The following is a 68384-nucleotide window of genomic DNA, read 5'->3' as shown; positions in this document are numbered from 1 at the left end:
TCAATTGCCGTAGGCAGTCGTCCAGAAGAGCGAGTCCTTCCTCTAGCCGAAGACCGTGACACCACCAGGAACCTCGTTCGTGTAGTACGTCGCTCGTACCCTGCAAGAATTCAAAATACACGGGCAAGCTGATTCGCGAGATGGAGAAGTGCATGTTACTGTACAAGGTTTATATAGAAAAAAAACACATCAAGAGTTTTGTCTCGTTGTAATTGTTGCATTCTTTGACAGCGATTCGTTATCGAAGGCGGTCATTGACGAACGTGTGGTCCCTTTGTACTTTTTACGCTGAATGCAGCTTCCTTATTTTTTGTGATAATGTGTGTGACTATTCATGTTGCGCTAGAGGAATTAGCGTTTCTATTCATGAAATGAAGCGTTAGATTTATAATAGATTCTACAATTTGTAAGATTACCCTAACCCTGATCAGGCTTCAGTGTGAGCTGCAAATGTGACGGAAGGAAAGCTGCTTCCGACTTACTTGTTGTTGTATTAGATCTTGGCCTAAAGTAACCTCCGTGTCTTAAAACAACAAAGCATGCAACTCTCGATTGCATGACCAATCGTAGCACATTTTCTACCCAAAAGAATGTAAAACCTCAAAAAAATTGAAGGTTGTTTTTTTTTCCGGAAAAAACCCATTATTGAGTGCAAAAAGAAAGTGAAACCAGACCCAAAATAATAGGATTTATTACAAGACTAGAAGTACTATGACAAGATTAAAATTACTATGACAAGATCAAAGGTACGAAACAAGACCTGTGGCAAGACTATTAATACTTGCACTACAGATAAGCATGTTAAGACATTACGACCCATTTTTTTGTCAAGGCAAATGTATCTGGCTAGCGTATCAATTGTGAGAACGTTCACGCTCGAACCTGCTGTGTTATTCAGCCAGTGTTTTGTGTAGTAGGCTGCGTACGACGGTAAGGTTGAATCGGCGGCATTGAGTGTGTAGCGGGGCTACATGGTGTGGAACACATAGGGTACGGGGTACCAGGAAAGTTAACAAACGCTCAGTACATAAATTGGAGAGCAAGCATACTCTCAGTACATAGGCTGGAGAGTTAGCGAGGTCTCTCAGTACGCTGGCTGAAAGCCACACGTGATCCATTTGATTAGGTTTAACTATGCTAGATAGTTAAAGAGATACATTTACCGCTATGCGGCTTGGCCGCAATAATAGTAAATAAAACACCTCTGGTTTTGAAATATAAAAGTTAAGGTATTAACTTTGAGCCCTGGTCTTGGGCTGTAAATGTCCTTTGGATAAGGAACTTAGTAAAAGTGACTCTTTCAGTCGAACGTCTTTCTCTGACGCTAAAGCTACGGCAGCCCCGCTGCACTTGGTAGTGGACTTGGAGATCTCTTTTGAATTGAGAAGCCTCGTACGTCTTCAGCAATAAGTTTAGCAACACTTATGCGACTAGGTAAAGCACTACTCTTCTTTCTGTAAACCGTTGTCCAGACCTGGATAGGTGGCGAGCTGCGTCAGCATTCCAATACATTTTGTAAATGTCTTTCCAGTCTTTCGCTGGTGGAAGAAATGATACTTGCGTTACCCTCGCCTCCTTGGCCGCAACCTCCTGTGTCGTGCTCTGAGCTTATGGTGTGCTGGTTGCATAATGGAGACAAGCATATTGATTTTGCCTTCAAGAACTTTGACGGAGTTTTCAACAGCTCTTAACCTCTTTTCCATTGTAAAGGATGGATGTGGCGCTGATGCCGTCGTGTTACGCATTCGTCGGGAAAATGTGGTAGGTCAGCCTACATGCGCATCACGATCAGGGGCTAATCAGTCCACCAGCTGGGTGTCTTCGTCCGTAGCGGCTTGGTCAAGTAAATAACCCACTAGAGTCTCCGCCGACTCATTTTGTGTCCATCCGGCCCACCACTTCACCATGCGCAGTGACCACCGTCGTTCAGGTGGCGCAGACGTAAATCTGTACTGCGCACCAGCGCGACGGAAAGTGTGAGAGGTAAACCATATATCGCGTTATTGCTGTCAAATGTACCCACGCGTTGACCTTCCATTACGATTTAGATATCGTACATCACAATTGAGCAAGGTAATGAAGGTATGTTCAGACATCTTCTTACCCCACTCAACTCGTGCATTCTGACAGCCTGTAGATGGGTCGTCTGTCTTGATAACACTTTTCGATATCTTGGACAGTGCCGGGAAAATGTAATCGTTGTCACTCCACTCGTAATCCGTTTTCGCTCATACAAAGGTCGACCACGTTGTCAATTTTGAGAGTACGTCCATTGACTTCTCGAAGTCATCGAGGTTGTGGATGTTGTAGCAGCGACCTTCTGCAACGTCTGTCTTCCGTCCTTCCAGCTTGTAGACGCCATAGGTAATGGACACACTAGGGTCGGCAGCACTCGGTCGCGTGAGGCTTAGGGTGAGATCCTTCCACCGGAAACTGAGTACTTCATTTATTCTGCACATGCCGTAAAAAGCGAACGCCGCCACAGTTAAAAACCACAAACGACTCGCTTCCGGGAGTCCGGACGGGACGCCTACGTGGGAGTGGAGTACTCGAAGCATATCCAGCTTAATAGGGGTGGCTTGCACTGTGTCAATTCAGTACTCTTTCGCTTCTTCAGTCCACGCATAAACTGCCGGACAAATGCATCCTTGGATAAATTTCCGAGTTCGTACTTGATACCTTGATCATCTGCAATAACTATCCACTTGTCCGGACCTGCTTCGTTTCGGCGCTCATAGCTGCCGTAGAAGTTCGCTTCTGCGGCCCGAATCTTCTTAACGATTTTGTTAGATACAGAGACGGATGCAGATACGCTTTCCATGAATGTGACAAGAAGCAAAGGCAACTCATAATGCCGAGCCGTTGCGGGGTCTGGGTACTCATTTGAGATACAAAAGTCACAGAACTTCTTGAAGTACGACGCGTAGACATCCCTTGTCTCCTTCTTAATCACATATGTGACAGTAGTAATCCCCCCTTGTACCAAGTCTTGGAATGATGTTGCTTGCGACGTCATTAGATTAAGGTTTTTTTACTTACCCCACTAAATGAATTGTGAGTCGGAGTGATCCTCGTCAACCCAAAGGATTGTGAGGCCTAGATCAATTCGTTTTAATAAAATACTTTTAGTTTTTTTGTCGTAGTTTTTTTAGTCCTGTCATAGTATTTACAGTCTTGTCATAGTACTTACAGTCTTGTCATATTAAATTTGAGAGGTCTTACATTAGAGTTGAGGTAAACATAAATTGGGCTGCCTGGGTTTTTACTCATTCTCACTATCAGAATCTAGACCATAAGTATTCCTAAAGCGGCGCTCGCTTGTCATCTGCTCTTCCTGCGCTTTCAATTTGGCCTCGTAAGCTTGATCCTTCTCGATAAATCCAGCCTTGTAGACTGCCTCGAACTCCGCCAGTGCTGAGCAGTCCTTGGCTTCACCAAAGCCATTTTTTGCGCTTGGATCGCTTGGATCGGCTCTTGTAGCACGGGATTCTCGTCGGGTACCTTCTGATACACATCCTGCCATGTGCTTACCTTTTCACGGTATCTTGTCTTGAGGTAGTTTTAATATTTTTGAAGACGTATCCGCTCTTCAAAAAGTGTGAGCTCATCTGCTGTAATCATTTCCTCCTTGTACGTACACATTGCCTTGCGTATCTCCTTAATATGCCGCGTTTGACCCTGCACACAGCTCTAACGGTACCCAATGGCTCTTGTCAGGGTGCAATAGCAGGTAGACGTTTTTGAACCATAGCTTTGACAATAAGTCTACGTTCTCCATCTTTAGCACGGTGCCTCCGTCAATATAGAGTATAAAAACTGCAGCTCAATAGACATCCCTTCGAAAAATGAAGTCGAAAAAGGCCGTGTTACGACTTATCACCTCTAATGGGTGCTTCGTAGTCCTTTTGGCTCGGGTTTAGGGGGAAAAGGTTCTTCCTGCAGCTCACATAGCTTCTGTCGGAGTTTCGATTAATTAAATTGTAAATAACATTTAACATTCACATTTCGCAAATATATGGCACCTTCAAGTTTCTTGAACAAATTACTATCGAGGCGGCTGCGCTACTCTCCGACGCTTGTCGCGGTGCTTATTCCACGACCTCTTCCAGATATCACTCTGAGAGTCACGCACTTTAATACCCTTGCATCTCTTCTTGTGCTTGGAGAAGTTCGTGTGAGATATTGCCTTCTCGTACAGCTCGCACTGCTTGGTCCCGGCGCTGCCGTAAGACGCCTTCGGCATGTTTGGGATTGTAATTGTAACTTAAGCCCTGAGTGGCTGAAATTATGTAAATGAGATATTTGATTCTGATTGGCTAAAATACTTTTGCCTGAGGTTGTTTTGGGGCTGCGTCAGTAAAAGAAGTCGGCTTCCGAGAGTTTCCAGGACCTGTGAACTGCCGTTGAACTGCAGTTCACAGGTCCCTTTGGCCTAAGTGAGCGAAATGACCAATTTAAGGTAGGTTCTAAGCTGTATTACTCTACCTCTTCCTCCTAGCGCTACCAGCCCAATCCTCTAGTAATACTTACTCTTATATCACCAATTATCATATACATACTATTGTGCATTTCAATCCTTTTGTCCTTTTCACTTAGTCTAAGGTGCGAAGCAGAGCGAAGCAAGGGAATTGTGTTTTCCACACCAGATGTTAGTACCGGTATACCACAGCTGTTCCGATATACACTGCTCCCGCTTGTTGCTGACCAGCTCTCTCACTTCGTATTTGGAAGAACAAGCAGCAAGCAGTCAATAAATACCCGCCTCTCCTCGTCCCTTTTCGGATCGAGCTGATGGTCATTGCATAAGCTCTCATTAATGTATTTGTTCGTTTGACCCCCAAGGTTTGTGGAAATGCTCTATTTATCCAAATCCACATCGATATCCGGTAAATCGACCCTTTTTGCCGTTCCGAAATGGTGATTCGATCACAGATAAAACAAATCAACATAGATGCAGCACACTATGATGTACACCGGCGAAAGATATAACTACACTTTTCTTTTGACATGTAAAATAAAATATTGGCTTTTGAATGATCTGGTAGCTCTACCTTAGTTTGAAAGCATTGAACATATATGATTTGTAATTTCTTACGTCTAAAAACATGGTTCGGGTGACCAGTTTTCCTTTTTGGGTACCGGTAACTTTAGCCAACAAACTCCAAATTGTCTAGGGAGTTGAAGCAGTCAAATGTCTTGAGATCGTCGATAATGGCGCTGGCGCATACTTTTGGGTTTTCCATCACGAGGTTGTGCGACAAGTTCTCCAGCGGGGAATGACTCGTGTAGATATTTGGCCACCGTTGTTCCATTTCGCGAAATATTCGTGTGCAAACAATTTCGAGCGACGTCCTCCGTGGAAGGAAACTGGGCACGAAATAGCTCCCAGTTCCTGGGTGGACAGCCACAGCCATTCATTACAGTAGATGGGGGCCTCGATCGTCGGGTGGTACGCCAGTGCTACAGCCTCGGATCCATCTTGTTCCGGAACAATGGCTCCTTCTATCCATCTCTTGAGACTTTCACGATCCCAAGACGCAAACCCCTTGAGGTGTTCACAAAAGTGAACAGCAGCGTCGTAATTAGGCCTTCAAACAGGGAAAGAGATTATTTCCAATACAAAAAAGGATGGAATTCAACACTTGAAAAAAAGGATGCTTTTCAATAGTGAAAAGGTGGTATTAATGTACTTTGTCCCGTTTATTTGTATTACAGCTGTGTGTGTTACAACATACTGATATTTTAAGACATCCTAGTATGACACGAGACGGCACATTCACCAACAGGCGCTGAACCGCAGTCATGAGCGACGATAAACAGGATCCAGAGGTTTCACCGCCTGAGGGTAATACTGCTAGCGTCACACATAGCTCCTTCCGGTTTATCTCAACACATTTTACGGAAGGTGCAGCTGTTACAGCGCTACACAGTGCTGATACATCTGAATACAGCCATCTACGCACGTATGGACCGACAGAACGTCGCAAGAGTGTCTACACTTGCATTTTGAATGAGGCGTGCTCTCGTCGTCTACGAATCCTTAAGATTTCATAGTTCTGCTCTACCGATTCCACAACGACTTCTTCATGCGAAGCTGGAGCTAGTGGTACCCATAGCCAGTCGCTAACGCACCGAAAGAGATCTGGTATTGACATGCAGATAAAACTAGAGGTGGATAGCATTCTTCAAGGTGGCGCAGGTCCAAAACGATGCATACTTTTACAACAAAAGAAGTATAAACTTGACCCAACCATGTTGGCAAACCAAACAACTTCCAGTTCAAGACAGCGACGGAAACATCAGGTTGAGAAATTTGCCTCGCCGAGTTGTGGATTGGCAATCCATTCGGCTGGGCCAAAAGGTGTCTACAACTGGGCGGTTGTGCTCAACAATGGTGCGAGGCAATTGTTGGACGTGGATCAATTTCCTGCGCTGATTAACAAATTCATCACGAAGGGCTTACAGTTACAGAGCATCGTTTATTGACGAGGCGTGACGCACGACATTGTGGTGATAACCATAGTAGTTTCTAATACCACCTGTTCTGCATAATACATACAGAAGTATCGATTTCCATCCAATGGAAATTGTGTTGAAAAGCATCCGATTTTGTATAGCAGATAAGCCGCACCCTTCAAACAGCACATCTAAAAAGTTAGAGATGAGGATTAAGAAGTCAAATAACGAGTTGCTCGCGCACCAGCGATATTCTCGGTTCAACGTCGTGTTGAACATGAATTGTTGGGCCTTTGGGTCACGCGTTCCGGGTTTCTCCACGATCGGCTCGAAAAGAGCGAGGCCGTCAAACGTACCTGGGTGTTGGGCCTCGACACTTCAGAGGGTAGCTGCCCCAATCGAGTGGCCGACTCCAATAAGTGGTCGTCGCCCAAAGCCAGAATCGACTTCCTGTTGCTGATATTGCAATATCTCGTGGTGGATCTCGGCAGTATTTCGGACCACCCAGTTTCCCGCCGGATGCTCGACAGTAAGTGATACTTCGTCAACCAGTGCACGCACACTGTTGTCTCTTTTTGCCCCATGGAATGGCAGTTCCACACTTGCAAATTCCACATGTTGCAATAGCGGGGACTTCTTCAGCTGATTCTCGATTGGCTTCCAGACTCGCTTGCAGAAATTGGTGCCGTGTACAAACAGCAGGAGCGGGGATTTCGTTGGCATCACCATTTTGTTGCGGATAGCTGTTACTAGAAGAGCAAATTCTAAAATGGCACGCAAAACCTCATCCATCAAAACAGATTCGTCACGGCGAAGAGCGTGACGAGTCTTGCAGTACGATAGGTTTAAACTTGAAAACCTGTATTGTGGATTTGTGGTTGGTTGTTTAGCTGAACCGGTCAGCGGGTAATGACAAAGAAACAGCTAAAAAAAAACGGTGTCTGTGCTTCTAGTTGTACTACAGCCTTGCAAAGACTGACCTGAAGCATTCCAGATTTTTAAGATCTGCGTGGATTGCTTTCGCACAAGCCTTCGGCTTCTCCATGATGAGGTTGTGCGTTGTGTTCTTCATCGGTGGGTGGTTCGTGTATATGTGTGGCCACTTTTGCTCGAGACGTGCAAAGTGATCATAGTCAAATAGCCACGTGTCATCGCTGCTGTGAAAAGTAACCGGACACGACAGACTCGATAGCTCCTCGTCACCCAACCATAGTCGTTCTCCGGAATAAGCCGCCGCTTCGATTGTCGGATGACACGCCAGCACTACAGCTTCTGACCCTTCCTTCTCCGGAACAAGGGCTCCCTCGAGCAAGCAGGCCAGCCTTTCTCGATGCCAAGTTTTAAAAGCTTTCACGTTTTTAAAGTACGTTTCGGCAGCTTCACGGGTCTCCCATCGGTGCTTCCGTTTGATGGCAATGTTGAAAATGTAGCGTTCGAGCTTAGGGTCACGAGGTCCGGGTTTGTGGACGTACGGCTCGAACAGTACCAATCCTCCAAACGTTCCAGGGTTTTGCACTTCGGCGTTCCAAAGTGCTGAGGCACCGGCAGAGTGGCCGATCCCACAATTGGCCGCTCACCGAGCATGGACCGAAGCCGTTGCACTTCACGAATAATAATCCCGGTGTTTAAAGTGACAAGGTTGTTGGCCGGATGTTTTGCGATGCCCACCTCTTTCTCGACAACAACAGGGATACTCTCATCGCGGTTGGATCCATGGTATGCGAGGTCAATGCTTACAAAATGGACGTCGGGTAGGACATTCAACAGCGGCAGTTCCTTGAGATGATGCTCGATCGGTCTCCAAATTTCTTTGCAGAAGTTGGTGCCGTGAACGAAAAGCAGGATCGGGGAAGTCGTTGTTGCTGAGTTCATTTCCTGGGTTGCTGTCGAGCTGGAGTAAATTTGTAAATGTCGCCATAGCCTCGAATCCCCATCCTCAAGCACCAGGGCTCGCAATCAGAGCTTGCAAACGCTATAGGTTCCATTGCCACAAGCTACCATTAAAATTCGAAAGTGAAAAGAAAAATAGATTCCTGTGAATTTCCAGCAAGATTTGTTTATGCTGTGAAATTATAAAAAAAAACTTTTAGCTAAATATCACTCTAAATTATTTAAAATCTCCAAATTTATGCTCTCTTTCTCAAGCAAGTTAAAAATTATTTGATTTTCTAAATGAACCTGAAATGATAGCACTCTTGTTGGCTGTATCCTTCATACCATCCGATTGGTAATTGGATGGTAACCAGGAGTTGGCGTGAGTCATTTACGCCATCATGGCAAGTGCTATCTCAAGCCCAGTCTATGGTAAGCTATCATGGAAATCCTTTCTTAAAAAAACCTGTAAAATATGTTGATGCTCTTAAAAGACAAATTAGAAGCTGCAAGATTCAATTAAAGTCACTATTTTCATGTTTTGGGCTGCTACACTTGCTTCAGTGCTCGCACGATATCCACTTTAGCATTAAAAGCACTCATCGTGGACCGCGTCCACGCCCTTTGATGAGGTTGTGCGTGCTATTTTCCATCGGCGGTTGGTTCTTGTAAATTCGAGACACTTTTTTTCCACAGTGGCAAAGGAAACATGATCAAACAGCCACGAACCACTACTGCTCTGGATTGTGGCTGGGCAGGCAACACTTGAGAATTCGTTATCTGATAGCCACTACCGCTGCACGCCAACACTACAGCTTCGGATCCTGGTCTATCAAAAACAACAGCACCGGAGACTCATCAAGCTGCTATGAACTACGTCAAGAGCTACGAAGGACTCACGGCCCGCGCGAGTCGCGGGAAATGCTGCTACAGTACTGTACATGTATCACGAGATGGCGTGAGTCATCCTCTTCAAACCAATTGCTGTCGCAGCAAAGTTACTTTAATATAAGCGTAATCAGAAATATGATTATTGCACAAAAAGTAGTTTCTGATACATACTCTACATGTACGTTTTGGTCTGGTCACAGCAAGAGACTGTCGACAATGGCGGCGTCCCCTGTGCTGCTTTTCGCACATGGTGCCGGCTTCTGCAAGGAGATCTGGGCTCCGATCGTCCACCACCTGCAGCAGCTCGTGCCGCGGCAACATGAAGCTGCGTTGGAATTTGTGAGTGTGGATCTTTCTTTCCACGGATCTTATCGGGACAACAGCGTCGTCGCTCAAGTCGATGATAACGGCCCCCATGTGACGCACCCTGCCAACAATACAATCGTATTGGCCTCCGTCGCTCTTCTGCACAAAGCCCGGCAATTTCGGGGTGCCGGTCGGCCGGTGATTGGGATCGGCCACTCGATGGGCGCAGCGGCCCTCTGGAAGGGGGAGATCAGCAGTCCCGGGACTTTTGATGCACTTGTATTCTTTGAGCCGATATATGGGCCACCAACGCCGATGGGTCCGAATCGCCCATACATTTTCATGGCAGACATCACATTGAAGCGAAAATGGAAATGGTAAGCTTCAATTCGACAGTACTGAATTGTGGTCAATAGCTTAGCTGGTTTATGGTTTAAGCTATTTGTTGACGCTGTAAACTGCGTTGTCTTGTGAAGCCGTCGAGAGAAGCAGCATCTATTTTCTTTGAGAACTGGAAGAGCTTCTCGTCCTGGGACCGCGAGAGTCTGGCATGTTGGATGCAAGGTGCCATCGTTCCCGACGAAACGGATGCCGATGCTGTCGTGTTGGCGTGTCACCCGACCGTTGAAGCATCGATCTATTGCGGCGGTCGGTTGTGGCTTTCAGAGGAAGAACAAGCTAAGACCAAGTGCCCAACCACATTTCACAGCGGCAGCACCACGAAAATGTATCGCCAAGAGATTTTCGAGGACATAGCTTCTTGTCATCCTGAAATATTTAAGACGCACGCCCCCATGGTGGGAAGATCGCACTTAATGGTGTTGGAGGACCCGGAAGGCTGCGCGAAGGCCATTGTTGCTGACCTTGAAACCTTAGGGTGCTTCAACGCTGCTGCCAAGTTGTAGCGTTTTTGGTCCAAAACAAAAGTTCCTACTTGGTATACAGTGAAACGACCAAATCAGTGTAATTCGCATTTTTATATGCTACTTCGGTGCTGAATACGCAGTTTGTGCCTCGATCGGTGTGTTAGCTTTTGACCGTGTGCTAGGATACAGCTCGACAGTGACTTTAACTTTCACTAACCGTACAGTACCTGCATGCGTGCGCGCACTTCGATTTCCCCGATTACATTACGCAGAAATGATTTCAATCAGGACTCATAATCGAGACCATTTTATACAACACTGAATTCGGATTTGCGTTTCACAAAGTCATTTACCATTCAGTAGTGCCAATGGCGACGTTGTTGTTCGCCCATGCCACGGGCTTCTGCAAGCAGGTGTGGGACCCAATTATTCGCCGCCTCAAGTGCTCGCCTCTGCTGCAAAATGCTGTGGACCAGTATGTGACCTACGACCAGCCGTATCATGGCGTGAATCGCGACAATTCCGTGCTAAGTCAAGTGTACTACAAGAACAACGACCCCAACGCTCTGCGTGTAAGGCACCCGATGAATAACTGGCCTGAAATCAGTGCAGATGCAGCGTGGGAGCAAGTGCAGAAGCTGCAGTCATCTGGAACCGAGCGTCGACCGTTGATTGGCATTGGTCACTCGATGGGGGCTGCTGCACTCTGGGCTACTGAGGCGAAACACCCTGGCACCTTCGACGGGCTGATACTTTTTGAACCGATTTATGGAGAGGTCGACGCAGAATATGACAAGAAAGCCGACTTCCTAGTGTCGCTCACATTGGCTCGTGAAAAGAAATGGTACGTGAGTTAAGGAAACCGAGCTGTGGGTTCAAGCAACTGAGCATAACTGTTTAGGTATTTACAACTTTTTTGGCTTCAATAGGTCCTCTATTGAAGCTGCTGTCACTCATTTCGAGAACTGGAAGAATTTTGCGAGTTGGGACCGCGAAATGCTCGCGAGCTGGATCAAGGGAGCAGTGGTGTTCGACCAAGACCAGCAGGCTGCAGTGCTTGCGTGCGACCCTCTCATCGAAGCGTCTGTATACGCCGGATCTCGACTTGTTTTAGCTGAAAACCAACTTGCTGCGCCACGATGCCCTGTCACATTTCATAGCGGAGACCGCACGAAGCTGTTTGATCGCAGTGTGTTCGACAAATTCGAGGCAACACACCCGGCCATCTACACGAACCACACTCCGCTACCTAAAACATCGCACTTAATGGTATTCGAAGATCCAGCAGCAGCAACCAACGCCATTGTTGCCGACCTCAAGAACCTCTCTTCCTTCCAAACTGGAAGCCAGCCTCTTCAAGCTCATCTGTAAATCAATCTGTCACGAAATCTGTGTATACAACCTACACAAAATACTTTTTTTAGGTTTTAGTCCTTCATGATCGTACCCAAATAAAAACGAGCGGCTCACATTTCCAATCATCAGCACAATGGCTCAAGTGGCAGCTAATGGCGCCCGTCAGCCGCTGCTGCAGCTACTGCGAGGTCCGAGCGGCAAACTTTGGGAGGTCTGCATTGGTCTAGAGGTTCATGCGCAGGTGCTGAGCCGCTCCAAGCTTATGAGCGGCTCCGCAGCGTCCACACTGTCGTCTGCACGACCCAATCGCAACGTCAGCTTCTTCGACGCGGCGCTACCAGGCACGCTGCCAGTCATTAACCGTGAATGCGTGCACCAAGCCATCCGCATGGGTCTCGCAGTGGACGCCACGGTGCATCCGCGCAGTTTATTCGAGCGTAAACACTATTTCTACTGCGATCTGCCACTGGGATACCAGTTGACACAACAGCGGGCGCCAGTAGCGTCTGGAGGTGCGCTGCACTTCGAGTTGCCAGAATCCGCCGTGGTAAGTGAACACGGAGGTGCACATAGTGACGAGGCCACATTCGATGCGTCTAAGTACAAGTCTAGAAAAGAGAAAAACGAGGCACTGAAGAAGTGGAAAGCCAAACAAGCCAAGAAGCAGCAGGTGCGAGGCAGATATGCGAGGGTATGACCTCGTGGAAAGAGAGTAACAACTCGCTGGTGGCTTTGTAGGATGTGATCTCGAGGAGTGTACGTATCACACGAATTCAGATTGAGCAGGACTCGGGTACGTAAAAAGGTTTTCTAAAAGGTGAAGATTGTGGGGCTCAAATAATGTCAACTGTAGGTAAAAGCAACCATGACTTGGAGGATGACAGTACAGTAGTGGACCTGAACCGTGCTGGTACGGCGTTGTTGGAGATTGTGATGGAGCCGGACCTTCGCAGTCCCGTTGAAGCGGGCCAAGTCATGCGTCAACTGCAGCATCTACTGCGTCATTTGGACGTGTGCGATGGAAACATGGAGGAAGGCTCTATGCGTTGTGATTTAAACGTAAGTGTGCGGCCGACGAACCTTGGAGCGGAGGCCGATGTGGAGTCACTTCACAACGCCCTGACGGCCAGAACTGCTGCTCCTTTCGGAGAGAGAGTGGAGGTGAAGAACATGAACAGTATCCGCAACATGATGCGAGCAGCAGAATACGAAGCCAGGAGACAAATCGCGTTGATTGAAGAGGAAGGCGGTGAGGTGCATCGGGAGACGCGCTCGTTCGATGCTGTCACTGGAGAAACCGTACGTCCGCTGTCCCTGTCACGCGCTAACAACGAGAACTAATGCCTGTGTGTTTTGCTAGAAACGTATGCGTTCAAAGGAGGGGGCCAAGGACTATCGTTTCTTCCCCGAGCCAGACCTTCCTCCTCTTGTTTTCTCGGAGAAACTTATCCAGGAGATCAGTGAGAGGATGCCCGAACTCCCTGAAGCACTGAAAGAGCGTCTATGTGCACAGTACGATCTCACGTCGTACGAAAGTTTGGTGCTGGTGAACGAGCCTGGAGCTGCGCCCTACTTCGAGACAGTTGCAGCTCAGAACTCTCGACCTTCCAAGGTGGTTGTGAACTGGGTGCTGAACGATTTATTCGGACACTTGAAGGCAGTCAACGGCGACATTGCCAGCTCTCCCGTTACAGCTACGGAGCTTGGCGCATTGATTGATCTCATTCAGGACGGTACGATCTCTGGTAAGATCGCCAAAGACGTATTAGAGCTCATGTTCTACGAGAACGAGCCGAAGAAGACACCATTGCAGATTGTGGAGGAGAAGGGATGGAAGCAGATTCAAGACCCCGAAGAGATCCGTGCACTCTGCCGAGCTGTGCTCGATGACCCAGTACGCTGCCATCCTAGTGTTATGATTTGTATTGTGTCTGTGACTTACATTGTGATGGTTTTGTAGAAAGCGAAGAAGAACCTGGACGCGTATTGGAAAGGAAAGACTCAGCTCTTCGGCTTCTTTATCGGTCAGGTGATGAAGCAATGTGGGGGTCGGGTGCATCCAGAGCTTGCAAACAGCATCATGCAGGAGATCCTGGAGGAGCACAAACAATAGATGGAGCATAGACAAGATGGTGTAAGTGGCTACAGTGTTGTACACAAAGCAAAATTACTACTTACGCATTAAACCGATCTCACTTGGACGATTCCAGGAGGTTATTGCAGTATTCCGTGCATCTGCAGCAGCTTCTTATAGATTAGTGCGAACAGCGCCACCACGATGGCAATAGTCAAATAGTGCAGAAAAGTGTCCACGCTGTCGGACTCGCGCACTGGAGCAAAATTATGAGCTGCAATGGGCGTGTCCACGTTCTCGTGGTGATAATCGACCACTTCCGGTGCAGCTTCTGCTGCTGCTGGTTCCTCGACAAATGCTGCATCAGTAGAAGCTGCAGACTCGGAAGCTTCTGTTGTTGCCACCTCCTCGGCCCTCGCAGGTTTGGTATTGGCAGATTTCTCTTCTTCAGCTCCAGTGGCAGCACTAGCCTCCTGTTTGCTGTCTTCATTGACCTCACTCTCAGTCTTCTTGTTATCCTTGGTCACATTGGCTGGCGCCGTCTCCAAGCTGTGCATATGCAACTGAGCGATCTGTTCCGCGTACTTGGAAGGTTTCTTCTCCTCTTCATTCCCTTCATGCTCCGACTCCAACTCCGGCAACAAATCCGCCACTCGTCCACACGTTTCGCACTTGTAGTCGACACTCTAAAATACAGTCACAAAAGTTTTAGAAACGCCTTCAAACGACCATTTCTAAAGTCCATTGCAACGCACCAGTTTGGCTAGTCTCCTGCGCTCTTCAGCAGGAAAGTCCAGCGCACCAATTGCGCCCTCGCCTTTAGTGGGCATAAAGCTGATTAACGCCTCCAGAATCAGTCGCACGCCCCACGCAGGTTGCCATTCTTCTGGATGGTAGGCCGAGATACTCAAGCAAATTTTCTTCTTCACTTCGAAGCGGCCATTGGGCTATAGAAATCCAGTATCGAAGTATCAGTACGAGTACCATTGACGTACATGTACAAGTATACGAGACTTCGTACCGTGAGCAGCATGATGTTGGGCGGCTTGAACGGGTAGTCCGACGGCAGGATGATGCGGCCGTGGTAGATGCCGCCCTCGAACTCTGTGTCACGTGGGCCACGCAATGTGAAGTGCCAGTCGAACATGTTGGTCTGAGCGTGAACAAGACAGAAGAGTGTAAGAGTGATGGTTGCTTGTGTTACCTTCTTGAAAGTTGCTGCCTACGCACCTCGAGTGGCGCCGCTGCGTACTGGTCGCTTGGGTTGGTCATCATCTCACGCACATCCTACATAAACGAGGGTGAGTGTTGCTGTTTAAGGGACGTTTAAACGAGTGCAGATGCACGTACGCCCTGGATGCGCTTGATGGCGGTGTTGCGCACACTTGCCGCCATATTCGGTGTCTTTTTGAACTGACGCGTCATAATCAGACGACGTGTTGCGTGAATGTTTCTCGAATTTATCGGATGACATTAAAAATAAAAAAGCTGTACTCTATTGGCTGAAATCTCTTTGAATTTCAATTTTGGCAAACTCCACGAAGAAGATGAAAATCTTGTGGGATCGCGACGGGGTTGCCGGCGGGCCCAGCTCAATAAAGGTCCTACTGGACTGGCTGACAAGTGAACGCAACTATGCTAAGTGGAAGGGAGAGGATGGTTCGTACGGCTCGACAAAGGAAGCACTTTGTGAAGTAATTATCGACAAGTTGAAAGAAGTTGGCATCACGCACAGGAAACCCGCAGACGTGCGCGACAAGATTCGGTATCTTGAAAAACAATTCCGCAGAGCTGTGGAGTGGACAACTAACGCAGGACAAGGAGTTAGTGATGATACTACGATTCGGCCCGCCATTCTTCAGCTGTGCCCCTGTTACTACCAACTCGCCCGAGTGATGGGCGACAACCCTCCTTCGGAACCCTGTCAAACAACAGGCAACTCGAATGACGATGGTGATAATCGAAATCGAAAACGACCATTAAGTGTTGCTGAGATCACTGGCAACAAGAAACAGCACGGGTCCATGTTGCGAATTCTTCCAAAACCCCATGAAATCGGTCAAAAAACATGTGACAAAGGAAACAGAACGCTGCTAGAACTCCACGGGCCTAGCCAGCAACCACGTGAGAACGGGAACTCAACGTGCCTAGAACGCCGCGAACCCAGCCGACACGCACGTGGGAGCAGTAATACAACGCTGGCAGAAGTCTGCGAACCTAGTCAACAAGCGCTTGCCGGTGGTAAGACAACCCTACTAGAACTTGAAGAGAAGAGGCTCGAGCTCGAGTTGAGACGAGAGGCTCGTGAGGAAGCTCAAGCTAAGGCAGAGGTGGAACTTATCCACGCTAAACGACGATCCGTGGAAATCGACAACACAACGCGACTGCTGTTAGCAAGAAAGCAACTCAAAGACGCCGGTTACACTGACCAAGAGATCGATGCGCATTTACCACTTAACAACTCAAGAAAATAGATCAGGAAGGCACTTAATTATATTTTTATCCCGAGCTTACAAGCAGTCGTTGGGAATTCCAAATTTTAAATCAGTCGGCTTTCCATTTGATGGCCATCACTTACAGTCCCATGCCAGTGTGTGAAATTTGCACACTGGTCCCAGCTTTTGCCACTCAGGAATCGCAAACAGACGCGGGATCGAGCGCTCATGCGTGCTGGCTGCCTTTGACTGACCCGAGTTCCGTTGATGGAGCAGCAGTTTCGACACCAGGGCGCTGGAAGCACCAGTGATTTGCGCCTTCATCAATCAAAAGCAACCATTTTGCGTAAAAGATCCCGCACTCAGCGGAAACCACCCATCGGGATCGCACTTCAACGTAGTAGGCGATCTTCCAGCTTACAAAAAGCAAGACAGGACGCTATTGCGCCCTTTCGAGCTTCCTGGCCACATTCGCCGACAATTACGTAACGGTCACTAGTCCAAAGATAGAAATCCTAGATCGCGTGCACACAAACTGCCCCTTTAATAGGCGCTGATAGACACTACAGACGAGTTTCGCAACGGCCTTTGGCTCTGGTCTTTCCACCGATTGCAACGGCAGTCCCTTTGATCGAAAGAAAAAAAACGGATAAAAATAACTCCTGTCCCTGACAGAATTCGCAGTTCGGCCAGCAGTGGATCCCACACTATAAAAATAGCTCGGCACCTCCAAGCTCGATAGCTACCTGGTATTTCCGGCACTCCTGCTTTTGCCCAGATATAAATACCGGCTAAATTCTACAGCGCTATTTCCACGAGGTAATCAACGGCGTGATGATGCCTCTAAATCCTCTTCTAACTCTCTCCTTGACAGCAGAAACTAGACCACAATGGGCCGCAAGAAGATCCAGATCAAGCGCATTGAGGACGATCGCAATCGCCAAGTGACTTTTGCCAAGCGCAAGAATGGCATCTTCAAGAAGGCCATGGAGCTGTCCAAGCTCTGCGACTGCGAGATCGCGCTCATCGTGTTCGACTCGAACGAGAAGCTCTATCAGTACTCAAGCACCAGTGTGGACCAGATCTTGCTCAAGTACACCGAGTACGGCGAGCCCTACGAGACCAAGGACAACAACGACGTGAGTATCTATCGGCACACGGTTGAGACCCTGGATCACATGACTGATATTTTGACTTTTGCAGTATGAAATTATGTTCGGAGAGAAGAAGAAACAGTTGCAACAAGCAGCCAAGGAGGCAGCAGCGGCAGCAGCAGCTGGAGCCAATGCTGAAGCAGCCAACTTCAATATGGGCCACGGATCGACTTCAAACGGAGCTGCGGTGCAGTCGTATCAGACCATGCACGGAGGCATGAACGGTGCATCATTAGGACTCACCAATGATCCTGACCAATACATGCTCAACTCGCGCAGTCGACCTCCGACTCAGAAGAAGCGAGTGCATCGCGGTTTCCAGCAACTTCTCAAGAAGGAGCACGGTGGTTACGTTCCTCCGTCGCTTCCTTTGTATCAACACGGGGTAAGTAGTTTTTTGGTATCGATAATGAATTCCATGAATACTAACTTGGTTGTCCGTAGATGGGAATGATGGGAGGGCTCTCAGGTCACCACATGCTAGGACCACTACCCAGTCCGCCCAACCTCTCGGGTATTCTCCCGTCTCCAACAAGTACGTTTTGTAACCAACATGAGCTCGTTCATGTCGGAAAAAAAGTTTTGGCTAACTTGAAACTTGAACATTGTCGCAGCCGGCATGCTCATTCACGATTTCAGCCCCCAAAATGCCGGTCTCTTTGGTCACCACCCGATGCTCAGTGGAGGCATGACGGGAGACTTCCATGACAACAAGAGCAGTGTGCTAGGTCTCAATTTAGTTCCATCGGATTTCAATCACGGTGGAGCCGGCAGTGTTCACCCGCAGCAACTCCAGCAGTCGAAGGAGCAATACTACGCTCACAGTAAGCAGACTGACTCGCCAGAGAAGTCCTTGGGTGATCGTCCAGGCTCTCCTGAGGCGTCTGGAGACAAACCCTCCGACGAAGTTGTGTGCAAAGTAGAAAAGCCTACGGAGAAGGAGCAGTCACGGCAAGACGACGAGTCCAATAATGAAGATTCACAGTCTGCTAAGGAGAATGAGACGACTGACAAGGCTAAAAGTCTGTCACCGAAGCGTGAACCAAAAGAGGTGAACCGCGATGACTCCCACGCTCGCTCCAATCCGTCCAAGGCTGACGACGTCCTTGATGCGTCTCCAACAAAGGCTCCGACGTCAGAGTCACGAGCGGCAAGTAGCACCTCGGAATCGAAAGCGTCCAGCAGCTCTGACACAGAGAAGCGCCCACGTTCAGAAGTGCGAGGATCAGCGTCGACAAGTCCACACAAGCGTCAACGTGTGGCTGTTTGAATTTTTTTAGTAGTAACGCAGCTTTGCAGCGTATACCTTGAAATACTAGTTCTCGCTCGTTTGGGCAAAATAAACGATTGTCGGCAACTCCCTTTATACTTTGCAAGCACGAACAATAATTATAGCAAGGAAAATCGTTCAAAGGCAATCTGCTGTTTCCGTTATCTCGCCCGCAACTTCTCGCAGCGCGTCCCACTGATCTTTAGAGAGCGAAATACCCTTCTTGCCAGGTTTCGACACGCCGTCCTGATCGTAAAACCCACGGAGATCAATCAACACCGCGTTGTTGAAGTAGCGAACCGTAACACGGCGTTTGCTCGACAGCTACGATACATCCAAACAAAAATCGTATTAGTTGCAAGAACTGTACTCACGTTACAACAAATGAACGCACCGGCAGCGCGATGGCTCGGACGTTTCCGTCTGGCCTCAGAATGCAGCCCGGTACACCAGCGAGTGACTCAATCCCCACTTTGTTTTCCTCCACCAACTCGATCGCTTCTGCAATTGCATCTGAGAAGCCAAAAAGCTTTTCCCACTGATCGGGCGAGAGCGAGATACCTACACATTCAGACACCCCACGATACTCAATCTGGCAGCCCAATAGACCGCACAAACACTAGTTTTCAACCTTTTTTGCCGGGTTTGGCTTGCCCCTTGTCGTCGTAATACTCGCGAATGTCCACGAACTTCATCCCCTTCCACTTGCGCACAGTTACGCGGCGTTTACTCGACAGTTCGAACACCACCTCACCCTGTTCCGTTGTTTTACCGTGAGTTTTAGTCTGTGTCGGCAGCTGCTTCTTCTGCGTCTTGGATTTTAGTTCCGCCACTCGCTTGGCTTTCTGCTGCGCTGCGAATCTCGCTAGCGGCACGTCCGAGTCTTCTGATGCTTGTGAGAGCGACAGTTGCGGCTCTGTCGCTGCCTTTCGGGATAGTAGATCCGTCAGCGACAGCGACGGACGCGTTTGAATTTCGGTCTTGACACGCTTCGGTGCTTCCGCCACCGACTCTGCCGGACGCTTTCGCGTCGGCGCCTGTGTTTGCTGCAAGGTCGACATGTTGGCGGGAACGAATGGATTTGGCGGGTATCAGAAGAAATGATTGACGTTTTATATTTAAGGTACGTTTTTTGTCAAGTGATGTTTCTTGTTAAAAGGTGCTGTTTTGGACAGTTACTTAAGAAAGTCACATGGTACTTAAGAATCGCGCACGGAAATTTTGAGTAGAACGCACAATAATTAAAGTACATGTATTGTGCTTTGCAGATATGTCCATCCGTTTTATAGCCTAGATCGAGCATGGTCGGATCATAAAACCACGCGTAAAATTGGATGGGAAGAGGCAGGCATCGATTTGTTATATCTGTGATCAAAATACCGGGTTCAAAACGGCAAAAAGGGTCGATTTACAGGATATCGATGTGGATTTGGTGGTTGATCGATTCCGAGCGGTCGATTTGACTATCGTTGCTCAGCATAGACCTCGATTTAATAAAACGACCTCTATTTATTAAAAATCGAGCATCAGGCTAAGTGAAAAGGACAGAAGCATTGAAATACACAATAAAATAAAAACACAAGCTCGGTTTTCGGGACAGTACCGGTATTGCGAAGAGAGGGCTAAATCGTAATTCGTACTTTCTTTCATTTCGTTTGACGCGGTCTCAGAACATTTTTTCAGTGCCCTGCAGGACAAGCACCCGGTCACCTTTTTTATAAGTTGGTGATCAATACTGTTGCTTTATTATTCTCTGACTCCATTTAACACCAAATAACACGCACGACTGCTGGACGCTAACTTACTTCATGTCGGTATCGGGTGCAATAGGGTTGAATGGTGCAGGCTTTTAATTCTTCGGGGCAATGGCGACTTGTCCGGATCCTAATGAACTCGATGAGGAATGTGATCCCAACTGGGACGAAATACTGGAAAACGCTGAGCTAATCGGGAAGCAGTTGGTACCCTGGAAAATATAAACAGAGACACAAAAACTTAATTAGAAACCAAAGACCTAAAAGACCTCAGGTTCAGTTCCGCTTGCCCTACAGTACATACCGGATTACATGGGACATTGAGCGGATGTGTGTGTACTGCCTGCATTCCGCTTGAGACTGCTACTTGTGGATCGTGCGGGTTGAGGAGCTGTCCGGACGGGTTCATATGCTGGCTGGGCTGCATAGCAGCAGCCGCGGATCCAAGATGCGAGTATTGAAGACACGTCGCCAACTTGCTAACTTCTTGCTGCAGTCGATCCCGATCCCGACGTAGCTCATCACGTTCTCGCTTCAAGCTCTTAATAGCCGACACAGCTTCCTGCAAGATCGCACTCTTACGAACTCGATTCGAGAGTCCCAGCAAGTCGACTAGCTCTTCAAACTGTAAGAGCACACACGTTTTGTCAGTTTGACGAATCTAAAGAAAGAAATATCACAACACACATACCTTGACATTCACCTCTTGCCGTCGCATCTTTTCACGTGATTTCTTCCGGTATCCTCGGTCGTTTTCCGGTGTCGGTGACGGTGCACTCACTATCGCCGTGCTGCCAATCGTCGAACATCCGCTAGGGTCGCATGCCACGGTCATGAAGTCAAAATCACTGGTAAGCTAGTAAGCAAATCGCATACAAACGCCACCACTCTCCACACAGACATGAAAAAAGAGTGTTTCGTACCGTTTAAACGAAGCGGTCGCTCCGAAAGTGTTCATATCGTCGTCGTCATTGCTCAAAATGTTTTGACATTGCGAGCTTGGCACCTTCGGAGCAGCAGGTTTGATACTGCCACCAAGTGAAGAGGCCGCTTTGGCCCCAGCCGAACCCGCGATCGGCAACGCCGCCACTTTCCTGTGTTGATCCAGACTGAAATTCGCCAATTCTATCGCATCTCTCGCCGTTCGATTTATCATTGCCACATCCGGTTTGGCACTTGCAGGGGTCAATCCAGTCTGGAAAAGATTGGCGAAATCCTTCGTGGGCGAGCCAAAACCCAGTCCTACTCCGAGTCCATTGCCATGCTTCAGCATCTCCGAGATACTGGCCAGTGGCGGAGAAGTCAAATGCTGAGGGTTTGACATAGTTGCAGCTCCAGAAACGCCAGTATTTCCTGTGGCATGAGCGCCTGCTTCCTGCTTGAGGTTTTGCTGCTGCTCCTCATCCGTGTAGCCCAATGAAAACCCCTTCCAGTTTTCATTAATGTCTGTCTGCAAGAAATACTCGCCCAGGTCCTCTATCTGCAGCCCCGACATGTCCTCGTCAAAGTCCATCGTCAGATGCTCCTAAACTTATAAGAACGGGCACATATAGAGAAGTTAGAATGATCGATGCGCAACCACTCATTTACTCCGCACCAGTTGCACAATACTCGGCAAGAGTGAGAATGTCACAGCAATTAGTTGCCTTTACCTTGTCGCAAACGGTGTTGCGCCTCCCAAGCGCTGGCTCACGGCGACACTCACAATTTGCAGTGGCAGAATGGTGCAGCTAGCGAAAAAGATGTGGCCGTCGGAATCCTTGCCCCTCGTGCGTGGACCGAGCAAGCGTCCGTGGCGTCGGCGGGTTCGGACTGTGGCATCATGGCGCACATGAGGACAATGACATCCAGCCAATAGAAGCACCAGAAATAAATTTTCGACCAATTGCCGACCGGCGGACGCGTGCCTCGAAAGGTGGAGAATAGCCGAGACGAAGGTAGATGCGCGGTTTGTTGCACCCTAAAAGTTTACTCAAGTACATGTCTGTATTAGGTTTAGATTCGATGCTGCTTGCTTTCGAAGAACCATGATGTTAAAATGGAATTGGTTGTAGCAGTATATTAACTCTTGGTGATGGTAAATTATAAGAGCAATAATTAGGGTACCGGTATCGCTCAAACATTTTCAGTGCATCAGCAACACAATCAGTCGATTACGGAACGCTTTTGATATTGTAAGCCGGTAACTCAAATGTTGGACAGCAGCAATTGGCGGCTCTCAACATTCCATCGCTCGGTTTGATATTTGCTTGTATTTTTGTATTAAAACAACATTTACGCGTCCTAGCGTTTGTTTATCAGTAGATCTATCGAGATGCTTAGACGACCGAGCTATCTTCCACTTTAACAGAATTCGGACCGTCTGATAATCGGACGACAACAAGCCCTTATTTAATGATTTACAGTAAAAACATTAATCTCTATTGCTGTAGAACGCTGGTTGATAATTGCATGTACCTTGAAAGAAAAATCTTTCAGATATCATCCTTATTGTCGAATTTTAAATCCTTTAAGCTGTTCTGTAGGATAAGAGACACTACCTGGCAGGGTAAAATCGTATTATACTAACATCTATGAAATCGCAAGATCAAGTACCTAAAGCATTTGAGCGAGGCTGGGCTGTTTTAAGATAACAGGAAATTTGGATTCGAAGGACTCACTGAATAGGACCAAAAACGGCAAATTTGGTCGGAATTTATAATAAAAAGGTTAGCCTTCGTTGTATTCGCGCATGAGCCAGGTCGTAACAGCAGCTTCAAAAGTGCCTCAAAAGTGCCACTTATAACATATCAAATCCACCATTTTGTCCTGCCGATAAAAATGCTGAGTTTACTTGAGCTGGGTACGTCTTTTTCCTTAGCCACCGGTGGCAGTGCATGCTCTGTTCTAACGAACACAGCGCCGTACAAATTCAATTTTTGTCATTTTATTATTTTTATTTATTTTTTTAGTAATTATATAAAAATAATAAAATATATCTTCCGAGCGTCTGATAGAACAAAATGAATTGTGTTGGCCATGTTAAAATCTATTTTGTTCTCGAAGTCGCATAGTTCCACTGAAATAATTTTGGACCATCGGATTTGTTTTTAGGCACTCGTTATTTAGCCCAATTGAGAGAAATGAGACGAGGCAGTTGTGCCTTAAGCATGACCGGTTGATTGAAGAGCCAGAACCGGTCATCATTAGACGCGCAGTCATGGTATACGCGCTCGCCACGTATAGTCGGATACATTTTAGTAGCAGGTGATTGGTCGCCATAGCGTATTTGCGGTGACCACTACATGCACTTACGTTTGTCGAAGTGTTGTCGTCTCGCCATGAAAGCAAAATATAATAGAAAACTTTGCACTGTAACCGTTTAAGCTGTAGATTCAAGTGAGCAGCTTGTTTAAAATTTAAAGCCACATGGATAGATACCTGTATCACAGGCACTGAAGCTCCTTTCTGTTCAGTAGGCTGAGCGCATCAGCGCCAGCAAAAATTTCAAATGCTGTGAGGACATACATGCCACAGTTGTAGTTGTCCGCCTACACGCCGAGCTCGCTTGTTTTATGATGATCGCGATACTTTCTAGGAGCATAGTCTGGAAGTAGAGTCGTCAGTTTTTCTGCTACCGCACGAACTTGAACACCGTAGGCTGACGACATCGGGTCGTAGATAGTCAGATCCTACTGGGCACCGTCAATCATTATGCTGCACCAATGCAACGAATTGCAGCATAGCGGAATCAGGATATTCTCTGAGGACACGCCAACGAATATATTGGCTAAGTCTCGTAACGGTACTGACATCGAGCCATCCACTACCGGCCCGATTACACAGGGCCTGATAACCACAACATCCGCTCTCGCTTCGAACAGCTTGGACATGACGCAATCTACTGTACCGTCACTCAGCTGTCCTCTGCCAACAAGCTTAAGCACCTCAGTCTGTATTCACACAAAAACCGTAGAAAAGTAGCTAGATAAATTTGCTTTAAAGGTTCATATACTGATAATACAATGTACCTGGACCGAGAGAAGCCCAAGCGACTTGATCTGACCAAGCAGATCGGGCTCCGGCGAAATGCGGAATGATATAGGCATAGAAATTGTAAGGTCAATGGCTTCGACCCAGGTAATACGCCTTCTCCCTCTGCTTAATTGACTTCATTGCTCGATGCCACTTTTTCATGATTGCCAGTGTTTCAGTCGCATATTCTTCATAGCCAATAACGTCTAAACCCACGTCCGTTTGTGATAGCCCTCTGTGTTTTGACTGCAGAGCAACCACTTTTTGATCGCACGTCCTAATGAATTCTGGCCTAATAATACGCGTGATTGTTTCGGGATGTGTCAGCGGTTTTGTGGGAGGTAATTTTGATCTTTGTCGCGCAGTAGGTACTCTCATTTTCTTGCCATACTCAAACTTCTTGAAACGGGAGGGTAATTCTACTGCAGAATCGTATGCTGGCTCTGTTGATGATGCCGTTTGCACAGATGAAAGACTGAGGTTGGAGCGGTACATCTCGGAATACTCCTTCGCAGTCTCCACTGTCTTCTTGCGCGCGGCCTTTTTAGCCTTCGCAGCTCGCTTTGGTCGACCTCGCGAATTTGGAGGGCTTGCCACTTTAAATGGTCTGTCATCAGCAGGCTCCAGGGTGACGCATGTCTGCGAATCAACTGCAGTTTCTCCAATTGCAAGTTCATCCGATAATTCCCGACTCACGCGACTGGACCGATTGAGAGCCCGACTGGACCGAATGGCCCAATTGAATACCTGATTCTTTTGAGTGATCACCTGTGCCCTCTCCTGTGTCGACCATTGGAGCACTTGAGATCATGGTAAGAAGTCCGCGCTGTTCTTCTACAGAGGGGCCACCTTCCGTGTCTTCAGCGGGTAAGGAATGGCTGGTCACGCAATTTAAATGGTCTCCCCCCTTGCTAAAAATCACCTTTTTTGAACTGTCGAGCCACTTCCTGCAGATATTTCACTGCCTCACGATATTGCGGCATGCCAAGACCCGCCATCACGTCACGAGTCTCGGCTGCAATAGGCAAAGCTTTACGGTACTTGCGATTTGGGTCCCAGGGTCGGTCTTTCGATGTCAAGATGGGCTTCATTGCAAACAACTCGGACGGCGGAACAGTGTCGTTTGACTGCTCAAATTGCAGTACAGACCGTACTGTAGATATCACCCACCGGCGATGCAACATTTGGGTTGGAATCACAGTCTCTAATCGGAGAGCATCTCGGATGAAGAATACATGCCTACATGGCAGAAGGCGAGTACTCACGAACAAACAGGAGCATTTTCCATCTCGCCTCGTCACTGAATGTTCGGAATTTATTTCATCGAGCGCGTTGTCACCTGAGCATATACTTCTGATGAAATAAACATTAGGGCATCCTTCGTAGAAAGTGTACGATGTACGTCCAAGTGCGTAGACGTACTGCTCGTGGATAAGATCACACGCGTGCTCGCTAACAATATTAGCCACCAGCGTCATCTCTCCATTGAAGGCTTTGATAGTTCATGATGGAAACGATGCACTCATCTACAGCTATGAAGCAATCCACTCATTCTTTTAGCTGCTTCCACGAAGATTCCAATCTATTGTTGGTATTATTTCCCAGTGTCACAGTGTTCTGCCGCTTGTGAGCACACCACAGCTCTCGACAATTATCCCAAATTTTGCATAAGTATGCCAGGGATGCTCGTCACGATTCGCTAGCTACACTGCTTTGCGTATTCACAGCCTCTAATGATGTACCCGACTCATAACCCTGTACCCGACTCATGACCAGCTGTGCCCGACTCATTGCCAACTGTGCCCGACTCGTGCTCGATCGAGAGATTTGTCGAAGCGTGCCCAAGGGACGCTAAATTAACCATGTGCTTGAAGTGCTTCTTGTACTTCGATTCCGTGCTTGCGTAGACGAGCAAACTCATAACACCATCGTCTGCCATGAGTTGAAGCCGTAAGGCGACGACGCAATCTCTTTCCGCAGATACTTCAACACGTGAAATTGACAGAGTAAAACTGTCACACCAGGGAAAGCTTTCTCCAGCACCGATAATTCGGTGAAATCCTTGTCGATAAGAACGCACTGGAGCTTGGACCACGTGGGATTGCTACTTTTGAACTCTTCCAGGGCCGTGAGCAACGTCGGATATGGTTCATTCTGAAGTAATGCATGCTGCACAAACTGCCCCTTTCCGACCGTATCATGTGCCATGAAAGAGAAAATCTTCTACTTGGAACGATTCGTACCGTAGTCGCATCAATCAACAGAACTTCTGGAAATTGGTCGAGCAAAATCCGCATGTGCTTCGTTTGAAGTGTGATACACGCTGTTTCTGTCAGTGCAAGCTAGCATTGCATTTAAGCGTAAACGAAGCTAAGTGGCCGCAATATTAATATCTTATCAATCACCTCATCGATGAAAATGCGACCCACATTTCCTTTTTGTGTGCCAAACTCCATCATCGACCTTTTCAACCGTTTCCCACTATTTGTGAGGCCATGCCCGACTTCACGCAGCTTAAGCTTGCGCACTAGGTTGTACATATATCGGGGTGTGGGATTGGAGTCAGATTTATCTGTGATGAACTTTAAGTGCTGGATTTCTTTGCTCCAGCTTTGCGAAGCTGATCGACGGTATGCATCATTGATTCATCGATGAACATACGATTGGAAGGATGCTGGCGGAAGCCATATTCCATCAAGATGTGGTTGTGCTGAAGATTCCGCTTCGTTATAATGACGGCGAAAGTGTTGGTACACGAATCCACAACCTTAACGCGCGCATTAATCTAGGTAATCATCTAAACATTGTCATAAGTCTGTCTCATAAATAAAAAAGGATACGTGGGCCCAACTGAGCCCGACTGAACCCAAGTAGACCCAACTGAGCCCGACGGAGCCCCACTGAACCCAATTCTTACATTGGCAGGGCATCCGCCGGTTCGCGACTCTTGTCGAGGTCTTTTCCCGCTGGGCCGTGATTTGTATTTTCCATGGTGGGTACACACAAACGTCTTGACGTAGTGGATCCAGGCAGCAGGTATCTTAGCGGCGGATGAGTGTGTAGAGTCGATCTTGGAGCTGCGCTCGCCGATTGATGTATTAGTGCGTCGTCGGAAGACCTAAGAAATTATAATGCACGTGTGCATTGGTACATTATAATGAGGTAAGCTGTCACACAAGTGTTTAGTACCTGGAACGTCTGAGCTGTGTACATGGCCAGTAACCTTCCAATGCCTCCCATGACGGGAACACCCTCTCGTTTGGCGGTAGAGCAACAACAACCGACTGCCCATTACCTTCACTCAGGCTTGTCGTAGTCTCAGTAGATTCTCCAGCATCTTGATCTAGCACTGGTGAAGGCATCTGTAGCGGGGTTACATGGTGTAGAACACACAGGGGGATACGAAGTACCCGGAGAGCTAACAAACCCTCAGTACATAAGCTGGATAGTTAACAAGGTCTCTCAGTACGTTGGCCGAAAGCCACACATTATGCATTTGATTAGGTTTAACTATGCTAGATAGTTAAACAGATACATTTACCCCTAGGCGGGTTGGCCGCAATAATAGTAAATAAAACACTTCTGGTTTTGAAGCATAAAAATTAAGGTATTAACTTTGAGCCCTGGTCTTGGGCTATAAGCTCCTTTGGATAAGGAGCTTAGTATTAGTGACTCTTTGAGTCGAACGTCTTCCTCTGACGCTAAAGCTACGGCAGCCCCGCTGCACTTGGTAGCACTTGTAGTCAATCCCGCTCCTGAGTCGGTTGACTATATCCTCTGCGAGGATGGAACACCCCGTGTTCGCGAATTTGCCCCCGGCGCAGCAGGACGCGCTTACTAAGCATATGTCCTTGCTTGGCCCGGAGGGCGTGGCTCATCTTGCATCGCAAGGTCCAGAGGCGGTCACCGCCAGGCTGGAATCGTTCTCCCGCTACGAGAACGCGCTCTTGAAGCACGTCCAAGAGAAGATGAGCGCCGCAACGGCGGCGGCGTCGATGACGCGTGAAGAGTCTATGAGACTGAAACCGCTCATGGTGAGCGTAAAAACCTTCGCGGGGAAGGATAGAGATAATCTCCTTTTCTGGACCCGTGAGGTCGAGATGGTTATAAGATCGGCCCTGCTCCAGTCTGAGCATCAGCGCGTGGCGATGGCTATCTCCAGGCTTGGAGGTCGCGCTCGCGAATGGGCACTAACGTGCGGCACGTCTGTTGACGCTGCATTTTCCACTTGGGATCAGCTGAAGCAACAGCTTTCGCGCGTGCTCGCGCCACCTAATCAGGCGTACCGTATTCGGTCGAGGTTCCTTGCTACCCGCCAGGGTAAGAAGGATTTATTGGACTATGTCCAAGAGTTGAGAACTCTTATCGCCGGAATGGCGGCGGACCCTCTTCCAGAACTGGTCAGCGTGACCGTGTTTATGGAGAGCCTTCGTCTGAGCGCAGCTCGAGCGGAAGTGTTCCGTGTACACCCTAACTCTTTCGAAGAGGCGGTGGATGTGGCATTGAATGCCGAGCACAGCTTCAGGTCGGCGCGACCTGGTTGGAGCGCTGGTAGCGCAAGCTCTTCGAGCGGTCCAGAGCCGATGGACCTCAGCTATGCGGAAGGTAAAGAAGCGGAGCTTCTTGCTGCGGAGCAGCGCGCCGGCATCCGCCGATGCTTTGTGTGCAATAGCACTAAGCACTTGAGGGCCTCTGCGCAAGAAGCGCGGGGCTCCGGCGAGCCAACCCTCCGGGTCATCGCCGGGAAACGGCAACTCCCAGTAGGCGCGGGGCGGCCTACTGGGAAAGAACTGAGTTCTGTTGTGCCTCGATGCGGTAGAGGGCAACGGGGCTCAGCCCCGAAGAGAGCTGAGCTCTCTTACGAGAAGAGTTTGTGCAAGCCGGGCTTGCTGGTCGTTCAAGCTAACGTGAAGGGCTTTGCAAAGCCATGGAGAGTCTTGATTGACTCGGGAGCCTCGGGCAACTACACCCGTCGCTCCACCCTAGAAGGGAGTCAGCTGTATGCTGAAGCACTGGAAGTGCCAACGAGAGATACGATCTCTGTCCGTCTCGCGACGGGGACACTGGTAACTGTGTCGAAGGTCTCTGTCGACCTTGGAGTGAAGTTTGAGAACTTCAATAGCGTGGAACGCTGCTTGGTCTTAGACCTGGATGCGAAGTATGACCTCATCCTTGGCATGGCAGGGCTGGAACGCCATGAGCCATGGATCGACTGGAAGTCGAAAACGCTGGGTGCGTCGCACCCTGCTCCTAGTGGAACTTTGGTGAGTCATGAACCCACCTCTGCTAGGAAGCAGAAGCACTTTTGGCGCGAGCACGAGGCCGAGGCGGCCGTAGTGCTGGACATTGGTATGTCCGAAATTGCTAGCAACGAGGTTGCTGTTTGCCCTGAGGGCGTACGTGGTGCGGCACGTTATCCGCTGAGCGGTGCAGGTCAGGTCAATGACCAACTGCTGGGTCCTGGTGAGGACGAGCGCGGAGTGGCACGTAGTCCACTGAGTGGTACGAATCTGGTCGATGACCTACCACTGCGTGGCCCGAGGGTCGCGGTCGACTGCGAGTCGAGGCATCATGGGCGTGGCTCAGGAGATGCAGGTGAAGTGACACCTAGTTCACTGTGTGAAGGTCAAGGACCGCCTGGCTTTCAGCCGAGTGTCTTGCGAGACACTGTATCCTCTTTGAGGAGTGATGGTGCTGCTGCACCCGGTGGTGGTGACGGAGATGTCGCCACACCGCCCTCATCCGGCCGGGCTCGCGGAGGGAGAGGAGAAGAAGACGCAGGGCGTCGTGACGTCTTCGACGTCGGACGATGCGTCCAACGTGACGAGCGGTGATGCTCCACGTGATTGTTGTGAACAGCTGTATACACTTGTGAACGGAGTGACGGGGGAGGTAGAAGGTGACATCAACCTTGACACTCTGCCCGCTGCGGATGCTCTGCTAGAGCTGGACGAGATGTCCATGGCCGAGTTTGGCGAAGCCTTAAAGGCAGGCGAACTAGCCGAGGTGGTCCTACTGGGACCTGAGGAGGAGTTGAACTCCTCGTCCGTCGTGGACAACGCGGTCCTAGAGGAGACCAAGAAGGCGCTGAGCGCAAGAAGTGGATCGGCGATCCTAAAAGATCCTTCGGATCCCTTCTACTCGGTGGTGAAGGAGTATGGAGACGTTGTCTCGAAAGACCCACCAACGGGCCTGCCTCCGGATCGAGGCGTGTGTCATGAGATTGACCTGGTTCCTAGAACTAAATACTGCGTAACAAGGCAATGGCCTTTGCCGAGAGAGCAGTGTGACGTCATTGACGCATTCTTCCGTGCGAAGCACGAGGCAGGGGTGGTGCGTGAGAGTAAGTCTCCGCACTTGACACCCACGTTCTGTGTCAGAAAGCCGAACGGCAAGTGGCGCATTGCTCATGCTTTTAACAAGCTAAATGCAGCCACTATCCCGGCGCAAACGCCGATTCCTCGCAAGGATGCTCTGCAGAACAACATGGTAGGCTGTACGTTGTACAGCGCGCTCGACTTGGTCGATGGATACTACCAATTGCTCATGAGAGCGAGCGACATTCCGCTGACAGCGGTGAGTACTCCGAGCGGTATGCTCTGGGAGTGGCTGGTGATGCCCCAGGGGCTGTCGAACGCACCAGCAACGTTCAATCGTCTTGTGACGCAGTTGTTTAGGCCCCACCGGGCGTACGCTCAAACGTACTTTGACGATATATTCGTCCATAGTCGTGCTGAGCACGGAAAGTCAGACGTGGAAAACTACATTGACCACTTGCGAGCGGTGCTCGAGTGCATGCGCACTAATAAGGTGTATGCCAACTTGGATAAGTGCGTCTTTGGCGCGGAGGAAATACCTTTCCTCGGGTGCTTCATTGGGAAGCGAGGCTTAAGGGCAGATCCTGCCAAAGTCAAGGCCATCGTGGACTGGCCGGTTCCCAAGAACCAAAAGGACTTACGCAAGTGGCTAGGCTTAGCCAATTACTTGCACAAGTACAGCGCGAACTACGCGGAGATGGCTCGGCCATTATCTGATCTCCTTAAGAAGGACGCACCATGGTGCTGGAACGTCGAGCACGACGCAGCCTTTGAGGCTGTGAAGGAAAGCCTTTTACAGGCTCCGATCCTTGCGCTACCGAACCCGGATAGTCCGTTTAGCGTCGTCTGTCACGCCTCCGATTTTGCAATCGGTTGTGCTTTACTACAAGCAGACGCCGAAGGGCGTGAACGCGTGATCGCGTATGAGTCTCGCCAGCTCAAAGCTGCAGAGAAGAGCTATCCAGTTCATGACAAAGAGCTACTTGCAATGAAGTATGCTCTAGTCAAATTCAGGGTACACCTGCTAGGCTCTAAGCCTTTTGTGATCTTTACTGATCATGCGTCGTTACGCACTGCAACACAGTCGCCTCATCTCTCTCAGAGAATGGCAAGATGGCTTTCCTTCTTTGCCGAATATAACTTCGAGGTGAAGTACAAGCCGGGGCGGCTTAATGTAGTGGCCGATGCGCTCTCGCGCAGGCCGGACTACGAGCTAGCTCATGTCACGACAGTGACGTCGTCAGTGCCTGACTTGATACGCGGAGCGTATGCACAAGACGACATGTGCGTAGCGCTGCTACGGGCTCTTGGGAGCGAAGAGTTTAAAGACTCTGACAAGGAATTGTCTGGGCGCTTACGCGCGAGGCTGCATCGATACTCACTCGATGTCGGCCTGCTGTACTACAGCACCGACTCTGAGGATAACCCTCGCGTAGTCGTTCCTCATGAAGAGGATCTAAAGTATCGTAATCTCTATGAGGTTCACGATACGCCCGTGGGCGGGCACTTAGGTCGGGAGAAGACCTATGGCTCGGTGAGCTCGATGTACTGGTGGCTTAAGATGTATAAGTGGGTCGGCACCTATGTACGCACGTGTGAGACGTGTCAACGGACAAAGTCCGCGCCGAGCACGGCAGCGCCATTGGCGAGTTTGCCTGTCCCCAAGGGATGCTGGCGGTCCATGAGTATGGACTTTGTGTTTGGCCTTCCCAAGGATAAGGCTGGAAACACGGGTATAGTGGTCTTTGTAGACCGATTGAGCAAGATCGCTCATTTAGCGGTAGTGCCGGACACCATTGATGGTGAAGGTACAGCTTTGCTGTTTTTAGACCGAGTCTTTCGCCAACATGGCTTGCCTGAGGCAATTGTCTCGGATCGAGACCCGCGCTTCACCGCGAAGTTCTGAACGTCCCTCTTTCAGAGTGCTCGGCACTTCGTTTGGACATGTCCACAGCGGACCATCCGCAGACCGATGGTCAAACCGAACGCGTGAATCGCGCTGTGGAGGATACCCTCCGAAGCGTATGCGCTGAGGCCCCCAAGACGCTGGAGCCAGATGCTCCCACTCGTTGAGTTCGAATTAAAAATGCAGTGCACGCCTCGACAGGCTACACTCCGTTCTATGTGAACGGATTGGTTAACCCTCGCGTCAGTGACAGTGGCTGCCACTGACGCTGCCACGCAGTGGCTCAGGGTTTGATGGGGGAGGGATAGCCGAGCGGCTAGCTGATGTCAGCCCTGTTGCGGGTCGCAAGCAAGTCGATGACTTTGTCTCTTTGAGACTGAGCGTAATGCGTCAAGTACGCGACGCTATGGATGAAAGCCAAGACACGCAGAAGGAACATGCAGATGTCAAGGGCAGAAGCAATGTTGAGAGGTTTGAGGTCGGAGACCAAGTTTTATGAAACGCTAAAAACCTACCTACTCATGCAGTGTCTGCAGTCTTCAAAACGAAGTTAAGACCTCGGTTCATAGGACCGTTTAAGGTCGTGGCCAGGAAGGGCCTAGCGTATACGCTTAACCTTCCGAAGAAGATGCGCACGCATCCGGTCTTCTATGTTGGCTTGCTTAAGCCATATCAAGACCCTGCTCAGGTGAGCGCGGAGGCGTTGGCACCAACAGTGGCTGGGCCACGGACAGCTGCAAGGCAGTAGGTGGTAGAGCCACGGGAGACTGAACAACAGCAAGTGGTAGATCCACAGATGGCTGATCAACAGCATGTGGCAGAGCCACAGGTCGCGGAGCGAAGTACTCGAGATGCAGGAGCAAGGCAAGCTGAACGTTCAGCCGAGCGACTGGATGCTCAAGGTCCGAGAGCTGGTTGTGAGTCAACAGTGGTGGCTCTAACCTATCCACAAGGTGGATCATCTCTTCGAGATCGACCGATGGGCGATGAACGTGAACGTTCGCGTCGTGGACGCCGGCGTCGTATGGACGCAAACGCCGTTCCGGCAAGTGCTGACTCTCCCCGCGAGAGCCCAGCTGAGGCAAGGCCTCCTCCAGCTCTGCTCGATGAGCATGGTGAGCTCCACTTTCACGTGGAGCGCCTTGTGGCGTGGCGTAGACGGCAGGGTTGTACCCAGTACTTGGTGAAGTGGAAGGGTTCCCTCACTCACAGAACTCATGGGAGTTTGAGGCTATCCTCCGGCAAGATTGCCCTGACGTCGTTGACGCTTACGACCGAGCACATCATGTGCCGAAGCGCCACCATGGCGTGCGACAGCGTCGCCAGGCGCTGGGCGCCTCCCACTAGAGTGGGGAGCGATCAGGTCAGTAGTTGAGCTCAGGCTCTGACCAGTGGCTGCAGCAGCCAGCTCGTACGTATTAGCGGTGCTCGCAGCGGGAGCAGGAGGTGGAGAGACCTCGTAGTGTTAGGGACATGGTCCTGAAGGAAGCAGGTGCTTCGTGTTGTGCTGACCAAGGTTCAGGCACAAGCGTCTCGATAGACGCATAGTTGTTTTGAAACAACTTGCTCGATGAGCATGATCCAAATGTGGATGCGCTGTAACAGCGAAAGTGGTGTCCCGGACGGGGATCGAACCACTGGCCTTTGGCTTGACAGGCCGGAGCTCTACCATTGCGATCTCGTACGTCAGTCCGAGAACGGACTAATCATGGTATGAGAGGGCTGAGCCACCGACCTGCGGCTTCCAAAGCCAGCGCTCGACCACTGAGCTGAAAGGGCGTTGTCCTTAAGCTTGTTCATTCAAGGACAACAGTTCATGGAACGAGAGGGCTGTGCCCTGGTGGGTTCGAACCACCGACCTGTGGCTTCCAAAGCCAACGCTCGACCACTGAGCTAAAAGGGGATTGCCCTTAAGCATGTCCAAGCGTGGACAATCGTTCATAGAACGAGAGGGCTGTGCCCTGGTGGGTTCGAACCACCGACCTGTGGCTCTCAAAGCCAACGCTCAACCATTGAGCTAAAAGGGTGTTGCCCTTAAGCTTGTCCAAGGGTGAACAATCGTTCATGGAACGAGAGGGCTGTGCCCTGGTGGGCTCGAGCCACCGACCTATCGCTTGTGAAGCGAGTGTTCAACCGCTGAGCTGTTGTCGACGACTCGAATGAGTCAAGGGCATTGCTCTAAGCGGTTTGCAGCTCTTGGAGTAGGCGCGGAGCGCGAGCGTAGGTCTGAGACCGCTTGAGAGCAAGATGCGCGCTGCGCTTGGAACATTGGGCCGTGGGCCGACGACGAGAAGTTGGGCATCAACGATGCGTAGGCGTTTGTGAGCTCACGGAGCTCACAAACGTTGGTGTGAGGTGTAGTAGCCTCCGCCGTCTTAACAAGACGTGACCTCGCTGAGGAAAGTTTCGAGAACGGAGTGTTCTCATCTTAGTGGGGGAGAGTGTAGCGGGGTTACATGGTGTGAAACACACAGGGGTACGAAGTACCCGGAGAGCTAACAAACTCTCAGTACATAAGTTGGAGAGTTAACAAGGTCTCTCAGTACGTTGGCCGAAAGCCACACGTTATGCATTTGATTAGGTTTAACTATGCTAGATAGTTAAACAAATACATTTACCCCTATGCGGGTTGGCCGCAATAATAGTAAATAAAGCACTTCTGGTTTTGAAGCATAAAAATTAAGATATTACTTTGAGCCCTGGTCTTGGGCTGTAAGCTCCTTTGGATAAGGAGCTTAGTATTAGTGACTCTTTGAGTCGAACGTCTTCCTCTGACGCTAAAGCTACGGCAGCCCCGCTGCAGCATCCATTCCTCCTCCTCTAAGTTGTCAGACGCATCATTCTCGCTGACCCTAGCCGCGTCCGTAGGCAGAGGCCGCTTCTGCGTGGCACGCGTTCGGAGATCCATGGCGGTCGAGCTTTTTGGGTGGCAAGCTACGCGACACCGAAAGGGGACGAATTTTTGTGGCTGACAAATGGTTTACACCATACATTGGCCGGTTAGGCTGCAAATCTCTTGAGATAGTTCAGATTCTAAAAGTTATCTAAAATCTTGATTATTATTTTTTGGCTTAGCTGTATTCTAGTATATTTTAAATGGAGTAATATTAATAATACTAAAGTATTACATTGAAGCTTAAGTACTACTAAAGTACCCGCTAGCTCACTGTACACCAGAGGTCGCAAAAAACGCAAATTTTCGGCTAACCATACCCGTATGCAAATAAGTTTCGGATGACCATGACCAACCGTACGAGGCTACGAAGTAGTAATACTTGTGTCTTTTCTTAACACGACTACTCGTATTATACATGTACTACAAATAAACGGTAAAACGACCGGTTTTTTCTTCCACTTGTACTACATGTAGTATATTTTGACTGTGTTTTAAAAGGCTGATAAACAAGAAGCACGTTGCATTTGCCGGCTAACTGCGTGTAAATGTGCTGTAGATAGAAAGCTCAGCTTGTCAGTGTACCCTCCCCCTTTTCAAGCCATTTAGTTGCGCGTGGCGTCGAACGTGTCCTTGACCTTGTCCATGAAGTCTTCCGTGTACAAGTAGTGGTCGGGAGTCACGTTGGAGCCGTGGACGCAGATGGCCAAGTCCTTGGTCATGTGGCCGGCCTCCACCGTCTTGATCACGGCGTCCTCCAGACCGAGAGAAAAGTCAATGAGCTCCTGGTTGCCGTCAAGCTTGCCACGGTGGGCGAGACCACGCGTCCAGGCGTAGATCGAGGCAATAGGGTTGGTGCTCGTCTTCTTGCCCTGCTGGTACTGGCGCCAGTGACGCGTGACCGTGCCGTGAGCAGCCTCAGCCTCCACCGTCTTTCCATCGGGAGCAACCAGCACACTGGTCATCAGACCAAGCGAGCCGTAACCCTGGGCAACAATGTCCGACTGGACGTCACCGTCGTAGTTCTTGCAAGCCCACACGAAGCCGCCGTCGCTCTTCAGAGCCTGGGCGACCATGTCGTCGATCAGACGGTGCGTGTACGAGATACCAGCGGCGTCGTACTTAGCCTTGAACTCGCTCTGGTACACCTCCTCGAAGATGTCCTTGAAGCGACCATCGTACTTCTTAAGAATGGTGTTCTTAGTGGACAGGAACAGGTCCTGGTTCTTGCTCAGAGCGAAGGACAGACACGATTTGGCAAAGCCGTAGATGCTCTCGTCCGTGTTGTACATGGCCAGACCCACGCCAGGGCCCTTGAAGTCGTACACCTCGAACGTCTGCTTCTCACCACCGTTCTCGGGCGTGTACACGACCTCGAACTTGCCCGGACCAGGGGCGATGAAGTCCGTGCTCTTGTACTGGTCACCGAAAGCGTGACGGCCCACGACAATGGGCTTCTTCCAGCCCGGCACAAGACGTGGCACGTTGGAGATGACGATGGGCTCACGGAAGACCGTACCGTTGAGGATGTTACGGATCGTGCCGTTGGGCGAACGCCACATCTTCTTGAGCTTAAACTCCTCCACACGCTGCTCATCCGGAGTGATGGTCGCGCACTTGATGCCAACGTGGTGCTCCTGGATGGCGTGGGCAGCGTCGATGGTAATCTGGTCGTTGGTGGCGTCACGGTGCGGTAGACCCAGGTCGAAATACTCGATGTCCAGGTCCAGGTACGGGTGGATGTACTTGTCCTTAATCTGCGACCAGATGACACGCGTCATCTCATCACCGTCAAGCTCCACGATGGGCTTGTGCACCTTAATCTTCTGGCTGGTGGCGAAGCCGCGGCGCGCAGGAGCGGCCATCGAACGGACGGTCTTGGCGAACATGACGAGATCGGAGGAGTTTGGTCTTCTGCTTCGGATTGAAGAGTGAGAACGATCGGGGGAGAACCGCACGATCCAATCAGATAGTATTTAGGCAGATAGTAGTCGCCGAGCTGTAAATGACAGAATAAGTGTGCAATCACCCGCGAGCTTAGAATATTTCTATCAAACAAGATGTCTTAGGAAAAGAAAGTAGTACTTTTCTTTTTTTTCATTTTTTGATAGGACGCCAGGTTTGATTACAGAAGTCGTTCCCTTTTCTGGCAACGAAGTACGTCACACAATCATCTTGGGATCAGATGGAGACGTTGATTGGCCAAGAGCCCGCTTCAACGCGTTAAACCAAATGCAGCGCAAGATGCCACATTGCTCCCAGCCTCTCACATTGACTTTCCTTGCTATTACCTTCACCCTTCATGTGATTTCCCAACCATCTTCATGCATTTACATCCACACTCGGTCCTGTATGTATCTCCCTGCCTACCCTTGAGTGCTGTTCCCTAAATAGTCTGGGACTGTGGCTCTGTCGGCGTACACGGCGCGGAACCTTCCGGACTACCGGGGCTCACAGGCACAGGTGGAGGACTGCCAGGACTACCCACGCTCTGTGGACTCCTCGGAGATGCCGAAGCAGCCGAGCTCGAAGCTGGAGGAGTATCTGATCCATTAGCCTTGGACGGAGACGTCTTCGAAGACGTCATCGAGTTCTGCTTCGAGCCAGGAGACAACGGCACGCCGTCCCCATCGCCAGACTCCTCAATGTAGTCCTCCTCAACGAACTCTTCGTCTTCATGGATGGTTCCTTGCTTGAAGTTGCCCGTCTCTTCATCAAAATCCATGTCAGCCATCTCTGGTTTCCAGTCTCCCAGTCCTTGGTACGAGAAGCGGTCAAAGTGCTTCTGTTCAGACGGAGACGACGGCAGCGACACGGGCGAGTCCGGCATGATCTCTTCACGTGCCTCACGCATCTTAGCAATAGCGCGAGATAGGTGACTCTCATCAGTCACGTCCTCCATGCGATGCGGAGGACGTGGGACTTCCATCTCCATCTGCAGTAGTTTATCCCAGTCAATTTCTGCAAAAAACGGATGCTGTTTGATCTCCTCAACGCCGTCAGGTCCACAGCCAAGACGGTTCTCCGGGTCTTTCGTCAGCAGCTTCATAATCAGATCCTGAGCTTCCGGAGTAAAACGATCACTGAACTCCGGCTCCTCCTTCAAAATCTTGTCAAACAGAATAGTTGGCACATTGTGACGAAACGGCGAGTCGCCCTGAATCATCTCGTACGCCAAAATACCCAGCGCCCACCAGTCCACAGCCTTGCCGTAGCCTTCCTTCATAATCAACTCGGGCGCCAAGTACTCGCACGTGCCCACAAACGAACTCGTCCTTTCATTGTCATCCATCTCCTCCTTCGACAGACCAAAGTCCGTACACGCCACATTGCCGTCCGCAGTAATGACAATGTTCTCCAGCTTCAAATCGCGGTACAGAATGTTCGATGCGTGCAGATGCGCGATAGCGAGAAGGATTTCGGCCAGATAAAACCGAGCGCGCTTGATACTGAAGCGACCACGACGTCGCAGCACCTGACGAAGAGAGCCACCGCTGTAGTACTCCATGACCATGTATAGTTTGTCCTGGTTCTGGAAGGCGTACTTCAGCTGGACGATGTACGGGTGGTCAGCCTCTTGTAGGATACGGCGCTCTGCCATCGTCTGCGTGACCAGGTCCTTGTTCATCACCCACTCCTTCTTCAGAACCTTCATAGCGTACAAGTGGCCAGCGTCTGCGCCGTCCTTCTTCAGCACCAATAGCACCTTACCACAGGCACCACGACCGATGACCGTAACAAGCTCAAAGTCGTTCACAGACATCTTGCCGGGCTTGGCTGATCCACTGAAAACACTCTCCTTCTCACCCGTACGGACAGCACGTGGTCTCGACCAATGGATCAGTGAAGGCAGCGCGCGACACGTTAAACAGAGACGCACTTGGCCTTCGTGACGTGTGTTTTCTACCGTCGAACACTTCTCGCAGCATGGATTCTGACAGGTACGACAATGCCGGCGCCAACGACGCATGTTGAATGGGCCCTTGCACAAGTAACAGGCCTTTTCCATACCGCTATTTACGTTTTTCACGCGGAAACCTGACCATCTCGCCTTAAAGCTTGCGTATACTGAGGACACGACAGTCTGGAGCAAGTCCACGTCCGAATTCGCGCGACCCGCTGACAGTACCACACAGCCCAATGGCATTTCTCGTGACTTCATGCGCTTTAACGCTTTTAAGCCCTCCGGTGATGACAGGTAGGCCAGACACCACTGCGCAATCATCTTCCGTAATGTATACGAGTCATCTGACGAAATGTGGTGTGTAGACTGCAAGAAGACGACTCCACTAATGTGACGCTGCATCTCCTTCATGTTCGACCGCAAAGCTTCCACCAATAGACTGCCACCGTCCCGATACGCCACGATAAACACGTGCGTAGCTCTGGAAGTTAACACGTGGTTACGCCAGCCCGTCATAAACCGTTGCACTGCACTCCTCATCTACAATGGCAGTAGAATAACGAATATCAGTCGTCATGTCCTTCATAAAGTACTCTAAAATAACAATACTTACATCAATTTCTCCGGACCGCATGGAGTCCTTGAAGATGTCGTCGAACACGACGATACCCAGTTTATCTTCTTTGGCCTTCATTATATATGGCAGCATGGATCCCAAGCTGCCTTTGAAGATGCCGCCACCTTCAGACCCTGACCGAACACAAAGCCGTGCACTCCAAATGCCTGCTGGAGACCCATCGCTGTCGCCGATAAACACCACGAGTCGGTCGGAGAACAAGGCCGTTCTGGACAGGAAGACGCTGCACTGGATCGTTTCGTCGTCCTACAAATCATATCAGACCAATTTGTAAGAGATGTAGCCATCTTGAGAAAGATCTCGGCAGTCACACTTACATGAGACGTAGTGACCTCATGGAAGGTCTCCATTAGTGTCTGCATTTTTCCCTGTACGTTCTTTGTGGCAGCTTCCAGTAGACCACCCGGAGGCGGTAGTGGCGGCTCTGGAGGCTCCACATACGAGCTTCGAGAACTGACTGCGGGTGATGGACTGCTATCTGGGTCGTCCTCCCCGGCCACCGAGTCCTGTCGCGCGCGGTTGTAGCGACTGCTCTCCGAGTCATCGTCATCACCCTCGTGCTCCGAGCGGTCGTCCTCGCCTACCGAGCCGGTGCTGCGGCTGAAGATGCTAAAGTTGGTAGTGAAGCTCAGACCCACGCTCTTGCGTCGCACTGCCTCGCGGATGTTGCTCATAGCTGCCACGGGAGACTTTTTCATGCTGTTTGCTCTTACGGACGTCTTCACACTCGAAGAGAGCTTCTAGAGGCGCAGACGAACAGTGGCACGTCCCGAAGCGAATTCCAAAGCGTTCGTCACGTGCGAGCCCTTTATGGATAGCGAAGACGCTGCTGCGCTCGGAGCAGTGCTGTGTGTCCTCGCCCTGCGAGTGGAGGAGGCCAGGCGTCACGTCAAAATAAGCGCGTCCAAGCGAGTGTTTAGCAGCCTGCAGCTTCGTCTGTGGGGAGAGAGGCTGGTGCAATGGGGGCGTGTTAGATAAGCTCTTGGTTTGATTTGACGTTTGTAAGGTCGGTGGCCTAGCCCTCTCTGTTGCAGTTGGTGGAAAAATCAGGAGTTAGATAAAACGCACAGGATTGGTGCAAAAGGTCGACAGTGAAGCCATTTGGGAAAGCTGAGTTTATGTTGCATGTGACTTGATGGTGAGCGTGCATCAGCTCGAACAGCTTCATGAACAATATTATTGGCGCAAGCTCTGGGTCGTTTGCCAAAGTGAAAGGGAAACACATAATTGTAGTTCTGTAGACGTCGACAATATTTACTCCTTTGAAGTGAATTATTACGTCAAAACTGTACTACGTGTAGTGTATCATATTCGGAAACCTTTTTTTTCTCTACATGTAGTTGAGTACGGGAACGCTTTATTCGGCGAGTACATCCCTCGCTTCTTCTGATAAAAGGGTGATTAAATGCCTACAGCACATCGGGAGTCGCTGGGAGCCGCTTCAAGTGCTGCTGTTGGAACTTAGCCATCACGTCTACCCATCGACTGTACACGCCTATCTGTGCAGATATTAAAGCAAGAGCACTGAAGCCTTCATCGCTTACGCGTAGCCCTGAAAACCCAACAAATGCCAGTGGCAATTCCAGCAGCTTCTTAGCTGTCGAGAGCATTGTGCTGCGGTGCATCATGTGATCTAACGGGAACGCTAGCAGAATGCTCAACAGCCAGAAACCGTTGCAAATGCGTCTCAATCTTCGCATGAGTGGCTCTCGTGACGATGCGCCCAATACGCGTGTGCAGATCACGACGTAGTTCTCCGTTAGGTAGAAGAAAAAGAAGCATAGGATGCGCAGCCTTCGCAGCACCCGCACTCTGCGCAGGGGCTCTCGAACATAGCGGAATATGTCCGCCATCTCTAAGAACTGCAGGAAGCGGAAGAACCGACGAGCGTCACCGAAAATCAGCTCCACTCGGCTTAGTGACGTTATCGTCCTCCTTTTCCAGTCCGGGGTTACCTGTATCTTCAACTCATATGGCGCTGACGTCTTCTTCGACCCATTATCACTGTGCAGTGTGTGTGTCAAGGTGGGCTCACTGGCATCCAGCTTCCAGTGTTCGATCAGTGCCCACTTCGAGAACTTGGAACCATATTGCAGCAGACGGTAAAGCTTGCTGCGGCTTTCTGTTGTCACTCACACCGAGTGTCAGCACATACTTTGCGTACATACATCAACCGGTTTAAGATTCGTACCCGTCGTGGACAGGAAGAAGACGACCTTGGCCAGAGCATCGTCCGCGACCTCCATCAAGCTGTTGAGTTTCCGGGCTGATAATTCTCAAAAAGAATTGTTTTTATCCACTCAGTATCACAAATTCTGTTTAGCCGGATTACAATATGCATAGCCGCAGGTTTCAAGCACTGGGGGGAAGCACACGCTGGAAGCTAAAGCGGCGGACACTGGGGCGATGGCTGCGGGCAGTGGACTGACCAAGAACCAGCGGCGGCGACTCAAGAAGCGTGCGCAGAAGCAGGCGGAGGCTAATGGCGTCAAGATTGAGCCCGCTTACGCCAGCAACGGCATTGCGAAGACGAAGAAGGAGACGGCTGTTGCACCCCCTCTAGATGTAGAGGTCGAGTACGTGAGCGCCGATCTAAGCAAGGAGCTTGCGCTTCCACAGGATGACCCAGCTTATGAGGAAATGATGCGCGTATTCGGCAAGTTCTCGTCCGCTGAAGAGCTTTGCGGCGCCACGGACAACGAGGTGCGTTCAGACTACAGGATCTTGGCTGTTTACCCATTAATTGATGAAGTTTTATTGAACATTTAGGACGGTAAGGACGACGACAAGGAGGGAAAGGATGATGCAGAAGGAAATGAAGATCAGACGAAGGAGGAAGAGGAAGAAGAGCAGGTTCTGTCCAGGAAGGCTCGCAAGAAGAGCAAACGACTGAGCGTTGCCGAGCTTAAGCAGCTGGTGGTCTATCCGGATGTAGTGGAGGCTCACGATGTCACGTCAGCAGACCCTCGCCTGCTCGTGTTCTTAAAGTCGTATCGTAATACGGTGCCCGTGCCGCGCCACTGGTGTCATAAGCGAAAGTATCTTCAGGGCAAGCGTGGCTTCGAGAAGCAGCCGTTCCAACTACCAGAGTTTATAGCTCAGACGGGTATTGCTGAAGTGAGAGATTCTGTCGCTGAGGACGATGAGAAGAAGCGAAACAAACAGCGAGCTAGAGAACGTGTACAGCCCAAAATGGGGCGTGTGGATATCGACTACCAGGTGCTGCACGACGCATTCTTCCGCTTCCAGACCAAACCCAAGCTCACGCAACTGGGTGATGTGTACGTCTACTTATTGGCAATTGTAGCTCAGCTTTATCTATGCTGAGTAACATTGACCTTATGTCGTAATTTTGCTTTCACTTTGCAGGTATTACGAAGGCAAGGAATTTGAGGTAAAACTCAAGTCTAAGGTGCCAGGTCAGCTCTCAGACGAACTCAAGGCAGCCCTCGGTATGGTGGAAGGCGTGCCTCCTCCGTGGCTATTGAATGTACAAAGATATGGCCCGCCGCCAGCATACCCGAACTTGAAGATTCCAGGTTTGAACGCGCCTATCCCAGACGGCGCAAGCTTTGGATATCATCCTGGTGGATGGGGTAAGCCGCCTGTGGATGAGAATGGTGTGCCTCTGTACGGTGACGTCTTCGGCAAGCCCGCGGAGTCAGAGAACCAGGTAAGAATTGTTGAGGTGGTGCTACTTCAGAATTGGTGGTTCAAGAACGATTTTGTGTGCTGCAGGGAGAGGACATTAACCGTGAACGATGGGGAGAATTTGAAGAACAAGAAGGTGTGGACTCCATAGCTAGAGGATAGCTGTAAACTTGCAGCTAACGCTCTTATGAAAAATGTAGAAGAAGAAGAGGAAGAAGACGGAGAAGAGGAGCAGCCAGAAGGCAACGTGGAAGGCAATGACGACGCTGACGGTCTTGACGCTACTGGCTTGGAAACTCCCCTTGTGGACGGCATTTCAAGTGTTGCTTCGGGCCTCACTACACCTGGTGTCGTGGATCTGCGCAAGGGTATCCGGTACGTTAAAATTGTAACTCTTTGGCTACTTCTGATAACATTTTGCTAACCTGGTTGTATGTGGCTATGTATCTAACAGAGGAACAGAGACCCCCGATGAGCCACAGCAGCTCTACACTGTGCTGGAACAGAAGGAGGTGCGATGCATCGTTCATTACTGTTGTGAAGGAGTAGACAGTTCTTACACCCTTCTCTTGTAATGTAGACATCGGTGGGTACGTCGCTCTACGGCTCAGGGCATGCATACGTTGTTCCCGGCGGAGCAGAGGAGTCGAGCGGCACACGATCGGAGACTGGTCGTGTTCGACGTCGCTTCGAAGACGCGCCTCCGTCCGAGTCTGCTAACCCTGCGGAAGACGAAGACGAGGCCGCTAAGAAGAAAAAGAAAGCCAAGACCGACAAGAGCAAGAAGCTCAAGGATTTCAAATTCTAAGTGCAGGTATCTCACGAGCTTTTGCAGTAGACAGCGTACTACGGACTTGACAAACCCAACCCGGTCTTGACCTTTTGACTACAGAAAGCTGCGCTGTTGCCCTGTGTACTGAAGCTGTTTAAATAGAAGTCTCCTATAGAGGTGGTAGTCCCATGGCCTCGCGCAGTTCCATGATCTGCCGTCGCTCCTCTGGGGGCAGCGACTGAATGATCTCAGGAGCCAAGTTCTGTACCTGTTCCAGTAACTCTTGCTGCTCGGGGTCCAGCTTCTCCATTAGATCGTTCGACACGCCCTACAGTTGAAGCATCAAAGTGTTAAAAACCTAAAACACAAAGTAAAAGCCTCGTAGACATCGCGTACGATGGCATTGATTGGGGCAGATGCTGACGCTGCGCGCTCCTTGATCATTCCGAGTCGAAGCTGTGCCTGGGCGACAGCGCGCGCCAGCTCCGGGTGGTCCTGCAGCAGTCGACGCGTCTCCGCTGGATCACTCTCATTACACTGCTTCAGCTGGTACACGAGCTCGTAGACCTCGGCGTCCGTCAGGTCCTTTACGCTCGTCGCTTTGGTTTCCATTTTATCGATTGAATACATGTAGAGGTATTCGACCATCGATATGACATATCAAAGGTTTACCCAGCCGTTACCCTAAATGGTGTGTCATTCGTGTAACTTGTGTTGACGACCCACCGAATGCTGCGTGCATCTCAATCGTCGCTTCGGTCGCTGCTCCTCCGTCCACGTCGTTTCAGCACCGTCACCCTCGAAGCTTCAGAAGGCGAGATGAACGTGACTCGCCACAACTTTTCGAAGCACTTGAAAGACCTGCAGAAGGATCTACAGCTACCAACTTGCCGCTTGGTCGCCATCGACACGGAGTTCACAGGTTTATCGCCCAATGAGCTCGAGCGCGAACAATACCTAGACACGCTGGAGGAGCGTTACCACAAAGTGAAGCGTGCAGGCGAGAGCTTCCTCATCACGCAGTTTGGGCTCTCCATTGTGCATTTGGATCAGAAGGATCAGTTCCACATAAAGACTTGGAACTTTTACGTATTCCCAAGACCGTACGGCTCGCTGGACGAGCGCTTCTTGTGCCAAGCCTCCAGTCTGCAATTTCTGTCGGAACACGGCTTCGACTTTAACAAGTTCATTGGAGATGGCATCCCATTCGTGAATCTAGCCAAGACTCCAGCGATGAAGAAGCGTCTGCAGCGTCGTATTGACGGACTGACAAAGGTTAACAAGAACTTGCAACTATCGGACGATGGCATGGCCTTCCAGAAGGACGTTAAGCAACAGCTGGCTAAATGGATCGCTGGTGGAGCCAAGAAGGGCGAGAAGCTGTTTGTGCCCACGAGGAACTCGTTTTACTCCATGATCGTGCATGAGACAGCGCGTGCCAAGGCCAGTTATCTGTACTCGGAAGCTGCCGACGGTGGCGTGCAGGTGTCGTATTTGTCCAAGAAAATGAAGGATGAACTGATCGCTGCTAAGGTGAAGGAGATGAGAAAAGAGATGGATGAAGCCATTGGCTTCTCCAAGGTGATCGAGGCTCTGAGTGAGAGCAAACTGCCGGTGGTCGGACACAACGCTCTACTGGACTTTGTGTACGTCTTCCACCAGTTCTGTAAGCCCCTCCCAGAGACCTTAGCGGAGTTCAAGACGCAGCTTCTGGAGCTCTTCCCGACTATCTACGACACAAAGCACGTTACTTTGCGGTCTCCTCTTGGCGAGAAGCTCAAGTCCACGGGTCTATCGTCGCTGTTCGAGTACATGCGTGAGAATGTCAAGCCGGAGCCTGAAAGTCTCATCCCTTCAGACAAGCGCTTCGATACATACCGTGAGGCTCTTAAGGCTGAAGCTGACGGCAACGAGAGCTTGCTGTGCCACGAGGCTGGCTTCGACGCGTTCATGACTGCTGTGTGCTTCCTTGGTCTGTTAGCTCACGACTCCAAGGGTGAGTTACCTGACCAGCTCGTGCCTAAGGAAGGCAGCTCGGCTCGTCTTAAAGTGCGTCTGGAGGAGCTGGAGAGCTTCAAGAACCAGCTGAACCTCATGATCTCGGACCAGAGCTTCCTGGACCTTGGCAATGTTGAACAGACGATCGATCGCGCTCGTGTGTACCGTGTAACTAGCACTACTAAGCGCCGGATTCAACATGTACGCATGGAGGACGTGTTCGAGTCGTCCAAGGTGCAACGTATCGTCCGTGAGAGCGACCAAGACGCGTATGTTGTGCTCACGGAGCCTGCAACAGTGAACGACGAGGTGAAAACACAGCTGGGCTTGAACATCTCCACGTACGACGAACATGTAGCTGCTGAAGCCGAGACGGTTCGTGAGAGGAAGGAGCAGGCAGATCTTAAGCTGTTTGAGAAGATCTTGGCTGCCCGCGCCTCAACATCAAGCGTAGAGACGAAGGAAGAGACATCCTCGTGGAATAGCTGCACGATTTCGTAGACGTAGCTGGTAATCCGGTTTCAATAAAGTTGCGGAGTAATATCAGCTGTGCACCGTAACTTCCGGCAACTTCACAAACTATATCTTAGATTTGTGAGGAAAGGTACCTTGTGCCCATCACCGTCCTCCCTCGTATAATCTTTGACATACATCAGAAAAATCGACATTTTATACCTGTGCACTCTTTATATTTAGAGCTACATTTAGAGATTGCAAATGACACGGTTTCGTCTACCAAAAATGTATTATGTACCCGCCATATCAGCAGATAAGACGGGTTTGAAAGACCACAAATGCAATAAGCAAGTGAGTTTTGTCCTGTTAAATATACCCCATTTCGACGAAATTTTCAATGATAGTTAATGTATCCAGCCGAGACTAGTTTCTCGCTTCCATTTTTTTTTTATCATATTGCAGCTCATTGAGTGTTAATCATATTGCAGCTCATTGAGTGTTTTGAGCGAAGTGAGGTTTGAGATGAAGGATATTCACGACACTACTACCGCTCTAATGCTCTTTATGAGCGAAGCTCTTGCGAACTACGAGAAGGATATGGTCAACGTTCGAGACGCGGTCTTTAAAGTCCTGATTCAGGATATTAGGAGAGTCGCCATGCGATCTCAGTATTACCTCACAGTTCAATGTCTGGACAAACCAACCGAGTCGGCCTGGATGTCGCTGTATTTGGCAGGCAACGACAAGAACTTCTTGAATGCGACGAGTTTGACCTGATTTGTATCTACCGCTCATTTATAGGAGTAGAAAGGAAGTGCTGGTTTACTAATGTAACAGGGCTGCGTTCTCTCCGCTGCTTCCGCGCTTTGCGCGTTTCAAAACAGGATCTCGCCTCCATCATCAAGAGGGTGTCCTCCGAAGCCCCAGTATCTGCATCAAGTACTGGGTCTCGTGCTATGCTTTTATGTGGGCTCGATGGGGAACTCCACGCTGTGTCTGCTCCTTGGCGTCCCGCCGAGCACGCTGGTACGCATGCTGCAAAGGGTCGAGGAAGCAAGAGCAGCGACGCTAAAAGGCTACGGTCCTGCACGCATCGCGTGTCCATCATCTGCTAGGCAAGCAAAGCTAGCTCGTTTAGTGGGGACTCGTGAGCCTCTGCTTAAACATACATTTGGCTTTATTGTTGGGAAGAGCCTTCGTGTACGGCTTTAGAATAGCTACAATGTTTGTATTGACGTGTTATCGGATCCCTACTGTTACCGTTGCCAGGTGATGCAGCCGTCCAATGCTGACCTCCAGAATGTCATGTACAATGGCTGGCTCCACGCCGGTTTTGGTACAGGGACGATCTGCTTTGCAGCGGGCGACTGCATCATCTGGAGCCGCCATAACTGCCCAGGTTCCTGGAATGACTCGGATACTTCCCTAGGTTTTCAAAACACGTGGTATCCGACTCTGCGGCTGCATGTTGACGCCGGCATCATCGATCACATCCAACCCGACCTGCGAAACGCCGCCCTGGCGATGCACAACGCCATCCCATCGGTGCGTCAAGTGGCAGAGTTGGTCCAGAACGTGTACAGTCAGCTCAACCTTCCGCTGTCCTATGATCCCGAGCTCCGTGGCCTGCGGATCAATAACATGTTTTACTCGTACCAGCCGGTCTAACACTGAAACAAGTTCTTTTCGACATTGTTAATGGGCTCCACCAAACCATATGCACCACTTCGAACTCGGACGGACAAGTCTGCGCGGTTTCACTCAGCTCCTATCTCTCCGATGTCATCAGCGCTGACGAATCATCACTGCTTAGTGCCATTATCTTCCGGGCTGGGGTACCACTATACGCTGCTGCTGAGAAAGATGTCTGCTCTTCGCTAGAGTCAACCTCTTTAGCCAGTGGTTTGGCGAGCGGCGCGAGTATTTCGTACTACGCCGCATCATGCTGCGTCTCTGGGCTATCAAAGCTCCTACCAGGGAACCCGAAAAAATAATATGCGTAAAAATTAATCCTAATTTTTTAATTTAATTATTAATTTATGGCTGTCCACAACGGGAACAACCCCAATTTTGAGTAAGGTCTAGTCCAGTTACAGCGTGGGGGTGCGCTGAACGTCGCGGAAAAATTAGCCTGCGCTGAATTTAGGTCGCCTGATCTCGAACGGTCGTCTTCAAGAGCCGCCGAGAGCGTTCTATTGTGAGAGCGGCGTTCAAGAAACGCAATTGCGCTGCGTCGACGTCGCGTACATCCCGCCAACGTCTAACGAGTGTGAGCGCTTCTTCTCTCTCGCTAAGCTGGTGCTGTCTGATCTACGGAAGCGAATGTCTCCAGCCAGGCTCGAGATGATAATGTTTCTGAACTACAATCGTGACTTGCGAAGTTTTGCAAATAATTAAATTATTAATTTTCTCAGTTCACATCGATGTATTAATTAAAGTATTGCATTTTCGGGTTCCCTGGCTCCTACAGAGCCTCGATACTGTAATAACGCATCTATCTGGAAACTCGGTCGCCGAATTGTTCACTCTCATCACGGGCCGACAGGATGCTGTGACGAAGTTCACATCACTGTATCCAGTAATCGAAAGCTGTGCCTTTGAAGCATCGTGCACCAACCCAAACTTTACTTTATCGTCCAACACCAGTTCCAACGCGATTAGTGACGCCGTTTCAAACAAGACTCGTTCCCCAAGCAACATTGCATGCAAGCTGGTGACGTTGTGTGACAGTAACAACGTGTGTAGTGATGTGTGTGAAACTGGAACTGCGAGTGTGAACTCGTGGGCGGCTGATGCTATCGCTTTCCAACACAGACTGTCCTATGGAGAGACCTTGTGTTTCACACAGTTGCCGGCCACTCACAACAGTGTTATCACCCAGGCCCGTGGCTATGGCAATCGTGACCAGCTCTTCAACTCGATGCTGAACGCTTCAAACGCCGGCTCGTACATGCGCACTAGTAACCAGTTTCTGAGTTTAACAGATCAGCTAAATCTGGGTGCTAGATTTCTAGAGCTGGACGTACACTACTTTGGTTCGGCTCTGCGCGATGCTCACTGCTCCAACCTCGGGGTGTCGTTGATTGACACATTGTCGGCGGATATGGTGATCTCTTTGAAATCCGCTCTGGAGGTGAGCGGCGAGGACAGCTCGGTTGAGTGGACTTCCGATTAAGTGGGCTGTCTGCCTTCATTGAGTGGAATCCGTGCCGAAGAGCAGCGTCTTCACAATGAGTCGCTAGCAGAGATATCTGCTTGGTTGGCACGTCATCCAGATGACTTCATTGTGCTCTTTGCTGATATTGGGGACGACGTTGCATCGACTGGTCAGACAGATGCGCTGCTGGAACTCTACACAAGCGTGTTCGGCGACCTGTTATTCACTCCGACAGACTTCGATACGGCTGGAAGTGACTGGAATAGGTTCACGTTGGAAGACTTGATCCGCCAGGGTAAGCAAGTCGTTTTGATATCGGGATCTGAGGCAAACAGCCTCATGTTCTACTCGTGTGAAATGTGTGCTGGTTGGGCTGACATTCCAAAGAATGCAACGGGACCGGAGGGTACGTTCTTCGGGGAGATCATGAATGCTGGTAAAATTGTGCGCGCTTTCGAGAGTGAATTGCACTACGCTACGTTCACAGAGAGTTCACTCGGTGGTGGAAGTAATGGCGTCGATACACCTGAGCACCCGGCCAACGTTAACGCTTCCACTCTGCGTGTTTTTGTGGACGCTGGAGTGAATTTTGTGGCGCCGGATGAACTCGATGGATCGACGATGGCAGCCACGATTTGGTCGTGGGCCGAAAATGAGCCCGACGTCAGCATCTCCACCGCTGTGGCGCTCTCGGGTGTGGACGGGCGCTGGCACGGTATTTTCGACCCATCAAGTATCTCTCACGTGGCGTGTGTGAGCAACAGCAGCCGCATGAAGTGGAAGGTTGTAGCCAAGGGCTCGAACTGCCCCAACGGATTTGAGACTGGTGCACCTCGGCTGGCAGTGGAAAATCTGGCACTGCTAAGCGAACTTCGGGCGGAGGCGGGTGCTGCGACGGCGCAACTCGCTGTGGACCTCGGTAGCCTCTTGTTTGGCAAGTATAACGTCTTTCCGGGTCGTGTGGTAATACCGTCACACCACATCGAAAGGAGGATCGAAGCCTTAAGCTACATTAGAGGTACTGATGAAAAATGGTCTTCGCAGTATTGATGATACAATACCAGTGTTTGTAGCTCTCAACCATTTCGCGTCCATTTGATTTTATGTTTTTTCTTCTTCTAAAGAACTACTACCAGGCAAGGGAATAAATCAACTGGTTTATCTGCCGAAAGTGTATTAGCACGAACATCAATTGCAATAGAATCTGCAATACTTAGCTGCAGCACCGATTTATAGAAAACTGTTGCTATCCTCGCTCATTAGCGTGTGCCTCTCTGATGGCCTTAGCGACAAGTTTTGAGTCCCAGAAATCTCGGCTCGTCTTCAGGAACATGCTCCCTACTACTTCAGCAGTAATAGCGAAGAGGTCCTTGTGTGAGAATAGCGAGTATAAATGGCGTTAGACCTGTTTCCGTATTCCGAGTGAGCAGATTGGAGAATGAAGTAGAGAGTTGATGACGCGAGATGCTATGCCGCGGCTGCTCTGCCCGCGCTATACCTGCTTAATTTGGCCATGCTAAAGAAGCGGTAAGACATTACATGTAAAGAAGCCTGCTCTCGAGGTTTCACCACGCCGCACTGTGGAAGATACTGTAGGATCTGTACGTGTTGAGGGGGAAGTGCGAGTTTGGTAGCTCGTCGCTGCTGAGCGAGGAGCCGACAAGTTTGCCTACACAGGGTGCAAAGTTTTCTGGGACGTAGTCTCTGGATTCGTTCGCGCAGGATTCACTATTGTCCCGGCCACTGAGAGAAAATACAACCCTTTATTATGATGTATACAAACGCTACATATATAGACGCCCGCCTGACCCACTATAAGGTGAAGAATCCGGTCCATTTCTGGTGTCAAAAATGCGTAATTCGCAGTTATTTGGTCATAATCAAGCTCTTTCTAAAGTCTGGATTCAGCCCTATATTGCGCTATAGATAATCCATGACATCTAAGTCCATGATTGGTCGGATTGACAAACAGATGTGGTTTCCACAGAAGAAACTTGCAAATCAAAGCACAAATATATTATGTATTGGGGGTATGCTAAATAGAGTAGATCCCGGCTTCAGCGTCTGCGTCTTCATTGTCGCTGCTGCTGTAGACGTCGCCATCTGCATCGCTGTCACCGTTATCATCAGTCTCTTCACTATCACTCACAAGACAGCAGCTATCCAGTTCAGCGGCGTATTTGTTCTCAAATTTTTGAACATGGCGGTAGTATTTGATCCAGTGATCAGCTGTCACCTTTGCGAACTCCTCATCCGCTTTTGCGTCAAGTTCTCTAGCACTTGACGCAGGGTTTCCGGCAATGTGATTCTTCATCAGCCCCCATACCATCTCTCTTGGCTGGAGCTCGGTATGGTGAGTGTGTGAGTGTGTGTGTGTGTGTGAAGTATATCAAATGGTCAAACGTGGCAGCGATAACTTGTGTAGCGTAAATCGGGGCTGCTTTGCGTGGCTTGACCCTCACGAGCAGCAGAGCTATAATATCATTTTCGTCCCAAAGTATTTCTACAAAAAACCAAAATGACTTGTAAAATAAAAAAATAGTAAGCAAAAAAACTTACTTCGATCAGTGAGCCATTTTTGAATGTTTGCCCTCAACCATGACTTGTTCGGCGAAGGGTTGGTTAATCGTTTATGGTATGATGCCCCATCCATGTGGATGTTGCAAGGACCATGGTTCTTTTTGAGAGTGGCGCACACATCTGTGAAGCACTTCTCAAACATGTCTGAGTCAAATTTGCCGTGAAAATCCAGAGGTTTGGGAATGTTTTTTCGTTTTTTTGCTGAGGAGTTCCAATGTTTGATTGAGTTTTCGACGAAAGATCCGTGTATTTCGTCTTGAGAACGTGTAGTGGCCCCTACTTGAGTATTCACAGCACAGCTTATTATACCAGCAGCAATCATGACAATCTTTCAAAAAACAAAAAACGATATCAGCTGTTACAAAAACAATCTGAATATATAAAACATTTTTTTGGAAAATACCTGGCACCTATAACACTTTTTGACCTCCGTACTTTGTCCTCGTTCAGCCACGTTTTATTAGAAACGTGATTGACATTGACGTACGATTCATCGAGAAAAACCTTAGGTCGCACTGGGTTGCTGGTTTTATCTCGGTTCGCAAGCTTCTTCTGCAAATATGTAGCTCGAAACGCAACATTGTTTTCCTTTTCCGCCAAAAACTTTTTATGCTTACCCCTTTGAAAAAAAACATTTTTCTCAGTAGCCGACGCATACTCCGTACTGGGATGTTTTTTTTCTTCTTGTTCATGACTTTTGCTACGTGAGCAGCAATTAGTTGTGCAGTAATTGGCTGTGTTGCTTCATTTTCGGCGATGACAAACTCTATGATAGCTTCACGCAGCTCGGGTGAAGTGTACTTGCTCTGGTCGGCGCGCTTCGTTTCACGAGGCTTCATATTCAATATTAAAAACAAAAAGATTTGATATATAGCTGTTAGAAAAAAGGTACTATACACTGCAATTGCAACCGCTTTTGAACCTCGTCAAACTTCGTTCCTGGATTCTTGTTCCAGTGTGCTATTACACGAGCAACCGTCGTCGCACCAACGTCGAGACAGGCTGCTACACGGTCTCGAGTTCCAACGCCTCCGGATCGTCCAGCTTTTTCTTCTAATGTGAAATACTCAAGTGCCTTCACTATCCTGTGCTTTTCCTGCGGGGTGAGAGGTTTGCCGCGGTCCATATTTCGGAAGTTGCAACAACGAATGCGGCCAACCGCTTTGCTAAGAGGCTTCCAAACAGTTTAAAATAGAACTTGTAGCGGTTTCAAGCTAATTGTATCAAAATTGAAAGAGCTAACTATTATTAAATAAATGTGTTACAATTGGTTTTTTGGTTGTATCTTCTCTCGTGGCCGGGACAATAGTGATGTTGTTATCGACAAAGTATACGCAACATACGGGCGACAGCTTTCTGTGACTAAAGTTTAGTTGCTCTTCGCCGAGACAAGCAACAAGGTAATCATTTGTCATTTCGGTTGTAGCTCTTAGTGAGTCAGATTCAGTAAGAAAATATGTCCTCCAATCACAGCGTGGTTGCACTCTCTGTTGCACGTCTGGCGGGTATTTATACATAACCGGCCATTTGCAACCGAGGTTGTATTTTTATCCGCACCACATTCTTATTGGCGGATCAGGTGCAGTAGTTACAGTTCCAGCTCTCGCGAAAGCGATACCTTTGCAAATAAAACAGTATCACTTGCAAAAATCGCTATCCCGACCAGGATACTTTCAAAATATGAAAACGTGTTTTCGTTTGTACATTGCGTCGCGAATCGCAACTAAGAGTCCACCAAGTACCCCATACAATGATAAGGCATCCTCGATAGCGTGGATAAGAAGAACAAGAGCATGCGTCGTCCAACCCAGAGGATGCGGGTGACGAGGATAGTAAGGATTGTGCTGTCCTTGATCCGGATTTCCGATGGAAGAAGCGCTTCACTTCTGAAGTCTGCAAGGACAATATGGCGTCTGTGTCGGCCGTGGTGCTGGCCTATCATTACTCGTGGGGAGCCTTCGAGATGCTTTTGAGCGAATAAGTAGAAGGGTCCTCCGAGGCTCTTTATGTTGGAGAGACTTACAACATTATTTGTCGTAATGCAGCTCTATAACCGCATGCTCATTATGTCGGATTGAACGCTGCTAAAATAAATATATTTCGTTCCTTCTGAATAAAGATGTATCAACCACAAGTACAAATGTGACGGCTACCCCCACGCTATTAGCTACATCGCCCCCTTTCCAAGTTTTGGCACGGTTGCAGCTGCGTGGGGAAACGTCGGTGGCCGTTTTGAATACTGAGAAGTACGCTCACATTCTTCTGTGTCATACGATATCTACATGCATAATCACATACCGTCAGGATCTACACTAATACCCGGCATCAGTGAAACCAAATGTATAGGCTCGCCCAGCAGACGTTCGAACGCATCGGAGGAGTATTAACTCATCGACCAGGTTGCGATTTTGATAGCGCCATCAATCAGCTCAATGACTGGTGGTACCGTCGTCGCCAAGACGAGTGGAAATGCGCTACAATTTAGTGCTGTAACGGGCCTGGGGTGTCCGTTACTTGCTTACACGTAGTGATGAGGAAGCGTACAAGTCCAGTGATACTGAAACCAAGTACTTAGTCTGAAGGAAAATCAACTCTGTTTTTATTTAGGTCCAGGGCGGCTTGCACTGACCACTCACACGTCAGCTCCTTATTGGTTGATAATGGGTCTGGCTCCCCATATTTCAACCAATAAGGTGACGGCAGTTCAGCACACGCTACTCGTGTGCTGCTGCACCTTCTTTTGTAATGCAAATCTACCTACTTATGTAATGGTGTGAACCACTACAAAGAACCTATAAAACTACCTACATATGTAACTTCGGAGGGCCCATTACATCACCCCCCTCTTAAGACAGCAATCACCTAATGTGGGTGCACGTCGGAGAACAATCGGGAAAAACTGGGAAATGGCGGAGAAGAGAACACTTGAGAACTTGACGGGCGGGAGCTCCTGCGAAGCCCAGGAGCAGCACAATACAACTTGCGCGGACGAGAACAACATGGCGCAGCAGACGGGGGCGGCGAACCAGGCAGGAAGTGGAACAACGCGGACGGCTCCAGCGTCGGCGACGACGCTGAACCGTGGGTGGAGCGCTGATATCGCACCTGAGAGCGTGAGTCGACTTGGAGTTCGGCCCGGCGTAATGAACGAGGATATGAAGCCGTGGGCGCTGTACGACTTGTCCGGGGCGGTGACCCCGGACGCGCTGGATACCACGCAGGACCACTTTCGGCGCTTCAGGCGTCTGCGGAACAAAACACTCGACGGCGCGTCGTACGAAGCTTTGCAGAGATCATGGTGCGCATTCATCCGACGGTGGAATCGGATGCAAGAGGCTGGAGAAAGTGTCGTCGGCTGGCTCGGTGATCGCGAAGCCCTACAAGCCGAGCATTCACTCGGTGATCTGCGCCTGAAAGTCTGCGACGACGCTTGGACCGAAGACCGTTTGTGCTATGTCAACGTACGCGAAGGTTGCAGTTCGTGTGACATCGGGCGACGCCCGACGCAAGCTGAGTGGGATCAGCATATTGTCGAGTATCCGCTCATGCCGACCGAACACGCTTGGATCGAGAAGTATAAGCGCTCACTCTCCGAGTTCACCCAGGCGGCTTTTCGCGGCGGCTCGCGCCGACAGCGGAGCCCGTCTCCGGCGCATTCGACGTCTCGTCGGGCGCGTAGTCGATCGCATTCTCGATCGCCGCGAGGTCGCTCGCGGCCGCGTTTGACTCAAGGCGGAGTCGTAGTCGTGGACGACATCAGGAACGTCACGAAGCAAGTTAGCGCGAGGCTCCCACGTATCATCAGCAGGTTGAAACCCGAGCCATCGTACCTTATACCTCCGCGCGGCGGGAGCCGCGTGCTGAGCCGACGACTTGGTCGAGTGACGCGCGCGGGGAGGATCTTCGTGATCAACAATACGGTCCACGATCCAGCACGTATCTCCATTCGAGTCAACGATGGGCGGAGGACCGTCGCGGTGGAATTTGACGCGACCTGGTTGACCGGACGACGTTGAGCAGGCGCTAAACACTTCTCGGGACGCACAGGAGAAGGCCGAGCGGGCAGCTGAGAGCCTCTCGGAAGCTCTCGGAACCCGCAGGCGCAGGGCGCAATAATCTCGCGCCCGTTCCCAATCCTGAAATTTCTGTCGAGCATGCGCTAATCTCGAAGCCCAGTGTTTGGCGGACCAGGGTGGAGCGCATCGCGCCGCGGGGAATGGGACGATGGGACGCTGGCTCGACGGCTCTCGCGAGGGCCGCTCAACGCATGCTCCTGCTCCGCCTCCGGGATCATCGCGGGAAGATACTTCTTAAGTCGCCCGACGTAGAACGTCGGGTGTAGTCGTAGCGACGTAGGAATGTCTAGCGTGTAGGCATCACCCATAATACGTAGTACTTTGAATGGCCCAATGTAGCGCGGCGCGAGCTTGCTCGCGCCTAGGCTCGTAATAGCAGTGGTACGAATTCCATTCGTTGAGAGTAATACACGCTCACCAATCTTGAATGCACTTGTGTTCTTGCGGCCACGTTTATCAGCGTTTTCCTTCTGCTTGTGAACCGCGAGTTGTAGCGTGTCACGGACGAATCGGGTAACCGATTGGCGATGAAGGACAAAGTCGGATACCGCTGCCTTGTCAGCGGGTCGCGCTGGAGGTTTCGGCGCGTAGTTAGCCACAGTCGAGTGTGGCTGTGCTGGAGCGATCAGCGTTCGGTGTGCCCAGTCAGCTAACGGCGACGACGTGGATTGCGCGGGTGCGAGGATCTTCTTCGACTGTAAACGCGTCACCGCGTTGATGTCTACTGCAGGAGTAGCTGAACTCGTAGACGGCAGAACCGTTGTCTCACCGGAAACCGGTGGTTGAACCAGTATCGGAACCGGTTGGGCAGGGTTATCACATTCCTTCCCCTCCAGAGTGAGGCTATCAGTCGCCGTGGGTTGGCCCACAGCAAGCTGTGCCGGGACACGTAGATGACGCGCGTTCTTGACGAAGAACGGAGTCAATCCCGTCGACGCGTGTTCGGCATTGTTGAGTGCAAACTCCGCAAGAGGCAGGAAGGAACTCCAGTTCTCGAAGGATGGGGCGTAACTGCGCAGAACATCTTCTAGTACGCTGTTGACGCGTTCCGTTTGCCCGTCAGTCTCCGGGTGCGCCGCCGTCAACATGAGGCGTTTGGTGCCCAGGAGGTCGAAGCGTTTCGTCCAGAACGCCGATGTGAATCGGGGATCGCGGTCAGAGACGATTGATTCAGGAAGGCCGTGCTGTCGGAAGACAGCGTCGACGAAGTGCACCGCGGTATCGGCCGCGGTGATTGAGTCCGGAACCGGAACGAGATGGCACATCTTGCTAAAGCGATCCACGAAGACCAGAACACCAGTACGACCGTCAGTATCGGGTGGGAGACCGAATATGAAGTCCATTGACAAAAGAGCGTCACACCTCTGTCGCCACAGGGAGAGAACACAGCGGAGCTTGCGATGACGGTGACGGTTTAACGCGTTGACATGTTTCGCAGGAGCGGACCCACTTGCGCACCCACTTGTATAGGTGAGGCCAGTAGAAGTCGCGGGATACCGCTGCGAAAGTCTTCTCACGGCCCAAGTGGCCACCCACTGGGGCGTCATGGAATTCGTGTAAAATTCTTGCGCGTAGATCGAGGGCGTTGGCGACAACGACGCGAGGAGCATCGAATCGATCGATACTGTACATCAGCAGATCACCATCAAGTTGGTATCTGTGAATCTGGTCGCGCGTGGAGCGGCTCAGTGTCTTTAGCGTGACATCACTTGGTGTGCGAAGGTGTTCCAGGATACCGGCATATATCGAGTCATCTCGATACGCGGCAGAGATCTCTTCCCGCAGGGGAAGTATTGAAGATACCGCCGTCATCAGGTTCACACCTGCAGCCACACATGTGGCGCAGTCCAATTCGTCGTCGTCCGTGTCTTCAAGTGACTGACGTCCCAAATCTCGGCGTGGATCGTAATCGGGGCGCCGAGATAGGGCATCCGCAAGGATGTTATTCTTGCCTGGCATGTAGTGAACGACGAAGTTGTACTCGGAGAAGAATGACAGCCATCGTGCCATGCGCTGAGGGAGATGAGGGCTCTTCGTCGCTGTTCGCAGCGACGCGTGATCTGTGTAGATCGCGAATGTCTGCTCACCGAGTAAGTACACTCTGAATTTGATCAGTGCGTAGCGCATCGCAAGGAGTTCCTTGTCGTGGACCGGATAATTTTTCTCAGCGGGCTTCATCTGTCTGGATTGGTAGCTCACGACGCGTTCGCGACCTTCTTCGTCGAACTGCATCAGTGCACAGCCGATGGCGAAGTCGCTCGGGTCGCAAACAACGTGGAATGGCTTTGAGTCATCTGGAAGCGCCAGGATTGGGGCCTCCGCCAAGCTTTTCTTCACTGCATTAAAGGCTGACTGATGTCCGGGAGTTTACGACCACGTGATGTCTTTCTTCAGCAATGAAGACAATGGCTGGATCAGACCAGCGTAATTTTTCGTGTACTTGTGGAGATAATTTGCGAGGCCAAGGCACTGACGCAATTCAGTCTGATTCTGCGGCGTGGGCCACGCATAGATGGACGAGACCTTCTCAGGATCCGCTCGGACACCATTTTTGCTCACATAACAGCCAAGCATTGGAATCTCCGGAGCCCAGAAGATGCACTTCTTCAAGTTCGCGTACAGTTTGTTTTCGCGCATGACTTGGAACACTTGTCGTAAGTGATTCAAGTGAACTTCTGTGGCGCTGAGATCGCCCTCAGCGCGGCTGGGAACGAAGATGCCATCGAAGTAGCTCGGAGCGAAGTCGCGAAGTGGGCGCAGAACGTGGGAAACCATGCGATTGAACGTGGCTGGTGCGTTTTTCAGGCCCTGCGGCATGACTAGCCACTCCCACAGCATCCCGCTGGGAGTGCTCACCGCTGTGAGCGGGATGTCGCTGAGTCGCATCAAGATCTGATAGAAGCCATCGGTCAGGTCGATGGCGCTAAAAATAACACTGCGGCCCATGGTGTCAAGTACCATATCCTTCCGAGGGATCGGAGTTTGTGCTGGGATGGTGGCGTCGTTTAGCTAGTTGAAAGCGTGAACAATGCGCCAACCACCCGTGGCCTTCTTCACGCAGAACGTCGGACTCGAGTGTGGCGAGGTACTCTCGCGCACGTGACCCGCTTTGCCGCAGCTCTCGAAGAAGTCGTCAATGGCTTTAACCTGATCGCGTGGGAGGGGCCACTGTCGCGTCACACAGTACTTGGAACCCGGCGTGAGATCAATCTCATGGCGAATGCCTCTGTTAGCAGGGAGCTCAGCTGGAATCTTGTCGGGAAAAACATCCACGAACTCGCGGACGGTGTCGTATACTGGATTGCCCGAGTCGCGGAGTGACTCCCACGACTGGGCAGCGAAGCGCTCTTCACGCGCCGACTTCGGCTCAGCGTTCTTTGGACGAAGTGGAAGATTGTCGGTAGCGACCGTGTGGATCTCTTCCGCCGAGGCAGACTCGGTGATCAAGCAGACCTGCTCGATGTCTCCTGACTTCAGATCGCGCGGAAAATGCTTCCAGGAAAGACCCGGAAGGCGTGTGATGGAAGAGGCTTCGCAAGGTGGGTTCTCAATGTCAAGTGTGCGTGAGCGAACGGCGCCTTATTCCACGTGTTCCAGGACGTGTATGGACTCATTCACTGCGATATCGGCGGTGGGCTGACCACGTCGCTTGGATTTCTTCTTGTGGCGTCTCGAACCGCTGCTCGAGACAGAAGACTCGCTATCGCTGGACGAGGGATCTCCCCCCTCTAGACACGGAGGGGCACCATCAACCGTGTCGGTAGTGCACGGGAGCTCTCGATGCTCGACCGCGCCATCGACTGGCGAGAGCCCCTGCTCGATCGCCGTCGTAGCCGGTGAGAGTGTCAACTGCTCGACCACCGCTGTGGATGACGGGAGCTCCAACTGCCCGACCGCCGAATCGCGTTGCGGGAACCTCTGCTCAACCGCTAGAGTGTTTTGCGGGAACCCATGCTCGACCGCCTTGGTGTGTTGCGGGAACCCATGATCGACCGCCGTGTTGCGTTACGGGAACCCATGCTCGACCGCCGTGCTGCGTGACGGGAACCCATGCTCGACCGCCGTGTTGCGTGACGGGAACCCATGCTCGACCGTCGTGTTGCGTGACGGGAACTCATGCTCGACCGCCGTGTTACGTGGCGGGAACCCATGCTCGACCGCCTGCTCGGATTGCGGGAGCCCCTGCTCTACCCCCAAAGTGTTAGCAACCTCGCTTCGCAGCGAGGGGTTTTCACGCAACGGCGCTGTGCAAGATATACAGAGAGGGCCATCGCTCGCTCTCTGCTCAACCTGCATTGTGGACAACCGGTCCACGACCCTGACATGGGGCCAGTCCTTCTGGGCAACCAGGAGGTGCGTGAACACCTCACTCGCATAAAAGCCAGAGCGGTGTTTAACTGACCGAGCCAACCAGTCAATCTTTGGTTGATATCGTGACAGCCCCGGGATACCCAAGATGCAGTCGAACGCGTAGTTCATCTCAAGCACGAGGAAGTCGTCGTTGCTGCGGAAGCCGTCGAATGTGTACGGCAACGTGATCTCGCGCCGCGCAACGCGGCGTGGCTTTCCGTCAGCAAGTTTGACGACGACCTGACCTCGACCATTACGGACTGCGATCTCTCTTGGAAGCATTGATAAGCACAATTCGCGAAAGAAGTTATTCGACGCTCCTGAGTCCAGGAGTGCGCGAAGTGGTCGCCGGGCGCCGGTGACATGAATGCTGACGATGATCAGCCTCGAGTCGGTCGACGTGGTGGTGGCATTAAAGTGTGCGTGGAACACAGGAGGGCTACAAGGTTGGATAGCCACCGGGGGACCCGGACCTCCATTCCAGCCAGTAGGGCGCCCCGCACCTACTGGCCCTGACCGTTTTTTGACTGAACGGCAGGTGAGACTTCGGCGGTGTGCGCGAGTACCGGCGCTGGCGCGCGGCATTCCGCCGCGCGATGACCGATCTTCCGGCAGCGGAAGCAAGTGAGCGGGCGATTAGGACGGCCGTTGGGCCCACGAGAAGTCGACTGACGGTGACTATTCGACGCGTCAATCGCGTCGATCTCCATGGGCTGGGGGGGCTGACTCACGAGCTGCCGTAGACATCGCGGGCGCGTAAGACGCCGCCACAACGTAGTCTTCGCGTAATGCGAGGGCGAATGCTTCCTCGAGAGAGGAAGGTTTCGCTCGGGTCAGGCAGTACCGTGTCATGCCTTCACGCATGCCGAATACGAATACATGGACCTGTGATGCTGTGTCAATCGAATTTGTCACGATGCATGACGCGAGGTGGCGAGTCTTTTGAGCGTAGTCGCGCATAGTCATTTTACCTTGACGAAGGGCGAAGAACTCGGCCCAGACGCGGGACTCGTCTTGAGGCGGCTCGAACGCGAGCCTGAGATCTTTCTGGAGAGACTCCAGAGTGGGGAATGCGTCGTGATCAACGACAAGTTTACCGAGAGCCCATTCCTTGGCCTTCCCGGACAACCGGGACAATACGAAATTGACCTTTGTCCCTTGCGCTTCGATCATTCTCGAAGCAATCGCGATGTCGATCTCGCGAAACCACCGGTTCAGCGGGAGGCGATTTGCTCCTTCACCGGAGTAGGTAGACGTCTCTAGCTTCACGACATCATTTTTCGAGGAACGCGCGGAAGTTGTCGCTCGCCGATTCGCATCGGCTAGCTCGCGTTCCATGAACGCTTGGGCTGCTTGGCGGTGTTGGTCGGACGTCGCTGAGCTCAGCAGCGACGCGATTACAGCCTCACCAGACACCGCCGCGAGGCGGGGAAGGGCTTCCCACTCGACACGAGTGAGATGAGGGAAAGCAGCATGTTCCAGGGTCGGCCCTAGAGTTTCAGACGTCATACCTTGGCTCATCGTGAACTTGGTCATGGGAAGGACTACTAATTGCTACCAGGTGTAACGGGCCTGGGGTGTCCGTTACTTGCTTACACGTAGTGATGAGGAAGCGTACAAGTCCAGTGATACTGAAACCAAGTACTTAGTCTGAAGGAAAATCAACTCTGTTTTTATTTAGGTCCAGGGCGGCTTGCACTGACCACTCACACGTCAGCTCCTTATTGGTTGATTATGGGTCTGGCTCCCCATATTTCAACCAATAAGGTGACGGCAGTTCAGCACACGCTACTCGTGTGCTGCTGCACCTACTTTTGTAATGCAAATCTACCTACTTATGTAATGGTGTGAACCACTACAAAGAACCTATAAAACTACCTACATATGTAACTTCGGAGGGCCCATTACAAGTGCTGAACAAAGACAGGAAAAACGAAATCGGGGCTGATGGTTCAGCGACGCAGGAGAAAGCAGAGCTAAATCAAGATGGAGCTGGCGATGCCTTTAAAAATAAAGACAAAAAAATCCAGAAGAAAAGTGCCGTGGGGCTCGAGCTGTAGGCACTTTAGTCCGACTGAACACGTCACCACTCAACGTGGTCAGCCCAGCCTGGCCATTAGGGTGCGCCGTGCCAAGGCCAATGCTGTACTAAAAGAATACAGCTTTGTCGTCAAATCGCGAGCTCGATTTGGCGAGAGTGTCATTAGTGAAGTTGTGGTTCGGTTTGGGAGAGTTAGCCACATTGAGAGAGCTCCGATCATTTCTTCTTTCTTTCCGGATACCGATCAGGAATTATAACTACAACGCACGAGGTGCGTTGAAACCGAATTCGTCCCAATGTGTGTGCGCTTCGAAATGGCGGAGAAAAGGGTTGAATCAGCATTGGTTGAGCTATGCAAGCTCCAAAGAAGTATCTTCAAAGAAACCGTTAGCTCGAACGATCTCTATCGACGTGTAGCTGAAACACGTGCGTAGCAACAATGAAGTGTCAATGACGGTGCAAGGTGCTAACTTGCTTAAAAAGCAGTGAAGCGAATATATATGAAATCTGTCGCCATGAAGTCCAAGGCATTGGCCCACCGTCTGGCAAGCTGATCGTTGACCAAAAAATGCGAGCGCACGAGCTAACCGCGGATGACATGAAGCTCTCCTGCATCCGGAACGCACTCTACGTCAACGCTTCGGAAGATAGAATTTCAAACTTGAACAATATTCAAAACTTTGTGACTCACCTTCTAATGACAGAGCTGAACAGTACGGATAATTTGGACGTGATTGCTCGAATTGTGAAGGACAAGGTCTACCGCAACGAGGCGGACGATATTGGTGCCTTTTCGTTTTCTTGCAATTTGGAGACGGCTGGACAGATGTATGTAAGCAAAGGCTGGGACAGTGATGATTTGTTTAGGTGATATTCACAACGAAAAGGATGTTAAAGCGAATGGACCGATACCCAAAATGCTTTACTTTTCATTTCGACGCAACAAGCTCAATCAGGTCCACTATCCGACCTTTGTCTGAAGCCTTTCAGATCATGCCCGTTCGTTTGATTGGGTAGCCGCGTTTGAGTGGTCACAACAAGAAAAAATCAGTTATACGTCTGCCTAAAGCCATTGCGTGTGGTCTTCGCAAGCGTAGTTAAAAACCTAATGGGCGTATGCTACATAATGGGTGATGCTGATGGGACTCAGTACAACGCCATCGAGATGGATTTGAAGACTGTAATCCCGATATTTTGATGTGTTTTACCAACGTGTTCGCAAACGTTCACGATCGCAGCAGCTCCATCCTTCCTGGTAAACGAATCCTTGTGGTAGCCGATATATTTGATATGCATTTCGCTAAACCTGCGTCGCAGTTTCATTCAAAGAAAAGAAGTGCACTACGACAGTGCTTGCGGATCCAGATACTGAGTAGCTCAACAACTATTTTAAAAGCAATGGCCCTCAGGCAAATTGATCAAGTGGCAATGCTTCAGGACATCAATTGGATGAGCAACCACCAATAATCCAGTCGAAATTATTAATGCCAAGTTGAAGGGGGCATACACTCTGAAAGCACGTATGCTGATGGGGGCTCTGCTTGGTCAGCTGAAAATATGCTGCGGTATGGAGATCGTATCGGGAGTCGACTTTAGAGAAAAATCAAGGTCCTCCGATCGACTCCTACGACGCGCGACGTTTCTGCGCAGACAAGAGCCATTGTTGGAAACCACGGGGATTGACAGCTTCGACGATTTCGTGTTAGTTCTTTCGAAAATGACTTCACAAATCATGTGAGACCTCGAAAGAAGCCTGTTGAGGTTGTGGACGTCGAAGGGTAACCAGGTGCCAAAGCAGCGCGTATGGGGCGAGATGAACAGCCGGAGAAAGATTGGGCGGTCGATATTAGAAACCTAAACTCTTCGTAAATATATGATTTTCCATAGAGGGTAGTGCGTTCATATGCTGTTCGCTTTTCGCGCACGGTTCGGGACTGATGAAAACCGACAAACGTAAGCTCTAAAATTGAACACGGCACAACAAAAGGGAAACCACGAGGCACAGGTTGGCGAAGCCATTGCAGCAATTTCCAATTTCTCAGAAGATATGTGCCTCTGCATTAGGGCATGTATCCGCGTAGCAGTCACAGTAGCACTTGCGTCGGCCTGATGGCCAGTAATCTTTGATAACAATTCCTTCCTTCATTTTAAGCTGAAGATAATGGATGATTGACGCTGGCCAGGCAGTAGATGAAGCCAGCTGTGATCCACACGCATCTGGTTCCTTAACTGCTACGTCGACAACTACTTTTTTTCATGGTTCTGTTGTTCAATATCCTTTTGTTTCTCGAACTTGACCTCTCTCTATGTTGTTTCTTCGTCTGCCTTCATTGGGCTGCGAGGTCTTTTCTTCCTCCGCCCGTCTCTGCCAAAGGAGCCGTAAAGACTCAGGAACACCTGGTTACTGCAAGTATGCTTGGATAAATTTGGTTTGAATTGTCTTCGCGTGATGCACGTGCTTTGAGACCTTAATGGCCGCCCGACGGCCTTTCTCGTCGGCTTTCGGGACAGGCTCGAGGGCCACGCGTTGTTTTTTTCTCGATTATCTTATGCTTCTTCTCTCTTGTTATAAATGTCTGTATCGAAACCCCAGCATTCGAGGCGACTCCGGCTTTTGCGTTTTGTTGATCTCTTTTCGTTTACCCTTATTATCTCTACTGTTGTCCTTTTTACTGCTAACAGCTAGCTCGATAGCGTCGATGTTCTGCTCCTCACTGGACGAGGCTTCGCTGCTAGCGTGGCCAATCACGTTGTAGCCACCAGCAGCGCTCATTTTGCCTTTGTGTTTGTGCCACAGAACTTAGATGGGGTCTATGCCACACCAACTACGCACAAGCGCAACGCAGATCTCCAAAGAAGGTCTACCTGGGTTCCAATTTTCGGTGGGCTTTTCGTCGTTTTAAGACTAATGTGAGTACGGGGGATTGTGGCTTCAACATCGTGCACCCTGTTAATACATCGCTGTGGACTGGCACCGCGTTCTGTGGAAAATCTCTCAAAAAGGCTAGGGATTTTTCATATTTCCTCCTGCAGACTACTGTTGCACTTTTAGATTTTAAAATGAGTTTCTACAGAAAAATTTCGTAGTTAGGCGGGATAAATAGTTCCTGGAGAATGATTGGGCGGAGCCCGGAATATACGTAATCCTTGCACGTAGTAGATACCCAGACTTCGCCTGCGCCGTACATTAAACGCTAGTAAAAGCAGGTCACGTCAACATATTTCATTTTTAAGAATCGAAAGCTAGGGTTCTCAATTCGATATGTCGGTAAGGTAATCGGTTCCAAATACTCACTTCGGGGTACGTGTTACTGATCCCAAACTTCTTACTGGCCAGTATTGAGATCAAAACGGTACTTGCCCTAATTTATCCGGACTGCCAGCTAAGTACGCTTAAATAGATTACGTTTTTATCTGACCCCCGTTTCCCGATTTTTTCGACCATGTCAGAAAAATTAGTTATCGAAGGATCCCTTTACGTTTGTAAATTACAACATGTGCGAAATGAACCGATATCATAATCTCCCGAGAATTGCATCTACACTTTAAGAACTTGTAATCGAAAGCGGGCGTCTCCGTTATCTATTGAGTCTTTGAAAGCTACGGAATGTGTAAAAACTAAATTATAAGCTGCTATGTGAAATTGATCCCGTGCCAAAATAAAATATTTCCAACGCTCCGATAGCGCGTTTCTGTAACTATTCGTCTCTGCCTCACACCACCCTATAAAACTACAGACCTATTTTTTTTTTCTTTATGCCTCAACCCTCACCCCCGTCGAAGCACATTCTCTTCGTAACCGTAAAGGTCGTCAGTAGATGCAGCGAATGAGATATTCGTCTCCGCTCTAGACGAGAGTATGCAGCGGCTGTCTCCAACCGCAGCCGCGTGAGCCAGCATGAACCCCGCGCAATTGACTTTGCATCAGACAACATAGGTCGTAGTAAAGCTTTTGCACGTAGGCTTGCATTCTTGTTGCACATGTATGCCCGCACTTCTCTTTTCATCTTAAAGACGTTGTCGAGGAAACCCTTGACCTGCCCTACCAGGCTTTGTGCTAAGATAGCGTGCTATATCTATCCATTTCGCCCCCATCGTTCTTGAAAAGACTACACGCGAATAGCAGCCACCACACTCACACGAATGTACTCGTCGTCACTAGCTTTGGTCAGGATTCTGTCCACACACATACGGCGAAAGATGACGTTCTTCGGAGGAAAGCGGAAGGAGATTGTCTGCTTGCCATTCGTGTGTCCGCTCCGACCATTCATGAAAATCAACGGATGTGGCATCTCGGGCGTTTGAAGAATGCAACGCTTTCAAATGTGACAACAAAACAAAACTAAAACTATAAAAGGCCAGAATATTTGGTTAAATAAATGGATTACAATTGTGTCTGTGACATGTGCTTAATCTACGGGTTTTCATGTCGAAAAACAGAAGAAAAAAAAAAACACACACACACACAGAAACTCATACCGAAAATTCGGTATCAGTAGCTTTCTCCCTACTTCGGTGCAAACCATAGCCTACGGTAATCAACCGTGTCTACAGTAATAGCACCACTGGGAGCTGGGCAACGCAACAATGGCGCCAACCATAATAAATGATAAAAGGTAGCAGGTGCGTAGTAGGAAGAAGAATTGAAAGTGAGATTAGTGAGTGACCGTTCGGCCGTCTATCCTTCCTATCCTTTCCCATGCACGCCATCCGAGACCTCAAGCTGGTCGGCGCATCCCCTTCTTCCTGACGCCAGATTCCTGGCGGTGTTTCGATTTTAACACCCCTCCTCGTCGCCAGCGTTGGTCTGCTGCAGGCCTTATTGCAGGCCGACAACCGTCCGCAACTCCGCCAGTTTTGGCACCTCCATAACCTTCGTTAGGATGTCCGCGGGCATCGCCTCACTCGGCAGGTACTCCGGGTTCGGCACGCCGATCTTGGTGTAGGAGCTCGCGAACTTCATCCTGATGTCGATGCGCTTGGCCTTGGAGGATGGTCCTTCACCGTCAAGCTGCTTGAGCGCAGCCTAGCTGTTGACACGCAGCAATATCGGGCTGTTGAACGCGACGCCCAGCTCACCGAGCAACTCGCGCATCCGCAGCAGCTCGGTGGTCATCGCCGACGCTGCCGAATACTCCGCCTCCATGATGACGAGGCTGAACCCAGAATGAAGTACTTGTCGACGCCTGCTCAAGAAA

General features: G+C 50.2%; 17 protein-coding genes across 17 annotated transcripts; 7 read left to right on the top strand and 10 right to left on the bottom strand.

Annotated features, from left to right (window-relative positions):
- Positions 1 to 2100: 2100 nt before the first annotated feature.
- PITG_07067 (uncharacterized protein) lies at positions 2101 to 3016 on the bottom strand (the record flags this gene model as incomplete). Its single annotated transcript, XM_002904987.1, has 4 exons — positions 2101 to 2108; positions 2162 to 2227; positions 2318 to 2502; positions 2586 to 3016. The coding sequence occupies 4 exons, from the start codon at positions 3014 to 3016 to the stop codon at positions 2101 to 2103; spliced, it is 690 nt and encodes a 229-aa protein (XP_002905033.1).
- Positions 3017 to 3846: 830 nt separating this feature from the next.
- On the bottom strand, positions 3847 to 4243 carry PITG_07066 (uncharacterized protein; the record flags this gene model as incomplete). Its single annotated transcript, XM_002904986.1, has 2 exons — positions 3847 to 3951; positions 4023 to 4243. One exon carries the CDS (start codon positions 4241 to 4243, stop codon positions 4046 to 4048), a length of 198 nt encoding a protein of 65 aa, XP_002905032.1.
- Positions 4244 to 6834: 2591 nt separating this feature from the next.
- PITG_07065 (uncharacterized protein) lies at positions 6835 to 8328 on the bottom strand (the record flags this gene model as incomplete). The annotated part of the gene is made up of 3 exons (XM_002904985.1): positions 6835 to 7315; positions 7437 to 7989; positions 8034 to 8328. 3 exons carry the CDS (start codon positions 8326 to 8328, stop codon positions 6835 to 6837), a joined length of 1329 nt encoding a protein of 442 aa, XP_002905031.1.
- A 1081-nt stretch (positions 8329 to 9409) lies between these two features.
- Positions 9410 to 10430, top strand: PITG_07064 (uncharacterized protein; the record flags this gene model as incomplete). The annotated part of the gene is made up of 3 exons (XM_002904984.1): positions 9410 to 9902; positions 9947 to 9949; positions 10046 to 10430. 3 exons carry the CDS (start codon positions 9436 to 9438, stop codon positions 10428 to 10430), a joined length of 855 nt encoding a protein of 284 aa, XP_002905030.1.
- A 329-nt stretch (positions 10431 to 10759) lies between these two features.
- Positions 10760 to 11762, top strand: PITG_07063 (uncharacterized protein; the record flags this gene model as incomplete). The annotated part of the gene is made up of 3 exons (XM_002904983.1): positions 10760 to 11235; positions 11321 to 11696; positions 11742 to 11762. 3 exons carry the CDS (start codon positions 10760 to 10762, stop codon positions 11760 to 11762), a joined length of 873 nt encoding a protein of 290 aa, XP_002905029.1.
- A 118-nt stretch (positions 11763 to 11880) lies between these two features.
- Positions 11881 to 13860, top strand: PITG_07062 (aspartyl/glutamyl-tRNA(Asn/Gln) amidotransferase subunit B; the record flags this gene model as incomplete). Its single annotated transcript, XM_002904982.1, has 5 exons — positions 11881 to 12417; positions 12486 to 12540; positions 12601 to 13046; positions 13108 to 13641; positions 13708 to 13860. The coding sequence occupies 5 exons, from the start codon at positions 11881 to 11883 to the stop codon at positions 13858 to 13860; spliced, it is 1725 nt and encodes a 574-aa protein (XP_002905028.1).
- A 101-nt stretch (positions 13861 to 13961) lies between these two features.
- Positions 13962 to 15216, bottom strand: PITG_07061 (ubiquitin-conjugating enzyme E2, putative; the record flags this gene model as incomplete). Its single annotated transcript, XM_002904981.1, has 6 exons — positions 13962 to 14201; positions 14349 to 14507; positions 14577 to 14768; positions 14843 to 14974; positions 15052 to 15108; positions 15172 to 15216. 6 exons carry the CDS (start codon positions 15214 to 15216, stop codon positions 13962 to 13964), a joined length of 825 nt encoding a protein of 274 aa, XP_002905027.1.
- A 136-nt stretch (positions 15217 to 15352) lies between these two features.
- PITG_07060 (uncharacterized protein) lies at positions 15353 to 16295 on the top strand (the record flags this gene model as incomplete). The annotated part of the gene is made up of 1 exon (XM_002904980.1): positions 15353 to 16295. The coding sequence occupies one exon, from the start codon at positions 15717 to 15719 to the stop codon at positions 16293 to 16295; it is 579 nt and encodes a 192-aa protein (XP_002905026.1).
- A 739-nt stretch (positions 16296 to 17034) lies between these two features.
- PITG_07059 (MADS-box transcription factor, putative) lies at positions 17035 to 18731 on the top strand (the record flags this gene model as incomplete). The annotated part of the gene is made up of 5 exons (XM_002904979.1): positions 17035 to 17075; positions 17134 to 17395; positions 17460 to 17795; positions 17855 to 17945; positions 18025 to 18731. The coding sequence occupies 4 exons, from the start codon at positions 17147 to 17149 to the stop codon at positions 18678 to 18680; spliced, it is 1332 nt and encodes a 443-aa protein (XP_002905025.1).
- An 87-nt stretch (positions 18732 to 18818) lies between these two features.
- Positions 18819 to 19741, bottom strand: PITG_07058 (uncharacterized protein; the record flags this gene model as incomplete). The annotated part of the gene is made up of 4 exons (XM_002904978.1): positions 18819 to 19004; positions 19075 to 19241; positions 19312 to 19465; positions 19514 to 19741. The coding sequence occupies 4 exons, from the start codon at positions 19739 to 19741 to the stop codon at positions 18819 to 18821; spliced, it is 735 nt and encodes a 244-aa protein (XP_002905024.1).
- A 934-nt stretch (positions 19742 to 20675) lies between these two features.
- Positions 20676 to 21947, bottom strand: PITG_07057 (uncharacterized protein; the record flags this gene model as incomplete). Its single annotated transcript, XM_002904977.1, has 4 exons — positions 20676 to 21059; positions 21126 to 21282; positions 21358 to 21462; positions 21517 to 21947. 4 exons carry the CDS (start codon positions 21945 to 21947, stop codon positions 20676 to 20678), a joined length of 1077 nt encoding a protein of 358 aa, XP_002905023.1.
- Positions 21948 to 36013: 14066 nt separating this feature from the next.
- On the bottom strand, positions 36014 to 37485 carry PITG_07056 (isocitrate dehydrogenase, mitochondrial precursor; the record flags this gene model as incomplete). Its single annotated transcript, XM_002904976.1, has 1 exon — positions 36014 to 37485. The coding sequence occupies one exon, from the start codon at positions 37451 to 37453 to the stop codon at positions 36170 to 36172; it is 1284 nt and encodes a 427-aa protein (XP_002905022.1).
- A 465-nt stretch (positions 37486 to 37950) lies between these two features.
- Positions 37951 to 40803, bottom strand: PITG_07055 (ribosomal protein S6 kinase, putative; the record flags this gene model as incomplete). Its single annotated transcript, XM_002904975.1, has 3 exons — positions 37951 to 40008; positions 40082 to 40351; positions 40423 to 40803. The coding sequence occupies 3 exons, from the start codon at positions 40801 to 40803 to the stop codon at positions 37951 to 37953; spliced, it is 2709 nt and encodes a 902-aa protein (XP_002905021.1).
- A 711-nt stretch (positions 40804 to 41514) lies between these two features.
- On the bottom strand, positions 41515 to 42351 carry PITG_07054 (uncharacterized protein; the record flags this gene model as incomplete). The annotated part of the gene is made up of 3 exons (XM_002904974.1): positions 41515 to 42083; positions 42141 to 42227; positions 42297 to 42351. 3 exons carry the CDS (start codon positions 42349 to 42351, stop codon positions 41515 to 41517), a joined length of 711 nt encoding a protein of 236 aa, XP_002905020.1.
- Positions 42352 to 42511: 160 nt separating this feature from the next.
- PITG_07053 (uncharacterized protein) lies at positions 42512 to 44564 on the top strand (the record flags this gene model as incomplete). The annotated part of the gene is made up of 7 exons (XM_002904973.1): positions 42512 to 42808; positions 42875 to 43386; positions 43475 to 43778; positions 43844 to 43892; positions 43957 to 44131; positions 44211 to 44268; positions 44337 to 44564. The coding sequence occupies 7 exons, from the start codon at positions 42512 to 42514 to the stop codon at positions 44562 to 44564; spliced, it is 1623 nt and encodes a 540-aa protein (XP_002905019.1).
- Positions 44565 to 44697: 133 nt separating this feature from the next.
- Positions 44698 to 45140, bottom strand: PITG_07052 (uncharacterized protein; the record flags this gene model as incomplete). Its single annotated transcript, XM_002904972.1, has 2 exons — positions 44698 to 44856; positions 44925 to 45140. The coding sequence occupies 2 exons, from the start codon at positions 45138 to 45140 to the stop codon at positions 44698 to 44700; spliced, it is 375 nt and encodes a 124-aa protein (XP_002905018.1).
- Positions 45141 to 45257: 117 nt separating this feature from the next.
- PITG_07051 (Poly(A)-specific ribonuclease PARN-like protein) lies at positions 45258 to 47027 on the top strand (the record flags this gene model as incomplete). The annotated part of the gene is made up of 1 exon (XM_002904971.1): positions 45258 to 47027. One exon carries the CDS (start codon positions 45258 to 45260, stop codon positions 47025 to 47027), a length of 1770 nt encoding a protein of 589 aa, XP_002905017.1.
- Between the last annotated feature and the right edge of the window lie 21357 nt (positions 47028 to 68384).

This window comes from Phytophthora infestans, genomic scaffold (genome assembly GCF_000142945.1).
Source record: "Phytophthora infestans T30-4 supercont1.10 genomic scaffold, whole genome shotgun sequence".
Classification (NCBI taxonomy): domain Eukaryota; phylum Oomycota; class Peronosporomycetes; order Peronosporales; family Peronosporaceae; genus Phytophthora; species Phytophthora infestans.
Note: the sequence above shows the minus strand (reverse complement) of the source record. Positions and strands in the feature narration are given on the sequence as shown.